Consider the following 72,089-nt stretch of genomic DNA (forward strand, 5'->3'; position numbering starts at 1 on the left):
AACATTGTGGACTGGAGATTTCATTTGCTGCCCATTGCAGAGGAAACAGAATTTGAGTCCAGTCAAGTAGTTTCCTTGTTAGAACAAAAATCTACATTCTTTAAATGATGCAAAAAAATCCAGAGCCTCAACTATGCATCATTCTATTGTGTATTTTTGTTTTTGGAGGGGGAAGGTAATTAAGTTTATTTGTTTATTTGTTTTAGAGGAGGTACTGGGGATTGAACCTAAGACCTCATGCATGCTAAGCATGCACTCTATCACTGAGCTATGCCTTCCCCCCTCACAATGCATCATTCTAAATATACAACATACAATCAAAATTGCTCCATATGTGAGGAAAGAGAAAAATAACACATACTCAGTAGACAAAGGATTCAGTATAATGATAAAGAAGTTGAAATAGTGATCTGAGGAAGCTGATTCCAAAACCTGACAAACACGTTACAAGAAAATTAACTTGCAGACCAGTATCTATCTCAAGGTCATACATACATTCAACCAATGTAATTAATTCACCATATTAACAGGATAATGGAAAAGAGACATGTGATCTTCTCATAGATGCAGACGAAAAGAAAAACACCCACATTTGATAGCATTAAACATCCTCTGAGGAGATAAGCTCTTAGCAAATTAAGAATAGATGAAAACTTCATCAAGCTGATAATGCCTTAGCTCCAACTGAAAATCTACAGCTAGCATCATGCTGCTGCTTAATGGTGAAATAGGGAACACTCTCCCTAAAATGAAGAACAAGACAAGGTCATATATGCTCACCACATTGCTTCAACATTATACTAGAGGCCCTGGCCACTGCAATAAGGCAAGAAAGACAAAAAAGTCATGGATTGGACTGCTTCCTGGCCATGGCTGGAGAAGCCGGATCCAAGTCGAGAGCCCTTTCTGAATCTTGTGATGGGCAGAAGTGAGTGTCTCCTGCTAAGTGTCTGTACCAGTAGGACTGAGGCTGTAGTGGTTGGCACATCAGAGTAGATGGCTCTTTCAGGATCTCTGAGCATGCAGATTGAAGTGTCTCTCACTGAGTTCCTGGGCCAGCGCTACTTTTTATGGACTGTGGCTGAGAAGGGCTGGAGCTGAGTAGAGCCCTTTCAGGATTTCAGAGGACACAGATGAGAGTGTTTCTTACTGAGATTTCCAGCCCTCAGGACTCCTGAGAGACTGTGGCTATGAGAGTCTCAAATAGAGCATAAGATCCCTTTTAGGTTCTCTGCAGATGCAGAAAAGAGTGTCTCTACCTGGTCCCTGAGCCAGCAGGACTGTTTGTGGACTGTGGCTGCAACAGGAGCTCAGTTACAGAGCCCTGTAAGGATCCATAATCTGATCAAATTTGATGGACTAGAGAAAGAACACAAATAAACAAAACAAGAAATGAAAATGGAGAAATGACAACCAACACCACAGAAATATAAAAAAAAAAATCATAAGAGAATACTATGAGCAACTATATGGCAGTAAATTGGACAACTTAGAAGAAATGGACAAGCTTCTAGAAACATACAGTCCACCAAAACTGAATCAAGAAGAAATAGATCAATTGAACAGACCAATCACTAGAATGAAATAGAATCAGCAATAAAAAACCTTCCTGCAAATTTTATTTGTTTGAATTTTTTTTATTGAGTTATAGTCAGTTTACAATGTTGTGTCAGTTTCCAGTGTAGAACACAATTTTTCAGTTATACATGAACATACATATATTCATTGTCACATACTTTTTCACTGTGAGCTACCACAAGATCTTGTATATATTTCCCTGTGCTATACAGTATAATCTTGTTTATCTATTCTATATATACCTGTCATTATCTATAAACTTTGAACTCCCAGTCTGTCCCTTCCCACCCCCCTCCCCCCTGGCAACCACAAGTTTGTATTCTATGTCTATGAGTCTACTTCTGTTTTCTATTTATGCTTTGTTTGTTTGTTTGTTTGTTTTAGATTCTACATATAAGCGATCTCATACTGGTATTTTTCTTTCTCTTTCTGGCTTACTTCATTTAGAATGACATTCTCCAGGAGAATCCATGTTGCTGCAAATGGCATTATGTTGTCATTTTTTATGGCTGAAAAGTATTCCATTGTATAAATATACCACATCTTCTTTATCCAGTCATCTGTTGATGGACATTTAGGCTGTTTCCATGTTTTTGCTATTGTAAATAGTGCTGCTATGAACATTGGGATGCAGGTGTCTTTTTGAAGTAGGGTTCGTTCTGGGGATATATGCTGGTCATACTCCCTAAGGCAATCTACAGATTTAATGCACTCCCTATCAAATTACCCAGAAAATATTTCACAGAACTAGAACAAATCACAGTAAAATTTATATGGAATTACAAAAGACCTAGAATTGCCAAAGCATTACTGAAGAAAAAGAAAAAGGCTGGAGGAATAATCCTCCCAGACTTCAGTTAATACTACAGAGCTGCAGTAATCAAAACAGCATGGTATTGGTACAACAACAGACATATGGACTAATGGAACAGAATAGAGAGCCCAGAAGTGAACCCACAAACTTTTGGTCAACTAATCTTCAACAGAGGCAAGAATATACAATGGAATAAAGACAGTCTCTTCAGCAAATGGTGTTGGGAAAACCGGACGGTAAATCAATGAAGCTAGAACACTCCCTTACACCATACACAAAAATCAACTCAAAATGGATCAAAGACTTAAACATAAGACAAGATACAATAAACCTCTTAGAAGAAAACATAGGCAAAACATCTCACATACATCTCAAAAATGTTCTCTTAGGGCAGTCTACCCAAGCAATAGAAAGAAAAGCAAGAATAAACAATGGGACCTAATTAAACTTACAAGCTTCTGCACAGCAAAGGAAACCAGTAAGTAAAACAAAACAACAACCTATGGAATGGGAGAAAATTTTTGTCAAAGATGAATCTGACAAGGCTTGATCTCCAGAATATATAAGCAGCTCATATGACTTAATAAGAAAAATACAAACAACCCAATCCAAAGATGGGGAGAAGACCTAAACAAGCAATTCTCCATTGAAGATATACAAATGATCAATAGGCACATGAAAAAATGTTCAATATCACCTTCCTGCAAATTTGATGGACTTACCTCCAGGGGTTCCCAAACTATGGCCAAGAGGGGCTAGAATCATTTTGGGGGCTACTTCAGAGCCCACATCCAGGGCTAAGTTCTGTATGCCTAGTATCCAATGCACAGAGGGGAGTGACTCCTCCTGCATCCCTTGGCATATGATGCTGATGACAGAATCAAACCAAATGAGGGCTATAGCCAAGTCCTCTGGGGTATGGAGCTATTTCTGAGTCTTTGCTAAGAACTTAGTCAGTGAGTCAGCTTCCTGGATATAGATCTGTATTGTCAAAATGGTTCTCTTCATTCTTGGACTGCACCAGGGTTTCACAATCTCCTACCTGGATCCCAAAGGCATCTTTGTATGTGGATAGATGCCAAACTGTTTTTGAGAAGGGGTATGAGAGGAGAGACATTGTATTTTGCCAGCTTGCTGATGTCACTAAAAAGACTCACTTTAGATTTAAGACACACACACAGGCTGAAAGTGAAAGGGTGGAGAAAGATATCCCATTCAAATTGTTACCAAAAGTGAACAAGAGTGGCTATACCTATTTTGGTGAATTGGTATAGTCACTATAGAAAATAATTACCATTGAATAAAGTAAAAACCCATGAGATCACTTAGATGCATGAATAAATGAATAAATAAACAGGAGAAAATATGGTTCTTCCTTGTGGTAAAATGGTAAATAATAAACATAAAGGTTTGAAGGTGTTTTTAAAAATCAATGGATGGTATGATATTAGGTTGAAATACAGGTTTTTTTAGATTCTCAAAGTACCGTCCTCCCAAATATTTATTAATATGGGAGGTAGTGGTGGTAATGGGGACAAAAGTAACTGTACAGGCAGAGACTCTGGTAGGTACAACCTTAAACAAACATTGAAATGTAACACTGGAAAAAACTACTGCTGTATGCCTCTTGACATGAGAGGGATACAACACCCCTTTTGTGATATTTCTAACAAATGCACTACATTACCTAAATCTAATCAAGAGGAAACTTAACTTGAGAGACATTCTACAAAGCAACTGGCTTTTACTCAAAAAACAAAACAAAACAAAACAAAGCAAAAAAACCAAAAACAAACCACAATGCAATTTTAGGGAACTAGATTAAAGCAGAATAGACAACAAAATATAAAAAGTGATCCTGGATTCAATCCACGATTAAAGGGGAAAAAAAAATCACCATAAAGGACCTTGTTGGGAAACTTGACATTTGGTGTGTAAGAGAATATCCCTGTTCTTAAGAAAGACACACTGAGCATTTAGAGTTAAGGCCATACATGATGTCTTTAACTTACTCTCAAATGGTTTATTTAGAATAATATGCACACATATACATGGATAGATCAACAAAGTGAAAAGGAGAAAATGCAAGTAATGAACAAATCTTGTTATAGAATCTACACAAATTCTTCGTGAGCCTCTGTGAAATTTTCTGTAAGTTTGAAATTAGATCAAACTGAAATTTTCAAAATATAAGTAAGGAAATGGTAAAGAAAAAAATTATGAGAGAAGCAGAATGATAAGATCAGAGAGAAACACAGGCAGTTTCAAGGTCACAGAGATACTTGGTTCTTAAATGTGAGGGTTCACAAGGGCTCATTTTACTATTTCACAACTTTCATATGTGTTTCTTACTTTTTTTAATGTATCACATCATATACTACACAATGAAAAAATAGAGTGTGAGAAAATATTCAGAAGAGACAATAGCTAGATCCATCATTTGAAGCTTCTTGTTAACGACCTTTCACTGTTTACCACAGCAAAGAGCCACTCTTAATACCAGAGAAGTAGAAAATAAACATGGAGAGAATGTAATTAATTTCAAGTTAATTTCAAATTATGCGGAAAGTGACATCTCTGCCCAGATACCTGACCCTCTGAGGCCTGAAAAATCCCTTGCCAACGCTGCAGATACAATGTATCTTTTCAGGGATAACACTTAAGCTTCTCAATAACATGGTTTTACATATCCAAATTTATAACATTTTCATATTAGCTTGCATTTTGTTTCCAGCTGCCTCAGTTTCATTTTTAATCAGTGCAAATCATTTGTGTTTGTTTTATCATTCCTAGCTCATTACTTTTCAGCCTCACTGAGCAGTGTACAACAGGAGTGAAGGAAGGAGACTTTCACTCTGTAACTCACCTTAATAGAAAGATAAAGAACCATGAAGTCACTGTCTGTTTTATGTTATTGGAAATGCCAGAGCACTGTCAAATTGTTATGGACTGGAAACAAACCTGAAATTAATCTACTGATATCAAGATTTGAAACTGATCAGTTTTTAAATGTTGTGTGGAGCTATTTTTAAAATTTGCTCCATTGGGGAAAAGGTTTTCCGCAGTCACTGCTTGACAAAACTTCCTGGGTGTAGCCTGCCTTCTTTGTGGCTTATTAAGAGGTATTCCTTTTCCCAAAGTTTTGTACTACAGGATTAATGGTAAACTTTTTGGCAGAATCTTGACTTTGTTGATTGATATAATCAAAATAAGACAAGTTTTTTGTTTTTGGTTTTTTGTTTTTTGGTTTTTTTTGGCTTGCTGCTGAAGTAGTCATTTGAATGTAAGAAATGTGATACATATGTTGATGACTACTTTTCTAAAAATTATATTAAATGGTAGTGAATAATGACCTTAAAACTAATTTGATTTTACTGAAGAATAAAGACACATTTTCCTTATGATGCTTAACCCTTTTTAAATGGAGAGCTTTTTTTTTTTTTTTGAAGGCAGTGATGAAGAGGAAAGCAGACCTTTCAAATTCTGTTTATAAATATACACAAAGCAATTGAAAGCATTTTTCTCTCATTCTGAATCCTATCATAATCAGGTTATTGCACCTGAATTAACATACATCTTCATTTTGGGCCCCATATAACTAAAAAGCAAGTTGTAAACTCACTATTACCAGTTAAGTGGCAATTTCCATCAAATTAGCCTTAAGCAACATGCCATAATGATGACCAAAAGTAAAATGTATGGTGTTAAAATTTATTTCATATATCCCATAAAATATTACAATGTTAAAAAGGTAAGCAGCTATTTTAAATAATATGTTCAGATGATCATTGCAAATTACCTTGTGTTTTCTTACAAATTGATACCTCTATACAAGGTAATGCAACTAACTTAAATGATCAAGCCAAGATTGTTCATTATTTTAACTCTAAGCCTATGGTTTGTTTGCTTTTTCCTATTTTTTAAATGTGTGAACCATGATAAAATGCAACATACACCAAAACACTTCTTACTTACACTTAAGAAAAATTAACTGTTATAATTAGCCTCTGAATAACCTCTATTTCTATGAGCCATCCAGTTCAACTCTGTGTTGAACTGAAAGAATACTAGAACTTTTCTCTTTAGTAATAAAACTTTCAGAGGTTTGATTTTTAGCATTAATGAATAGAATCAATAGATACCTTTTCTTCATGATCATTTCAATAATGACAGGTTAAAAATTGTGCCCTATTTGCAAATTATCTTGTTTCTTTTTCATGTCATTACAACTAAGCATCCCATGATGTTGCGAGTACACGTATCTCAAGTGTTAGTTAATATAATGACAGTGTAATCAGATCACTGGTTGTGCTCTAAGAGTTAATATCTGTGCTGAGATGGCAATTAGGTTCCAACAGATATATGATGCTTAGTAGTTATCTATGGACTGAATCCTCCCTTCTTTCCTCCTATGTCCACTCCTTCCTCCCCCTCTTCCTTCCTTTCCTTCCTTCCTTTTCCCTTATATATGCATGTGATGCCCAATATGTATGTGGAATTTGCTATAAGTGCTTCTCAAACTGGTCTTAGTTACATGAATGAGTAAATTAAACATCTTATTCAATTAAGGATGATGTCAAGATTTGGGGGGAAAATATTGGTCAAAACCTTATTTTCAATTAACTCTGGAATTATTTTTAAGAATTATTCTTAGGGAAAAAATCATTTTATTTTGCACAAAATTTTATCTTAAAGGAAAAGTATGATATCACTATATTAACATTTAAAAACTAGACAAAAGTGAATAAGAAACAATGGGATTTGGGTAAATATATTATGATAAATTTACCTGTATATGTTACTAAAATATAGAATAATGTATAATTATATGGGAAATGTTAACATTTATTGGTAAGTAAAAAATAAAGAAAAATATAAGTCCAGATGTGTGTGTGTGTGTGTGTGTGTGTACATTATGTATTCAACCAAACTTCAGTGGTATGTTAAATATATTACATTTTTAATATAGTATAGTATATTGTATAGAATTTAAGTGTATAGGTTAGATTTCAATATCCCAGGTTTCCATCAATGTGCGTAGTAGAAGTCTAGAATTTGTCCAGTAGCCTCCTCACTAGTTACACTTTGTAAGAGGACGTGAAAAGCCAAGGGAGGATTCTTGGATTCTCACTTGTTACCAGAACTGCTTTTACAATAGTGTAACTTCCACATTCTCTGCTCTTACTGCCCTCTTCTTTGCTGATGCTCGTCCTGATGCAGCGGGTTTTGACCTTTGCAGGCACCAATCACATTTTTTATCCCTATACACTTTACAGTGAACCACAGTCACTGCCAGTGTCGCTACCATTTACCTCTCAATACTTAAAATTAATTACTCTCCTTTTTTCTTAATGTCTTATTTCCAAGACAGTTTCTCATATCTTAGCCTCCAATACAAAACATAAGTTTGCCTAGAATATCACTGTACAATTCATGGGTTATGAGACATTAATAGGTGTAAACTTTGTGGATCAATCATTATTAGAAAAATTTAATTAAAATGAAAGGTATCAAATAGAAAATAGTATGGAGCATCAAAAGTGGCCAAGAGTAGGATTACTTTGTGCAGCTTTTGCGTGTTGGATTTTTTTTCCCCTCCAGAAAGATTCTATGACCTATGCAAATCATGGAATAATAATAATAATAGTAACTTATATTTTAGACCACTTTAGTAATGGCAAATGTATGTGTTAGAACTTTATTAAGCCTATTTGCCCTCTGAGGAAATAGAAACTAAGACATTTAAATAAATTACCCCAGGTCACAGTTGTAGCTGGTGACAGATCTGGGACTCAAATCTGTCCCAAACCAAACAATGTTCCTAGGCGATACCAGCAGCCTCATTGCCCCAGAAGTCTATGTGATGGTGAAGGATTCTGACAAGTGATCAGCAACAGAAAACTGGTGTGCCCTGAGTATCTGGAAGGCTGTTGCCTCTTGCCCCAAGTCAGCCTAACCAAGTCTCATTTCTGATCTACCTAAGTTCTATTATGCAAATACACACAGATAAGGAGTTGACTGCATACCAAAATCTGTAACACGTTAGCAGTGTCTCTAAATTGGGGACTTTCCTTTCTTTTTAAAAGTTTTTCATAATTTTTAACTTTCCTAAAATTAATATTGGTAAATAAATATAAGATAAATGAAGGAATGACAGTCTTCAGAGATCTAGTGTCTTTTTCCTAGTGAGAATATGATCACATTTTGACAAAGGGAACTGATATTTAACTGTGGCAAGGGGGAAACTGGCCAAGATCTGCAAACATAATGGCAATCATTTTGCTTGGCAAAGATCCCTTCCAGTCATCCTAGGCCAGTTTCCAATATGCTATGAAGAAAAAAAAAAACAAAAAACAAACTTGAAGTGGCGCTGTTTAACTTTCAGATCCAGACAGATCCCATAACGATGCTGATTGACATCAGAAAATCAGACTGCTTTGTCAGTTCAAGTCATTGTCATGTCAGAAACCATCTACCACTGGAATGACTCCAACACTGATGAATGACAAAACCTCCTTCTTAGGTTGTGACATGGATAATATGTAGTTAATAACTTGAGAAATATTTATCAGGACCTCCTGTGTGTCAGGTACTGTTTTAAGCGCAATAGAGTTTGCTTAATTTGCTGCTCTAAATGGTCCATAGACATGTTTATTGTTGCTTGGATTAAACTATAACTTGAAAATTGGGAACATCTATAAAAAATAACTGAGTAAGATTTTGCCAATAAGTGTAATACTAAAACGTTTAAATTACTCCAAATATAAACAACAGGAAGAAAAGAAAGAAAATAGAAACATCAACATGGTAAGAATAGCCAATAAAACTGGGAAAATATCAGTGGTATCAGTGACTGGAAAGTGAAAAAAAAAATTGAATAAAGTACTGAAAGTAGGGACAGTATGTAAGTTGAATTCTATTCCTGTCTGTTCATTCACTATTCCCTATTTCACACAGCTGTATGATAACTGCTATTACTTCTTTGAGGCAAATACTATTAATGCATAATCACATTTTAAAATATAGGAGCTTAAACACTTCTGCTGGTAATAACAATAGCATTCATTTAGCTACTCCTTATTAGATACTATTACAGCCACCACATAAGTATTAGTATTTTTCTACTTAATAATAGTCTTGAGATTATTATTTTAAATTTCAGGGTAAACATGCACTGATGTGTGAATGTGTGTGTTATAAATATGTATTATACCCAAAGCCAAAAAATATTATCGTATATAATCAATAAATTATATCATATGCAGAATTTATTATGTATAATCTATATTATCTGAAATAGATTAAAAGCGTATTTAAGTGTGAAAACTTAAAAATATTTTTGTAAAATAGAGGCAATATCAGAGTTTTTTTGCACTTCCAAACTTTGCAACATTAGATACTTAACAAAGTCTATCTTTTAAAATACAATTAAAAAAGCATTACTAGAAACACTATTTTTACAAATCTTTATTTTGGGCAAAACATACAGTTGTATGGTAGTAATCTAATTATAACCTTTATGTAACGCTAATTATAGGAGGTGAAATAGTTCAACTCAAACAGATAAGCAGACATTAAGGGACGCTCTCATAATCCTTTCAAATATCATCATGGCAAAATAAGAGCTTTCTACCATTTTCCCATCAAAGAGCACCGATTTTGACCATCACCATAGATGAGAGAAGCCTTTGGGGGAGTCCAGGAGGCCAGTGGAGGAGTTCCAGCACACACAGGAACAAGAAGTCTAAGACTGGACACATGTTAGAGGGTGAGAGAATCAGTTTCATTTTACCCACGTCTCCCTTCCCGTAAGGCAGCACAGATCAGTTCCCAGAGGGACCTTCTTGGCCAATGATTTCGCCTACAGAGGAAAATGAGAGTGTGCCCAGCTTCCCCAGCTGTGAAAGATGCTGCCAAAGAGACGATTTTCTTTGTCATCCCATTCTGAATACTGAAGGGTGTTGCACAACTGGGGCGGAAAGGGCTGGATGAACTGTGGGCATTGAAGGGACGCAGATCCTACTAACCATTTTGCAGATTCCATCAGTGAATCTGCCCAAGAGCCACTGGGCAGTCCTTGCCTTGGATCCCACCAACTGGTTAACATGCACCCACATTCCTCCTTCCCCCCTCCCCACTCCCTGCACCACCCCAATTCCATGGCTGGCTCCCAGAGGGCACTCACCATGTCAGCAAGAGCCAGGCTTTGCAGACAGCTAGGGAGCATGTGCAGAAAGCTGGTCCAACCCTGTGGAGCTGGGAGAAACCACACAGACTTGAGCATCCAGAGCCTCCCTAGGGAAAGCAGAAGATAAACTGTCAGCATTCTGCCTAGTAGGAAGAGAAGAAGGCATAGAAACTTAAGAACACCCCAAACAGTGGAACAAGACGTGTGAAGCATTGTATCCATAGAAAAGGTCTGAGAAAGCATCAGAATCCTGAATAGGACTGATAAGTATATTTCTTACAGAAAGCCAGTCAGTAAAGACTGTAAGAGGTAACTGCTTCTTCAAGTAAGACATGGATACAGAAAAAGCATCTGACAAACTTAGCATTCATTCAGGGTGTATCTGTGTATTTGATAGACATTCAATAAATCCATGTTGGTTGAGTAAATTAAAACGCTCATTAAAACCATAATAGGAGGCAAAGCAAACAAGCAACTTTTGCATAAGATAGCTATAAAAAAAAGACAAAAAAGTAAAACCATACTATTGATTGCAAGGGTTTTGCAAAGTATAAAACAAAGACACAGAAGCCAAAAGAGAGATCTTTCTTGAAGAAAGGTGACCAAGAGCAGTGAGTTACTGATGTTCTTAATCATGGGAACTGAGGAAAACATACTTGAAAATTAGGACATCCATGGTCATCCTCATAATATAATTTAAACAGAACCTAAAACAGAGAAGACTGAATTGATACTGAGGCAAGTCACAGAATACCAATGAAAGAAGTTTGGTATAAAAAAATGAAAACAAAATAATATGTTAAGAAACCATTGGGTTGATTATCTTATTTTTTTATTTGATTCATTCCAAAATAAAGGTTTCTATACATATTTCAAGGTAAGTATAACAGCTAGTTTAAAGATTGGCAGCAAGCTGAAGAAAATTGAGACTATCAGAGTGACAGTAAAGGAAGAATACATCGTTTGGATAAGGAAGGGTGTTACTTTGTCTTTTGAGAGAGGACAGAAAAACATATATACATATATGTATTCTCCGAGTGAGAGGGGAAAATAAGGAATACCTGATAGCTTTATTCAATGACAGGCAATAAGAATATCAACGATGAAATCATTTAAAATATATTAAATACTTCAGAATGTCCATGTATGTTAGGAAAAAAAAAATCTTATGATGATTCTATAGGCCAACTCAGGAAGTTCTATAAAATTTTACCACAATGGCCCATAACTCAAAAAATCTCTAATGTGTTTATTTTAGTGAAGAAAGACTTACAAAATAGATACTTGTATAGCACCTTGATTTATATGGAAAGCAATTTAGAAAAAGTATTTTTAAAGCAAGTCCTTCAGAAAGGAAAGATGATTAATTACAGAAGCATTAGTTTTAAGAATGAAGCAAAGCAGGGTACGTTTTGAGTAATATATTTTGGGGGAGAGAGAAATTTCACTAGCTAATCCATTGTCTTTCATGTCTGAATGGCCATTCATTGTTGAATTAAATAAAGTTGATGACATAGCAAATTAATTTTTGCAGCCTAGGTCTCTGTAGTGAAATTGATGTCAATAGCAAACTGGATGGAACCAATGCTCTATTTTATAAAACAACAGTGTATGTAGTAATCTTTAAGTAAACTGAGTTATTTTGGAATAAAATTACACAAGAAAAAACTTAGCATATAAACTACACCTCTGCCTCAATACTCAGAAAACTAAATTCATAATTAAAAAGAATGAATGAATAAAATCACTGTTCCTGTGTGTTACATACTCTCAGCAAGAATTTTGTTTTTATTCAATGTGTAATAAAAAAAAGAAAGTTCTTGTCTTAGCTACTTGAAACTTACCCTTTGCCTGATTATAACAGTGATAGATTATTTAACACCATCCTCATGACTCTGGTACAGTCTGGCTTTAGCTTAGCAACATTCATAATGAGGGATAATTAAGATAATATTGGACTGTGCCACAACAGAACAATCCACAGCTTTGTTATCTTACTTAATCAATGCATCAGCAAGGGAACAGAGGCCGTATAATGTCACCAAACTGATTGAGGAATTTTTCATGCAGTTGTGATAAATCATCCTCTTTCCAAAACATTACCTTGTTAGCTAGCAGCTAAAATGGTCCCTATGTTAATATCTCACACTCAATTCTGTAGTCTTTCCTGGGGAATTCATTTCATTGACTTCAGCTATGATTGAGCAAAGGACTATTGATTCAGACCCCAAAGGCTTAAGGTAATAACTTTTCACAGACCTTATAACTAATTGCATTGTCCCAATTCATTACAATACACCTCTCAACCCTTGTAATAAAGATTAATTCATTGAATCCAATGAACGTGGTTTTCATGCTGGCCAGTATTCAAAGCTACAGATTTAGATCAATGCGGTTTTACATATCTCTTTGAGGTGCCTATAATAGTGTAAATTCTTTATCAAATCAGTATCACACACTTTTGGAGACACTTGGCAATCTATCTCAGCTATTGACAGTTCATATTCTAGATCAACAAAACACAATTTTAGTCTGTTTTTACTTGGAACATCTATATATTGATGAGATAAAACAACCCCGACCAGAAACATTCAGAGATAAGCTTAGAGATGATGCAAAACTCTTAATTAAACAAATCTGAAGATATTTATTCCTCAAGACATTTTAGATGAAACAAAACAAAACAAAAACAAAAAAATATTACTTCATCCCAAATCTTACCTCATTCTGGTTTAACCTCAGTTGTACGGACTAACAATGTTTGGAGTTACCCCAATGTTCAGCAATAGGAGAGCTGTTGGGAAAAGAAAGTCCAAATTGCTACTAATATCAGGGCCAAATAACTTTTCTTAAAACCCCTTATACTGAAGTAATAAACTCCCGACCTCAGTGACTTAAAACAATACAGGCATATTTCTTGCTAATGCTATCTGCCCACAGGGCTTGCCTAGGATCCTACCCCCTAGTTTTGCTTCTCTAAGTGAACAATAAAATTAGATTACTCATAATAATTTTGACCAATTGTACATGAGATTTTTCCCTCTAATCTTCCCAATAGAGTTTCCAATATCTTACAGACTTTCTCCTGTTCTCTTCTTCCAGGCTATAACTGCTTCCCTTAGAATACATGCAGGTTGTGAATAAAATGAAATGGACCTGTTTACCACTCATCTGCCATTAATTTCCTACCACTGGAGAGTGGTCATTTATAAAGTTACAGTTTTCTAAATAATCAGCAATATTCTTCCTGGAGTTGCCAAAAGCAGCCTTTGAATTCAAAGACCATCTAGCAAAATCTTGCTTAGCTGTGAAAATAAGCCTGAGGATGATCTACCAAGCATACAACCCACGAGCGAAATCATTTACTATAATCCACAACAAAGACGCTTTTAAATAGAAAAGCAACTGAGTTGGAAACTTTTCCTTCTGAGCCACAGCAGCAGCAAGGCAAGGGCAAATAAATGAAAAAAAAAAGGCAGGCACACCAGCCCACAGAACCAAAGCAGTGAGGACACTGGGATGTGTTACAATGCACCACTAGTGCTCAATTTCAAAGGATGTATATTGGAATATTGCCTGAAAATACTATTATTATCCTAAAAATGACTTATGTGCTACTTCACTAGCAATAAGAATTATTGATATTATAAAATGACAGCACAAATAGTGACTTATACACCGCAATACTGAAGCATGAAACTTTCTCACTATGCTGCTTGGCCGTAAAATTGATACAAAACTGATTTTCATAGTTGACAGGTTATTTTAAAGAAAGAAAGATACATTTCCATTTTCAGCAAATGTAGCATATAAAAATCAGGATACACCCAGGGGGTGAAAATGAAGCCTATCATGTGGTTGGTAAAATAAACCCTACAGTAAAAAGATAAATAAGCAAATGTTTTTAGTTACCTTTTCTACCCTGACTGTGCTGTTATTTGTAAGGAGGGGGAAAAGTGAAAGTCTGACAAGACTTGTTATGGAAAATCACACAAAAGATCATTAAAAGAGATACATTCACTTTCGGAGAGGCAACATAAAACAGTGACTAAGAGACAGATTTGGAATCAGAAAGCCTTATGTTCTAAAGTCACAGGTTTTCTGCTAACTAGGGAATGATTTCATGTAAGTTGCCTCTCCAAGCCTCAGGGTCTTCATCTGATAAATGGGGTGCTACTATCTTATTCATCATGTGTAAATATTTAGTAAAATATATTTAGTAAAATAAAGCCAACACATTGCTTGATGAAAAGTCAGTGATATTTGTAATAGAAGAGTATGACTAGATGGTCACTCAAGTAGGAATCAATGAACCTAGGTGTATCCCAATCAGAACACTAACTCAGTGTCTCGACTTTTATGCTTACCTCCAAATCTTTCATGTTCCTATCTATAAAACTATGAGAAAAGAGAGGAGGTGGGCAAGAACATTCATTCATTCATCCTTTCATTCATTCCCGTCTCTTTTACTGAGCACTTCTATGGGCTAAGCACAGGGCACAGTGGATACAATGATGAATGGGTCAGTCTCTCTGTTTCAGGCATTGACCATCTAGTGGGGGCATCAGAGAAGCAAAGAGAATAAGGACCACATAGCAGGGTCACCATTTTAACAGTGTGCTGTGGAACACAGAGAAGAGATTAATTAAAACTGCCAGGAAAAGTCAGAGCTTGCTTAATCTGTGAATACTATGTGTACTGAATCTTGAGAAATAATTTTTCAATGTCGTTTGAGAAGAGGAAGTTGAATTACTTTCCAGAAGGAAGAACAGATGTGAAATCAGAGATGAGTAAATGACACTGTTGAATTAGAAGGGCAATTGATAGTGAGTTCAGTGCCACAACTGGGGACACAAGCAAATTCAATCTAGCCTGGAGTCTTTTCTGAGGAGGCAATATAGGAAGCTTCATCACAATTTCTGGACAAGAGCTTCAAGTTGAGGTCTGAGCATTTGTGAAGAACTGTGTCAAATGGTTGGATATATAATAAGTCACAGTTCTGTGGAGTGGGCAGCAAAAAGGGATTTCAGTAGGTGACAGTGTTCTTCAATTTGTCAATCTTTTGGAAGAACTCCAAGGTTTTGATCAAATATTGAGTCAAAAAGGCAAAATGGACATTTGTAAAATGTTTGGAAGAGAAACTGTAGTAAGAAAGACAAGCACAATCAAAGAGGCTAAATTTATCTCCAAATCCAATGGGCAAGTAAGTATCATTAGACTTCCAGGTCACGCTGCAGACCTGGAAGACGAAAGGTAAGAAAGAAATTCACCCTGTAAGTGCTGACAGGGTTACAGGTACCTGCAGCTACCCAGTGAACGTCAAGGAAAATCATAAATGCACAGATCTGCTTTTCAAAATGATTAACCCTAGAATTTCTTTTAGACCACTGACTTTTTATCTTTTTTCCCAGAACAGATGATCCATAGCTAAAATAATTTACTTTATCTCAAGAGGTAGGTAGGTAAAATACTTGTATTTTTAAGCTCCCCATTCTATTAGAAGTGCATAAGTTTCGACCTTGTAAACCTTTTCTGAATAAGCTCTTGTTTAACATCCCGCTTGTCACTTTTTCTTTATTCACTTCATCAGCTACAAATCAAAATCAAGACATAGATTCTGCCCATCGTCTGAGATCCCAATTACCATTCATTCTCTCATTCGAAGGGAACATGATTGTGATGGTTAGCAATCTTGGTAATTATCATGCAGGAGGGAAGGTGAATTATTCTGAGATGATCCTTAGAAAAGATGAAAATGTGTAATACATGTCTCTTATAACATTCTGAGAATGCTAAAACATTAGAACTATTTTTTTGAACCTTACAAAAAGGAAGGTTATGCTTTTGAAATGCAAAGAAAAAAAATAGTCTGTTCTTTGAAGCATGTGGTGGTTAGTATAGCATCATGCATACTAAACAACTCATTGGAAAACCAGAATATTCCACATTTTAAATGCCACATATCATTGACAGCAATCACACATTAGATTTCTGGCAAGTGAAGGTTATCATTCAACATAACAACACAATTTCTTACCTTCTCACTTCCCTAATACTGTACTAACAATACCATAATACTTCCCAAAACAATCATCAGTGTATACTTACTTGGTCCCCATCATTAAATAAATTAAATTTTTATCTACCATTTCTTTTTTTACATGACTTTTCTTTTTTAAAAACCCTAAGTAATAAATTTTATTTATTAAAAAAAAGCCTCATCTATTTGGGAATATCACATGTTTACCAAAATCCTAGGTAAGATATTTGTATCACAGAATGCTGTATTTGCTTACTGCCAAGTAATATTTTAAGCATGTGACCAAATATGACTCCAACAATATTTAGAGGAAGTTTGGGGCCAGGGGAGGAGCAAAACTAATCAAAAATCTCCACACACACATATGTGTACATACATACACTCACATATATTTCTAAAAACATGGAACATTTTCTTGTAGCATTTTATATATTAGCCTAATCTCTAATTCAGTTTGGGGTTATATTATAGTTTTATTTAAAATTTTTAAAATTATTAAACTTGAATCAAAGTACATGCCCATCCTCACTCATCATAGCATCACTGCATCACTTCTTAATGTCATTTGCCTTCTCTTCAATTACCATGCCTGGTCCCCTTGGTGCTGGAAGTCCAACCCTCTACATGTGCTCTAGATCCCATATCTTGTCACCTATCAAGGACATGAAGACATCACATGAGCAATTTTTTGATCTCTCTTTTTTCACTATCAATTTTTACCTTTCCTATTCATCAGCATGAAAACACAGCATTATGTCTGTGATTTTAAAGAACCAAGAGATAAACAGCAAGCCAGAAACTTCTCCTGACACCTCTACCCTTTTCAACTTCTGCCCCATTTCCCTTTTTCAACCACAGCAATAATCCTCTGAAGTATTTTTTTCTACTCACTTTCTTCAATCTTTCTTTTCACCTTCTCTTGACCTCTTGCAGTGGTCTTCACAAAACGAAACCCGATGGTCAAGTGTCAGTACTCTTAGTGAACTATCTGCAGCGTTATTCTCTTTCTCAGAAATCTTTTTTGGTTCCCAGCAACAGCACATACACTTGGTTTTCCTCCTAAATTTCAGGCTGCTCCATTTTATTCTCTTTTGTCAATTGTTATCACCTGGGGTCCTTAAATTTGGAGTTCCTCAGTCTCCAGCACTCAAAGATTTTCTGTTTTCTACATAGTCATTGATTTGGTTGTCTCTTCTTAGGTCATGGCTTAAACCAGTAATTGGACAATGAACATCTGTACATTTTTTATCCCCAGCGTAGATTTCTCTGAGGTCTTGATTTCACAACCCAGTACAGAGTGGAAAATATTGATCATGGGTTAAGTAAGAAGAGGACTAAAACTTGACTACTGGACATAATAAGAAGCCTTGATGTGTTACTTTAGTGTGCAGATGGGGTTGAAATCCTGTTAAGAATAGTTTCAACAGAAAAAAGGAGGAAAAAATTGGAGACAGTAAGCACTGAGAAGTATCTCAAGGAGCTTTTCTATAAAAGGGAGAAGAGAAATGGGGCAATACCCACAAGAGAGGATTTTATGTTGAGAAATATTATAAGACAGTGTTCCTGGTACATATGTAAAATTGGCAAGATATTTTGACATACTCAGTTTGGGAGGTTTGTCAAATTTGAAGAACACCTGAAATTCAAATGTGGAATATATATATATATTTGAAGTATACTAATTATAGTTAAATTCCTCACAACTGTTAATAAGGAATGATGAAATGATTTCCAGAAAGAATAATTTGATGTCATAGGGTATATCTTTGCTCAACAGGTCTAAGTTTGATTCAATAAATGAGAATGACTAGACAAAAATATCACACATCTACCACTTTTCATAAAACAATTCAAATCTGTTAAAAAGTAATATAAAAATATTCATCAAAAATTGTCTAAATTATATTTTAAAAACAATACCTATTCATTTTTACTTTTCTTTTATGAGTGCTATTTTATATCTATTTTTACTTTTTTTTTAAATTCAATTAATTTTCCATGTTTTTCTTCTGTTACCAAGATTTTGATTAATTCCATATTTTCTTCAGTTTTTCCCCAAATGTTGTTTTTTTTTTTAACATCTTTGTTAAAAAAGTTGTGTTTATTATAAAATAGACATTTCTGGGTTTTTAAAAACAGAATGCAATGTGGAAAATGATGATGAACATGACATTAAAAGTCTATAGGAATAACAAGAAAAGAGTTTATATGAAATATTCTAGTTAGCACTTGTAACTGCCCTTTTAGTCACAATGGCCAATTGTATAATTTATCACATTTGAGAAATGACTTTCACATGTATAATCTTAATTGATCTTCCAAATAATTCAATGAACTAGATTTTAATCTCTATTTTGCAAATAACAATTTCAGTCCTCCTTTTAATCACAAAGTTAGTATATTCAGTATCAAATTGAAGTCTTTTAACCTTAGAACTCTTTTTGCTAATATTACCAATGATTAGACTTGGTCTTTGTCTGGATCAGAAAGTTTCAAAGTCCTACGAGTAAGAATCTGTCGTGGTTTTCCTTTCTATTTTTCTTCCTTGTATCTTTAGCTGCTATATCTGATTCTGTACTCCTAAAAATCCCAAATAGCTCATGAGTGATTACAGAAAATGCAGATTCTACATAGGACAATACATATTCAAGGGCAAAACAGACATAAAGAGATCTTCTGCTATAAATTAATCCAAAATCTTGTAATTAGATAATAACAAATAATAACAAAGATAATAATAATAACAGATAATAATAACAAATAATAATAATAGCAAAGATAATTTATACAAATTTTCCTGGTCCCTAGTTTTAATTTACTTTAAATTTATTTCAACATAGATGTCACTTTTAGGTGATAAAAACATATTTTTTTATTTTGAATTTATCATTATAAATAACAATATTTCAGGATTAAAATGGATAAGGAAGGATTTTTGAATAAAAACATGTTTAAATGCTGATTACAAACAACTGCAGAGTTTTCCTATTTTTTTGTTAACAAAGAAGTTTCTAAGATCTTCTATAAGCTTATTCTAAGTGGCATGCATCTTATACATGCCATAGTTTGTGTAAAATCCAGTGTGTGTAGGATCAATAGAATCAATGCAGTTTGGAAGCTTTTTAGTTTCAAGATGTTATCAACACACAGATAAGATAGTAAACATTTTAGACATGTTAAATTGGGACATTAAGAATAACTTTATTAACTTAATAATGAGTAATCATTTCCTTATATTTCTAAACCTTGATGTCCATTATACAAAGCCCTCCAACACTTTACCAAAAACAGTATTAATGGATTTTCACAGTTGACTAATCTTTTCTTGCAAATCATCATGGTAATATTTATTAATATTTTTGAATGATCAGAATTTTAGCTACTTTAAAACTTTAAAAATGATTCTATATTTATACAAATTTTCCTGGGCCCTATTCAAGAAAGACAAAAAATCCAAAAGTGTATGATTTCAAAGCTCACTCAGAAGATTAAATTTTGTATAAAATTGATTAAAATTAATTGTTCATAATAGAACTAGAAAATGAAATATAGCAAAATTAATTTTTACTAAATCAGGTCAAGTCATATTTTTTCTCATTAAAATTATTGTTTAAAATTCTATGCACACAATACTTTCTTCTAAAAATTATTCAAGAATTATGAAAATATAGAATTCTTCCATTTTCATTATTGAATTAATTCTGACCATTTGAGGAAAACAATCTTGGTCATAATCCCATTTCTGAAGGCTATTTTCTTATTGTTAACTATGGAGGCATGGGGTAATCTGAACTTTTAAAAGATGAAAAGTGTGTTGAATCGTGTACTAATAATAGTCTTAGTTTATTTAAAGAATAAATAAACCGATGAAATGTATACTTGAATAGCTCCTTCTGCTGCCTGCCATTTGCCTACTGCTAATTTTATAACACAGGGAAGGGATATTCAAATACTTCATATTGTACTTTTATATATAATATTCAATTTTCCTCTTCTCTAATCTCTGTTCACAGAATATGTATGTCCCATGCAAGGAAGATTAAACTGACCCAGATAGAAGAACACTGAGTGTGGTATAATATACCACCTATATTGCATGCTTTTTCTACTTTAATTTCTAGTTTAGTTTTCCATTGTGTGTATTTTGCTGTGATTTTCCCAAGGAAGGCAATTGTCTGTCTTTGCCTTCATTGTATTTTCAATGCTCAGCACAGGGTCTGGTTCAGAGAAGATGCTCACATAGAATTTATTATTAATGAATTAATGCAATAAATATTTTTAAAAGCCTAGTCCTATTTAAGCAGGCATTGATCAACCTCATTGGGAAAGAGCTTGTAATGAGATCTTATTTTCCAAATATTTTGCAAATAAAATTGTTCGGGGATTTGTATTTATGTAAAAATGGATAATTTAACTTCAAAAGTATTTTCATCTTTAACAGAGTGTATGATGGTGTATCTCAAAATGTATGCTTTCTTTTCCTCTCCAAGTAAAAATAATTTTAGAGATTTCTGAAACTGCATGTGTAGGTGACTTTTGCAAAAACTGCTTCTTGGAATCTAGTAAGTCAGTCAAAGAAAAATATTTAAAGGAATAAACAGGCTTTTTAAAAACAGCTTTAAAAACGTATCTCAAATCCTCTCTCGTGGAGTCAACAGAAACAGGTGGAAACTGTGCTTTTCTGAGGGAAGAATTGTTATTTTTAGGGCAAAGGAGTATTAATTCAGATTAACGACATTTTTACTTAGTAAATCTCCAGATGCTAACAGACACTTTTCCTGGATGAAAAGGATATAAGAACAAAAGGATGAAAAATAAAAGGATGAAAGATTATAAAAATTAAAATTAAAAAAGGACACTACAAAAATGTATTAACATAGTCCAGTGTATATATTTGTATAACTTACAGATGGAGACAATGAATAAATTATGTATTCCTAGTTTTTTCAATTAAGTAATGAGGATTTAGGGAGTTTTTGTTTGAATGTGGGTAGATGTGTGTGTGTGTGTGATGACAGACTCTGTATTGGAGAGTTGAAGCCTTAGCTTTTTAACCACAGTTCTGTGTTACTCAGAGATCATTATCAAACATTTTATTCCATCTCACTCAACAATTTGGTGACATTAAAAGATCTTGTCTTTAAACATATACAAATAAATATCGAAAGTAAATCATTTTTCTACAAAAATATTATTTTAGAGTCCTATTTAAAAAAGGTAGTATTAGAGAATACATAAACTTGGTTTCCCAGTGATATAAAAGAAATTTTAGGAGCTGACTGTAAGTCTACATTAAAATCAGAAGTAGACAGCCCAGGATGATCTCAGCCATTTCATGCGTTTGGACTGAGTAACAAGAAGGGACTCAAGTCCTCTGAAACAATGACGTATTTCTTCAGTTCCCTATATTTCTATACATCATAAATGACTTTCACAAAGAAAGATTTCTTTTCCTTTTCTGTATCTAACCAGGGTTGTGACTTTTTATTTTCCACTTTTAGGACTTTATTAACGAATTCCAGATGCCCATATTGGCATAAGTAACTTTCCAAGGGAGAGTCACAGCAACCGGAAAGAGGATCAAGTCTCACCTCGAATTTCCTTGAGCAAACCTTTCGGTGTCTGCACACAACAAGTATAAAGCAAATGAGTAAATATATACAGAAACGAAACAGCCATACCAAGCAAAGCATAGCCTCTTGCCCCCAATTTCATGGGGACCAGCTCCCTGATTTCATTCGGGAACTCGGTTGCATTGCTACAGAGATGCTTCCTGCAAATTGCTCTCGCGTCTTCACTGCGGATGCCACAGAAAGTCAGCGCACGCTAGCTGATACTCGTTGTTTTCGACTTTTGCTCAGCTGTGTATTCCTATAACAGAGCACTTCTGCTATGGGGAAAAATATATTTACAATATATCCTTTTTGCTTTTTAAATGAATTCCCAGTACATGGTAAAATATGTTATAGACCTAGATAGCATGTATTTTAAAAGAAACACGTTGACACTCTATTATCCAGAATAATTTTTTTTTGTACTGAACATTCAATATTATATCTCAGTTGAAATCACTTGGAAACATTAATCAATCTGGTTTACTGGTCAGGGGAGGTGGCAAGTTGTCAGGGTGAATTAGTGATGAAGTCTGAGGAACTTTAAAGACATATTTGTAAAATGGTATTGAAAGGATCTGACACTGATTTTTCCCCAATTCCCCACCACACTGCTGTTGAAATTACCAATAATTTGTAAAATGAAGAATGATCATTTCAATGTAGGCAAGAATGATGTTCAAAAGTCAGAAACAGATTATGTATTTTCTTATTTTAAAAAGTGTGTGTAAGCCAATGTCAAAGTAAGAGCTAGTTGACAACCTCTGTGTTTCAAAAACAGCAACAAGTCCAGGAGAGGGCAGCACCTTTGAATAGACTCACCAAGACCTGCTACCTTAGCACAAGCTAGAATAGTGAATGTGAGGTGTGAAACGGGTTAGCTAACATGCAATTAAATGCTATCAACCCTTCATATCACAGTATTTAGGGTTGCTACATTTAGCAAACAAAAATACAGCATGTCCAATTAATTTGAAATTCAGAGAAGCAACAATGAATGGTTTTAGTACATGTATGTCCCGTGCAATATGTGGGACATACTTATACTGCAATGTTTGCTATTATCTGAATATCTTAATATTATTATATTAATTTCTTAATATCAATTATCCTAATATCATTATCTACTTTTAACAGTTGCAGAATCTAAGGTATAGAGAGGTTAAGTAGCTTGACAAAATCACAGAGCTAATTTGCAGAGGAACTGGGATTCAATCCCTGTCAGTTGGGCTCCAGAGTGTGTACTATTTCCTATACATTTGCTTTCACTATTAAAATGGACAGTGTTTTTCTATTTTTTAACATAGATAAATGGTACATATTGTTTGTAATTGGTGAAACCTACAGCTGACCAAGAAACAATTTTTTGAAAGTGTGTTTTTTTCACTGTAGTATACAGGGAGTGATTTAGTAACATGTAGCATGACACTAATGCTTTTTTTAAAAATTAAAGTGTAGTCGATTTACAATGTTGTGTTTATTTCTGGTGTACAGCATAGTGATTCATTTAAACATGTGTGTGTATATATATATATTCCTGTTCATATTCCTTTTCATTATAGGCTATTATAAGATATTGGATATATTGTCTGTTCCATATAGTAGGACTTTGTTGTGTATCTATTTTCTATATAGTAGTGAGTATCTAGGAATCTGAGCTCCCATTTTATACTTCCCCACCTCCTTTACCGCTGGTAACCATAAGTTTTTTTCTATGTCTGTGAATCTCTCTGTTTTGTAAATAAGTTCATTTGTGTCCTTTTAAAAAAAAATTCCACATACAAGTCATAGCATATGGTATTTTTCTCTTTCTGGCTTACTTCACTTATTATGACAATCTCCAACTCCAACCATGTTGCTGCAAATGGTATTATTTTATTCTTTTTAAGGCTGAGTAGTATTCTTTGGTACGAAATATATATATTTTGTATATATATATACGAAATCTTTTTTATTCACTCAGCTGTCAAACATTTATGTTGCTTTTTTATTCACTCAGCTGTCAAACATTTATGTTGCTTCTATGTCTTGGCTATTGTAAATAGTGCTATGAACATTGGGGTGCCGCTGTCTTTTCAAATTAGAATTTCCTCTGGATATATGCCCAGGAGTGAGATTGCTGGATCATAGGGTAAGACTATTTTCAGTTTTTAAAGGACTCTCCATACTGTATTCCACAATGGCTGCACCAAATTGCATTCCTACCAATAGTGTAGGAGGGTTCCTTTTCTCCACACCCTCTCCTAATGCTTGTATTTTTTTTTTGATCAAGTAAGTTCCTTTCTACAATTTATACTAATGTTATAATAATCATAGACTTCTAAAATATTTACACAGTTTTTAATCACACTTATTAATGACATTGTAATTTGGGACAGTGAATAAATGTTCAATATTAAGAAAATACTTAAATGATAATGTATTAAGAGAGTGGACAAATACAGAGAGAGTAGTGTGGTAGGTAGAATTCCAAAATAGACTCTTCCCCAAGATTTCCTGCCCCAATCCCTAGGACTGAGTAAGATGAGATATCATGTCCATGATTATGTTAGGTTATATGGCAAAATAAATGCTGCACCTATCTTTAAGGCTACAAATCAGTTGACCTTGAATTAATTAAACGGGAGATTATGTAGATGGGCCTAATCTAATCACACGAATACTTTAAAGCAGAGAGTTTTCTCAGCTGATCACCGAGGAGAAAGTAGAGAGCTGCAAAACAGGAGAAAGGTCTTTTGTGCCTTGCTGGCTTAGTGAATTCTCCACAAAGGCCCGAGTGATCCTGTAGGTGGATTCTTCACTGACACCCAGGTCAGAGCTCAGCCTCACAAGCACTTGGGTTTGTCTTGTGCAAACCTCAACAGACAACTCAATTGAATCTGCCTGGAGTCCTGATCTTTAACACTGTGAGCTAATAAAAGGGTATTGTTTTAAGCTGCTAAATTTGTGGTAATTGTCTATGCAGTGATAGAAAACTAGCACAATCAATAATCGTGATTTCCATGAAACAATAGAACATAATGGTTTACTATGTCATATATCATGAAATAATAAGAATATAAAAACAAATATATGACTCAAACTAACCCAGACATTGATAGGAAACATTAATGTTGCTTAACTATGAGAAATAGAATTGCAGTTAATTTATTTCAAAATGACTTTGGGCAAGTCAACTACACCCTTTCTCAGTCTCTTCATCTTGAAAATGAAGCTAATAGTTTTGTCTAACTTGTAGGGTTGGTTTCAGGTTTATGAAATAATTCATGTATAGCACTAAAGAGAGGGTCTGCCACATAGCACGTGTTCAGTAACATTAGCTAATATAATAAGTGCCTGGTAATACTGGTCAAAGTATATTAACTCCATCAGTTACCATGAGAGAAAAAAATGTTGCATTGGGATTCTCATCTTCAGGTATAAATTATTCAGTTATGAAATTATTATTATACTCTTGTTAAGTACTTTATTATATTACATTTTAAAAGTAAAAATAAAAAGATAAAACCCTTCATTCTGTAATTTATCCTGAAGTTACTATATTTGGTAAAATTACTTTATTTGGACAAAGGCAAATTAAATGTTAATTTAAGTAACTCCATACTCTCTGTGTGGTGCAGTGTTTCCAATTTCCCATTCATTCTTTTCCACTGAGGTATCAAATAAGTAGAATTGTTTTCCATTGTGTAGGAAATACCCTGGCAAAAACAATTATGGTTAGGACTTGTTTTAAATCAGGGCATCTGGGAAGTTCTCTCTGAGAAAGTGATATCTGAAGTAAAGGATAAATGAATATTATTGATAAAAAGAATGAGAAGGTGGAAATGGGTAAAGGAAGGGATTTTTCACTTCATCTATTTTTATCATTTGTTTAAAAATTTTGGTAGGTGAATATTTCAAAGATATTTTATTTCCTGTTAAAGTCCTTTAGGGACTGTAAAATCTTTCTGTCATCTAATGAAGAATGCCATCTAAATCTGATTATAAAAGGTGCTGTCATATCCAACTTTCCTTGTAATAACGTGTTATCTGTATTTCCTGTCACGCTACTGCTGATTTTCAGTAATTATTTCAGCCCTTGATCTCTTGCACATCATTGGTTGCTATCATCTAGGCAGGGTTGTCATTTATTTGCCCAATTAATGGTGCAGAAGACAGTTCCTCAACACTTTGTCTATTTCAGGAGACATATTAACTATTTACACTTTGCTCTATGCTATGTGTTATTTTGAGGGAGAATTATTACTTATTTAATTAGTAGATTAGATGAAACCAATTGTAAAGTCAATTGCTATCATTTCTGGTCAATTTTTAAAGGTTTTTCTTATGTTTGTAACTATTATTAATATATTAAGTACATGTTTGTTGAATGTTGCCTTTATTCATGATTTATGGAATTGTATATGTCTGAAGTACACAAGAATATACCACACAAAAACTTTAAATGTGTCCCTTTATCTGTTTACTTTATACCACATTCATGTTAATAACGTTGCCAGAATATTTTGATGTATATTATACATTTTATAAGATATTGCTATGTATTTGTCTGAAATAAATTTACCAACATTTGAAATAATGTTTAAATATTTGGAATATTTTTATTGATCATGTGCAATTATACATGAAAAAGACTATCAGTAGTACAGACTTCAGTCCTAAATTCCAGAAGTTTAAATCCAACTCTCCACCTGACATGTTTATCTAGATATCCCACAATTCAAACTCTACACACCCAAAAGTAAGCTCTTATTTCCCTACCCCTCATCTGTTTCTCCTTTAGTATCAATGTTATGATGAAGTACATAAACTACTTCATGTCACCCAACTAGAAAACCCCTCACACCTTATGTCACTGTTAAATATGACGTAAGGTGTGAGTTAACAGTGTCCTGGTTCCATTAGTATCACCACTGAAACGTATCTCATATCCAGTCTCACTGTCTTACTTCCAGCCTCCTCTGCCTTTTGAAGGAATATTACAATAGGTTTTAACTTATTCCTAAAGACTTCTGTCTAATTTTATTGTTATCCATGGAATTGTGAGTAGTCTTGCTGCAATACATCTTATCAGGTTAATTTCTCTGTAAAATATATCAATATCCTCCCACCACTTAAACTATAGGCTATAAAAGTATCCTTCTTAAACATTTGTTCTAAGTTTTCCAAGGTCTACCTCTCAAGTTTCCTCTTTTGCTTCACCCCTATTCTGACACCATGAAGCAGCCATACTTAACACTCAAATTTCTCTGAAAACATCTCAGATCCTTGCCCTCTGCTTGAATATTTACCTAAACCTCCTTCACCTGTCCTTTTATCATCCTAAAAACATTCTTTTGTCTCTAGTATTCTGCTTTAAACAGATTTTCTTTCCCCTCTCTAATTCCCTATCAGCTGGCAGACAGAATTGACACCCCCTGTTTTATACTCAAAGGCGCCCTGGGCATTGTGGAAATTTAAGTCAGCTGTTCATTAATAAACCCACTCTGGGTGGTGAAGAATCAAACCATTCAGCTCTGTAAAGATCATCCCCTCTGCCCCTTTCATGGATGTTTTTCATGAAAGTTCCCCATCTTGTGCTGGCCTCAATAGTTTCATTACCCTTATGGGCTAGTCAGTACTCAGTTGAAGATGTCAGATGAACTCTCTGCAGACATCTGTAACTTTGTTCCTGTTTCTCTTTCTCCTTCTGGTATTCTGCCTTGAGAATTCTAGCAACTTTAGATTCCCCCAAGTAATAAACTCTCTCAACTCCAGTAGCGCACCAGTATTTCTCTAGTTCCCCCCAAACTCCCACCTGCTCTCCACTGCCATTTTGCAACTTGATAAATAGGCAAGTAGGAAGCTGGGACAGCTGTGGGGTTCACTCTCTTTATTGCCTCTCTTTCGGGGATCACGGGACACAATGCTTGTTGTTCCATGTCTGAAAATCATTTTCTCCATTGTCTCCTTTATACGTCTACTTTGTATTTTGTTTAGGTGGGAAGTGTCTGGTCTCTGTTACTAAAATATCCTCCTAGAAACAGATGTCTACTCAGTGCATGTTCACTTGAAGCATTTTCTGAATTCTTAAACTGCCCAGGGAAAGAGTTTTAGTTAAATGTAACTTCTTGTAAAGCAAAACAATTTTCAGCTGTCTTGTAGTTCTGAGAAGGCAAAAAACAAAAACAGAAAACAAAAAACCTGAAGTTCAGTACTCACCAATGAAAAAGGGTCCTGGTGAGTGATTCTTGCTGCAAGTTGAGATCCCCTAGAGGGCTATACCCCAGAAGTGGAATCAAATCAGAGGTAGACAAGGTCTTGCTAAAAATGTAGCCCAGGAGTGGGTCAGCTCATCTATTCCGTTATTTTAATTTGTTCCATTCTATCTACTTTCCAGAGCAAAGAGGGAATCCTCTCTGGAAGAAGATAGCATTGCCCAGAAGCTCTGTGATATTTCTTACATAATGTACAGAGTCCAATAAAATACTACCAAGTACACCAAGAAAGAGGAGAAAGAGAATTTTATAAAAAGAGATACACATACAGACCAGTACAGAGAAATGATCGTGTTATTTGCATTTTCAGACATAGGTTTTAAAATAACCTGTGATTGTGAAGCCTAACTTGTGATTGATACATTCATGAAAATAAATGAGAAGGTGGAGGATTTAACTAGATAACTGGAATAGAGATCGAGTGGAAATTATAGAAATACCAATCCAAAAATTAAAATTAAGGACTCAATAAATTAATCCAACCATGTTTTGAATAGAGTAGAAACAGCATTAGTGAGCTGGAAAATATTCACACTGGAACACTGAGAGCTGTAAAAATAAAAAGTATAAAATAGAGCATAAGAGAAGGTGGGGTAATTAAAAGGGTCTAACAAACAAGTAACTGAAGTCTTAGAGATGAAGAGCATATATGGGACAAAAGCAACCAAAAGGGATGTTATATCTTCCCACTTAATCTGTTAAGTTTTTATTTACCTGAGTATGTATACTACATGCATTTATTTTTGGTTGTATGTTCATTCGCTGACTATTAAAATTAATTAGATAAAGCCCAAAGTTCAAGAAGAATAAAACATGTGAGTCCTCAGATAAGAAGTATATTCTGAGAACTGAACTGGATAAAGTAAAATATATTCATATCCAGAATGTGAGAGTTATACAGGATGGAGTTATTTCACAGCTGGACAGGGAATGCTCAATCCTTGTCTCTGGGGACCTCAGGATTTCTGACTTGGACTCTTGGCTAAGACAAGACCAGTGGGGTCTATGACATGCTGTTTGAGGCTGAAACTCCCCTGGCAGCTCCCAACGCCAGTATGTTTACTGATTATTTGCACCACTCATGACATAATTGGTCAGATGGCCTGGCTTGAGCAAAGGGGCATAAAGAACTTCACTGGGAACTTCTGCCTGAGCTTTCCTGAAGCCAAGATTCATTGCACAGATTTTGGTGATTCAAACTAGAGAAGTGTGTCCTTGGTAAGCTCTCATCTGGATGTTTCTAAGAGTTCTGATGATTGCCTGCACACTTTCTCTTGTCCTACCTTACCCTTTGCAATTAAATAAAAACCTTAGGTTTTTGTGCTCTATTGATTCCTGTGAGACCTTTCAAATATCTGAACTTGTGAAATTTTTGTAATAGTTAAAATATAAAACATTAAAAATAAAGGAAGTTCATCAAAAAATATCAGGGAATTATATTCAATATCTTGTAATAAACTTTCATGAAAAAGAATATGAAAATGAATATATGTATGTATACGCATGACTGGGACATTATGCTGTAAACCAGAAATTGACACATTGTAACTGGCTATATTTCAATAAAAAAGAATTATAACTACTTTTTAAAATACTAATAAAACTGGAAGATATGAACCATATTTGACTGATGGTCAATCTCTTGTCAGAAACAGTAAACACTGGAGGTAAGTTGAATATTGCTAATATGTAGGAAAAAATTGCTTTTTAAAATTTTGTAGAACCAAATTCTATTTAAGGTATACGATAAGATGAAGACATTTTCAAATGCTAAAACACAAATTTATTTTCTCCAGGTTTACTCTAATAAATATTAGAAAATTTTCAGGAAAAAAATGAACCCAGGAAAATGGAATCAGTTAGAAAAGAAAAAAATGGTGAACACACAACTATATTACATAAATCAAAAAACCCAATTATCAACTCTAAAAATGAATATTTTTACTTTGGAATATAAAACAATATCATGATGAAGGTTAAGTAAACAATGCTAAAGTCATTAACTATTAGAAAGCAGTTAGAAATAATTATTCTTCTATAAAATATATCATATGTCAATATATCTGTTAAAATGCAATATAATTATTAATATATGTACTGTTTATTTTGATTGTGAAATAGTTTCTGTTTTTTTAATAAAACTTACAAAATAGGCAAATCTCTAGGTGAACTGATCAAGTAAAAGTAAAAATTTCTAAGTAAAGCCAAAGGGAAATAAAGATAAATTTTTTGAAATAATAAAATGATACTGTGAAATATTATTACATTTGTATATTTAGTTAAAATATTTTTCTAGAAAGAAATCATTGCTATTGACTTAAGAAGTAATAGAAATCCTAAATAAATGAATAGTTGTTAAAGAAATTTCAAGGATAAATCAAATCTCCTGTTTTAAAATCTGTCATTAAAATAGATTTTTATACATTAATCTTTTATATAAAAGACTAAAAAACTAAAAATTTTGTATATTAATCTTACATCCAGAAGCAGCTATTTATAATCTTGTCATCTTTTCAGTTTTTTCTTATTGATTTCTAAGAGTTCTTTTTTTATTGTTTTGCACATACATTTTATTTTTAAAAATTCCTAATATTTTAAAGAAATGAAATAACACATGCAAAAAAAAAAAAAATGAACCCAATACAGAAGTTTCTTTCTCCACCCTCAAACCGACCCTAGTCTATCTAGTTCTGGATCAAAGTCCTTTTTGCATTTTTGCACATTTAAAAATAATTCTTGACAGTCCTAATTCTTCATTTTATCATCTGATTTATCATTACTTTCCAATCTGGCTAACATTTTTATTGTGTTTAGGTTAAAAAAATTTTTCATCTTAAAGTCGTAATGATATTCACACAGTTCACCTTCTAAAAGCTTTATAAATTAGGAATGTTAAATATCCTTTATAATTCAGACATATAATTTACCTGGAATCGTTGTTAATCTCTGTTGAGAATTAATGGTCAACTTTTTTTTCTATATGGGTATTCACTGGCTCTAGCACCAATCCTTGAAAAGATCATCTGTTTCCTTCTGTATAGTGTACCTGATTGGTCACAAATCCAGTAACTGTCACATGTGGAAGAATTTCTCTACTGTATTATGAACCATTGGATTGTCTGTCCATTTGCCAATACTTAACTTCTGAAGCATGATAATTATTCTTGTTATCTGGTTGAGTAAATCCTCCCAACTCTTTTTTTTCCATATAAATTTAGAATCAGCTTGTCATTATGCAGTAAATAGTAGAGTTTGTACCATGACTGCATTGAATTTGTAGATAAATTTGGGGATGATTGACATCTACATAATATCAAGTATTTTATTTTATAAACATGCTATATCCCGTTATTAATTTAGTGATACATAACTAATTCTCAATAATATTTTACAGTTTTCTGTGTTGCACATGATGACAGGCTTGACTTTCATTGCTTTCCTTCCTTCTAGGATCTTGGGCCAACAAAACTTCTGTCCTGAAGGCTCCCCAATATTTTAAATCAAATTGTACTCATATTTTTTATATTCCAGTAATTAGCTCAAAACCCCTTGGTCCACCATTTCCAGCCAAAGAGCATCTCTATAAAGTGGCATGAACAAATATGATGTGATACTTGTGCAAAGTTAGAGCAAAGGGATCAGCCAGAGGCAACTCAGAAAATACTTGATTTATTGTGAAGTCCGAAGTCAAGAAACAGGGGATCATTCAAAAATGTTGCTGAGATTGTTGGTTACACAGCAAAATGTTAAGTTGGATGACTAAATTTTACCATGCACAATATAAATTTCAGACTTATTATAAACAATGAAAAGGGTATCCTAGAGGATGTAGAATAAAATAAATGATAATATTTCTATAATTTTCAGGAAGAGAAGAGATTCTAAAATAAACATTCATACACACAGAAATGAAACTTGAAGAAAACATTGACATATTTAATGGCATCTAATGCCACACATTAAATTTAAGAATATTACCTATGTCAAAAGCCACTAATGACAAGATAAAAAGGCAAGGCAGAAGCAGGAAAATGATCTTTTTTTCATGCAATTAGCACCAAAATAGGCATCCAAAATTAAAAAAAAAAAAGTAAATTGTAGAAAAATGTTCAAAGAAAATAGATACGTAAGCCATAGTAGAAAAACATGTAAGAGATGATGAATCATTAGTATTTACAGAAATTTAAATTAAAACTACAGGACACTACTCCCTATCCTACAGAACGGCAAAAATTAGACATTATAAGTACTGGTAAATTTTGGAAAAAGAATTCTCTTCCACTGGCTGTAGGTATATAAACTGATCCATCAGTTTTAGAGACAATTCAACATTTTATAGAAAACTCATAGGTTCTCGGAACCAAAAATTTAGAAATTTCTCTTTAATTATTCATCTTAGAAAATTTTTACCATACATGCATATGAAAAAATATGGAATATATTAATTTTAGCATCACTTCTTAACAATAAAAAGTAGGAATGATGTAAATGACTATCAAATCTGAATGAGTAAATAGATTATGATATATTCTGGAGTACCTCAGTTTTCCTGGTATCAACTACCATTGCCACACTTCAAGAATTTTGTGAGAGACCAGTCCAAATCAAGAGGCTATAATTAGACATGGTTCTTCCTCTTTGCCTGTGTGCCCTCACACCTTTTGAAGCAGGAAAAAGCAGGATATACTGGTCATGCTTTTCAGTCAACTCTGGACATCATGACCCCCTCCCTAAGCATTGTCACTCACCAATCAGTTCCCATTAGTAAGGATGAGTTTTAATATTATGTCAATTCCTCCACTAGCTTATTTTATTTTTTTAAAAATCAACTAGACAAGACATATGAGCATCATGAAGTCTGAAAGCAGTGACAGGTCCTGGTCCCATTTAAGTCAGTAGTGTGTAGAGGGAGGGGGTTAGAGAAATACAGAATGCAGTGGAGTTTACTTTCTTCCTTTCCTCATAAATTCCATGGATGGTGGTATGTCCCTTCCCCTTTTTTTTTTTAATGTTTTGGCTCCTTTTGTTGGCATCTAGGGTGTGAAGACAAATGAACTAAAGATTAATGATGAAGAAAAACAGCAGGACGCTTAATCTTTTCTTCCTTCTTTCTTTTCTTTTTCCCTTGTAAATCTTTTGACAACACAGAAGCAGACGAGATAAAAATTGAAAAAAAAAAATAAGGAGAGGAATGGAGGTTTAGTGTTCACAGTAAACAGTTGTATTTTGTTATTGAGAAGGAACACGACATGGATGAAACGTGGGAATTGACAAGTGAAGCAAAAGATATATATTCTGATTGACTCTGCTGCTTCTGACCCTAGTTTTACGGTGCGTTTCTCTTCAGAGTCTGTACTCACCACTTGCTAATTTTTGATGAATTTGTGCTACCCTTAATCTTTTCTGGATCACCTTTTGGTAATAGAAGTCCTTTCTACTAATGTGCATTATGAAATATCTTTCTAGAAATATTTCCCAAAAGAGAAAAAAAAAAGGTATCTGAAATGATTCACTGTGGAAGGATTATGATGAAAATGGGGAGATTTGACTTCTGGCCCTATTTTATTTCATGAATTAAGCACTCCAGCAATGATGTGCTTGTAAGATGTAGTCTGCTGAACAGTGCTTTCTTCATCTGGGTCACTTTCTGATGCTGAATGTTGTCTGAAAACTCTAAAATAATAAAAAAAATAATGCAAAGATATGTCTGACTACAAATTACGTTATATTGGTTTGACTACATTGTTGTTTTTAGAGACAATTCTACATTTTTATATTTTCTGGGGTTTTACAGTGTAGGGTATACTTGGAATTAAAAATCATGCTGGAAATACTTCAGAATACTAGGTCTAGTTTTGGTGATTCAGATCATCAGCTTTGTTATTATGGCAAGTTATTTAACCTTTTTGCTCTCCAGTATCAGGAATTTTAAAATGAAAAGTTTGGACTTAACCATTATAAAGTTACTTCAAAATTACCCTGTGCCTTTTCTTGTTTCATCTAGCATGATTTCAAACTTGCACCTACCTTCAATTTGTATATTTGACATTATATAAAATATAGTAATTCTCTATATTTCAATTTAGTGTTAAAGTTAAATTTAGTAAATTTCATGCACACATTATTAATTTTACACTGCAAAACACTTTTCGATTCATAAAATTTTGATCTTTATAGAAGTATAGGTCTGAAAATCATTCCTTTTTTTTTCATTGTATTCTATAAGCCGCAAGCCTTGAAGGAGTGAAAATACTAATTTATTTCAACAAATCAGAATGTAGCCAAAGAAGCATCCTGGAAACAAGACTCTGTGATCTTAATGTGCTGTGCTTCCAATTAGATCATCTACTAAGCAATTTACTTGAAGGTAAACATAGGGAATTGTAGTAAGATGATTAAAAGTGATATTCTAGGAACAGAATAGAAGTTTTCATTGTCTAAATGATTTGGACACAGACCTCTAGTTTCATAGCTTTGGATTTCTTTCATTGCAAAATTATGTTGCATCTCTGTAATTTTCCTTTTTGGCACAGAGGACAGGTGTTCTACAGATGGAGAGACAGTTGTGGTTTTATGGGACTTCCTCTCCCAAGCACATTAGGATTTGTCACTCACAGGGGTCCTCTTTCTAGGAATGACAAATATCCTCATGCACACTTACTGTCAAAAAAGACTTTAGCATCTGGGGGAAAAAAAGACACATTTTACCTTTACTGAGTGTGGAACAAGGGATGAAGGAAGGTTCCTAGTGCAGTCTAGATACTGGATGTATAAGAAGATTATATAAGAGAATTTTATATGTGGTGTCTCATGGAAAAGAGGCTATATTGCAACACATACTAGTTTTAATCCAGGAAAAAGCTACCCCTACTCCAACATACACACAAACAAATTGCAAAAGACATGCCATGTAAACAGATGACAGGTCTCTGGTGACAGTGACAGAAGTTACAAGATACTTGTGGAAATGATAAGAGATATTGAAATGAAATCTACGGTTCCATTTATCTGCCCACAAGACAGTTTGCAGACCAGGCTTGGCCATCTTTCAGTGAACTAGGTCTATAGAATGGTTCATAAAAGCCCTGTGGGGAGCAGTAAGTGTGGAATAATTAGCAAAAAGCCCTCATCAGTGGCAGCGTTGGTTGGGTAGGATAGATGAAACGGGGGGTTTGATTAGTTCCTTTTGTGTCCATAACCCCTGACCCTCTCTAGTTAATTGAAACTTTCAGTAAACCCACTTGATATTGTCTGGGTTCCCAGTGGTAAGAGTATCTGAACCAGAGTGTCTTGCTAACACAGCTTTAATTTGGATTTCATGTTTTGCATCATATTCTGGATATAATAATTTTATTTTCAAGTGGGAGATTTGAAGTATTAGCTACTAATGCAGTTTTAAAAAATATGATGTGGTTATTCCACAGAAAAAATCACGCTGGGGGAAAAAAAAAACAAACCTGACTGTAAGAAAATGTGTTTCTTCACCAGGGCAAAACTATTGAGTTTGACTGAACATTTTAAAATGCAGCTTTGTTTTTTTGGTGATAGATTTCATCTTAAAAACTTGGAAAAAAAATTAGTACATTTGCCTTTTTGCATAAATTTAGGAAAAGAGAGATCATATTAGTGGTGAAAATCAAGAATCTAGAGAGTTAGTACCAGATCTAAATATCCACTAGAAAAAGCAAACAGATGAATGAAAAACACAAAAAGAAAAATCCTAGTTTTGTTCCTCCACAAAACACTCAGTCTTTTATTCTTGAATTGTAAATAGACATTAGGTATTGTTTCTGGTCACTGGAGAGGGATCTGGAAACAAGAGCATAATTGTAATCTAATTAAAATAGGAAAATGAACCTCATTACTAAGAACAACAGTAGTTTTTTAGCATTCTCAGAAATATGACTAGTATAAAATGTTGGTATCATGAGATTACTAAAGAAAAACAACAGTGAAAGAAACAATCACCTTCAAATTCAATTCATTTTTTTCTTACAGTTTTTAATTCATAGAAGATACATATGTTTGCAGATTGCATTTTGAGAATTTTAAGTTAAGAATGCAAAAATAAATGCTTATAAGTAAGGAATAAAGTAATATTTAGGTTGATGGTCTAAGTCAAGCAATAAGTCACATTTTGCTACAGGTGTGTTTTACGTGATGGGGGGATACGTATAAAAGCTGCAGTTTGTAATGTACGCTAAGCATCCTTACAAGATTAAATAAAAACGCAACTTTCAAAATATGCTAGGTTTAAATGATTAGCTTTATATCATATTAATAACCAAATATAGTACAATTAATTTCCATTTTAATGAACTTTTCCATTTTTCTGTTCTGAGACTCTCTTCGGTTGTTCAGTATCTAATATTAAGAAGTAATCACTGACTTCAATCTCCCGTGTCTGGCCCTCTATTCAGTTGTTCAGTATCTAATATTAAGAAATTATCTCCGACTCCAATCACCAGTTTCCCTTGCAGTTTCAGTGATAGGGAGCAACTTGTTAGTGTGATACTGTTTTCCTAATTAAAGACAGTGCACTTAATCAGAGTCAGAATGGCAAAGGCATGGTTTTATGAATCTGCAGGTTAACCTCTCTGAATACTAATTAGCCTATGAAAGCATCAAGCAACAGTCTTAATTCAGAGTAGATAATCCATAAGCATTATGCTATTGAAAAGTCTGTTTGATCTGAAATTTTATTTATAAGGAATGATATCAAAGGTCACACAATGTTGAAAACCAGTCTGTATACACTTAATTAAACATCTCAAGTTTAATTACTAATCCTTCAGACATTAAAAAAAAATACTGTTAGTATATGACAGCCATGATTGATGATTAAATAATAGCAATTATTTATTATTGAGTAATATACTAGGTAGCCAGTATAATCTTAAAAGGCTAAAGTTACATATTAAAAATAGTGTTAAAATAGAAGTAAATTAATTTAAAAGCCTGGATTTGATACAAATATTAGATTGCCAATCAAAAAATATCTTATTTCTCTGAAACTTAATTTTAGTGAAATGCACAAAATAATCTAAAGCATAGTATAATACTTTGAAGTTTCAAAAGTAGTTGAAATTATTCTTTATTAAGTAAAAGGTCTTTTAGAAATGGAAACCAAACAATCAAAATCACAGGTGTTGAGAAACTTGACAATCAGTTTACAAAAACATACAAACACAAATTAGTATTTTTTTTAACTCTTCCAAAGTATCTTAGGAAACTTTCCCTTGGACAGCCATTTTCAACATTAGCAATATGGGTGTTCTTTATTTTTCTGAATTAAATAAACAGTAGCAGTTTTGTTTTTTTTTTAATTTCTAAAATGTGTTACAACAAGCATCCAATAAGAGAAGAATGCATGTAATGAGCTGCAACATTTCTATGGAAATCCTCTCAATGCAGGAATTATCCTTCTTTATATTTCATTCTTTGATTACAGAATGAAATTGTCTGTCATTAATGCCTGCTAAAGTGTAATTGGATGTGTTATCATCGTGGCCCACTATTTCTGCTCCTGAGTACAGCATGGAAGAGGCAGAAAAAAATCATCCTTTGAACCACAGAGCTTGGCTAGTGTTATAAGAAAGTGAAGTTTCAGAGGTATTCACACTCGAATGGAAATTTACCTCATTCGGCACAGAAGTGGATAAGAACTGAATGTTGTCATGCAGAGAGAAAAATGTGAAGGCTAGGACATTCTTTGACTGGTTTCTGTGACTTGGTGTCCTCAGACTTTCAGAAGAGAAGTCCCATACATACAAGCTAGAGAGGAAAACCACCTCTTTTAGACACCATTCTGAAATTGCCACAGTGAGACTGCTTTTTCCTCCAAACACATTTTTGAGAAATATTCTGGAGAGAAACTTGCAAAAAAATTATCCAAAGCTCATAACTTTGTAGAGCAGGATCTTAGGCTCTAGTAAAATGAGCTGCTTATGTCAAGTGAGCTGATATTCATTGTCAAGACTAAAATCCAAATCCTTTGTTTCTTATTTTTTATTTTTTATATTTTTTTCTTATTTTTAAAATTAGATCATTTTGCATTTATATCAAACTCTTTGCCAGTTAAATATTTTCGTACTTAGCACTGCATCAAATATGATCTTCACAACAACCTGATGCACAAGGAAAACATGATTTGGTACCATAGCAGATAATAAATCTCAGAAAGGTACAGTCTATTTGTCGCTCTAAAGAAATTCAGGGTTTATTTTCAGATATCTCCAAATGTAGTTAACACTTCATAAAGTTTCCCCCAATGTCCAATAGCCTAGACAATATGACTCAGAAACTAAACTGAATTCCGAGAAAAACAAGGTTTTTATTTGTGAAAAGCTTTAACCTCGCCAATAACAGTACAGGAAATGCCATTTTTCATCTGGCTTCAGCCAGCTTCTCATGATCTCCACAGAATGGCCCCAATTCTCTTTGTCATGGAACTGAGAAAATTGAAGCTATTCATCAGTCCCAAAGAGTAGCATGCTAGGGTGTGAGACTTTCAGTGACTTTGTTTTGACCTTGTCTGCATTGGTGATCTAACATGGGAGAAATAAACCTAGCTGGTAAAGACTTAAAAGGTCATTATTGTCAGGAAAAAAAAAAGGTGTGAACTAATATTGATTGATCATCCCTATTCAAATTTGAGAAATTATATATCTAATGACAAATTCACGTTCTTTTGTGGCATGAGCCACTCTGAGAAACAGTGTTTGTGAGGAAATGATGTTTATTCATTCAGCTATTTCCAATTACCGATCGTTTTTTCATCTGTTATTTAGTCAGTTGTTATGTTGCATTCTGCCAAGTGAATTTGAGTATGAATGTTTGACTGACTCCATTAATACTACTGGAAACTAATCCAAAACAGGTGAATAAAGTCACCTCTATTTATGGAATTAATATGCATCTCAGAATTCACCCAAAATCACCTTTTGTCAAGGTGATCTATCTGAAATTCTGAGACCGCATCTTAAATTTTGAGACCTTAGAACCAATCCTTCTATGAGCTAATTGAGTGTTTGTAGACAAAAAATAAAATAACACCTGATTATTATCAACCAGTATTGAGGCAATAAAATTGTTGAATATAATAGGCATACCAAATCAGTGATTTAAAAAATTTTATTTGTTATATTGAAATGTTGACCTGGCAAGGAGATATTATTTTCTTCTGATGAGAGAATACTGACCAAACATTTGCATGAATTTGCAGAAAAATTGCCTAACAGTCTCTCACCTCCCATAAATATGTTTTAACCTTGGAATAACTTTCTTTGTACAAAATGATGAAAGTGTTTTAATAGCTGACTAATGATATTTTCCCCACTTACCTTTAAAGGTTTTTTTTCCCTGTTGTTTCTTTTTGTTTGTACTTTACCAAAAACTTCATTGTACATGATACAAAAAGCACTTCGCATTTTAAAGTTATGATTATATACTGCTGAATGTTCAGGGTCATATTTCTATTTTACATAAAATTTAACCTGCAGAAAATGACCCTTAGATACTACAGAACTAAGAGAATACAAAAGAAGTACATCCTTTCCAGGGTGGAAGTTGTAAGTTACTTTTCATGAAATATAACCACTTATGATGCGTTTTGAAAGTCTGACTTTGAGTTTCATATTTCTGAATAAGACTTTATACTCCGTGGTAAGATGGATGCATTAAACAAATGCTTGCTGGATAGATGAGTGGATTATGGAAGGAGATAAGTAGGTAGGTAGGTAGCCGATAGGATTTTTCATACTCTTATCCTAATTTGAGTAGCTCGTTACTATCTTTTTTAATCTATATAAGACTCCAAGGGAAAGCAATAACCATTACATCAATTAGGTATTTGAATTAGTGAGGTACTTCATTTTTTAAATTTACTTATTTGTAGATATGCAAAATAATTAGTATTAAAATAAATCATTTTCAGGGGGGAGGTTATAGCCAAGTGGTAGAGCACATGATTAGCATGCACGAAGTCCTGGGTTCAATCCCCAGTACCTCCATTAAAAAACAAACTAATAATAAAGTAATAAATAGACTTAATAACCTCCCCCCAAAAAATAAATAATAAAATAAAAATAATAAATAAATAAATAAAATAAATCATTTACAAATGTAGCATGTCGATTTTTTCCCAAATGTTTTTGATGAAAATGAATTACTTTAATACAAGTCAAAATCTCCAAATTAATACAGTTAACACGTAACAGATTTGAACATGTTTTCACTTCCTCTTAAGTGAAATGTGTTAAATGTATAAATACAAAGAGATATTACTGAGGGAAGGTGTTCAGTAAGATATAACAAACTATTCCCTGTAGAATGTTACCAAAACTGTATTCAAGGGATCTCTCTGAAACCTTTGCTTTGAGTTCAATGACACAAATTGATGAACTTTATGAATTTGTCAGAATATATTTTGCATTTTTACCTTTAAACTAGCAGGTTCCAAGTATTTAAAGATTGTATTTGTAAACTCTGACTATGAACTAAAAATTATAATTTTTCAGGCTTACAATAAAAACTTCAGTTCACTCTCAGTGACCACAGTATGTATTTTGTTTGTTTGTTTGGCATAAGAATATGATATAAAAACAACTTACATTTTAAATATGCCCAAATAGAAATGTTATCTTTACTTCAATGTAACATCACTTCAACATATTATTCGTAAATCATCAAGTTTTATTTATTTAACATATACCATTTGCCCTGTATGAAAAAAAGTAATCTTTGTAAGCATTTACAAAGTATGTCTACATAGACTCAAGATCAAGTCATTGAATCTACAAACTATCATAGTTGCTAAAATAGTGAAGAAAACATCCAGGTGACAGAAAGGGGATTTTTTAAGGTTAAAATTATCAATCACACAGAAGACAATTTGAACCATTTAAATCAAGTCTACAGATCACTTATCATGGATAAGGTGTGTGTTCAAGTTGTTAAGGACTCTAATACAGTCTTACAAAGTGACAAAATACAAAATGTATAGGTCCATGAAATACAGTATCTTACCATCTAGAACAGGTACCATATTTTCTTTCAGGAAAGTCTTAATGTTATTATTCTACTTCTGCTGCCCCTTCACATCGTCTTAATTACTATCCCTTGAAGAAAACAAAACCTCAAATTCAGTTAACAACTGCATGAAAATACAAAATATGAATAAGAAAATGTAGAAATTGGCAAGTTAAAACAAATTTAGTTTGAGAAAGACAATATTTTGTGTGCCTCCCTTTGCCAACATTCTACAATATATTTGCTGTAACAAATATAGTCTGTTTAAAGTAAATTGGCTACTGAGTGGGAGTGCTAGTCCTCAGCACTTTTTAAAGTGAGGAAAAGAGTCTAAGGGAGGCAATGGAATAGCAACAAGAGCTGGAATGGGGTCTGGATGCAGGAAAGTGCCTGGCTTGTTTTGGGGAGCAGTGTCTGATACTAGCGCCTTTAAACCACATGGTGTATCATATAGGTAGTGGGCCAGGCTGTGAAAGGAATCAAACAGCAAGCTGAGGAGTTGGATGTTTATTTTATTGGCAATGGAAAGAGATAATGGAGGTTTTGAAGCAGAGGGGTGAATCGCAAGAACCAATCTGAATTGTAAAAGAACACTATGACAGGAAGGTGGCTTAAGGGAGGGAGGTTACTGAAGACAATCCTGCACTAACCTTACTAATTAAAAGATGAGATAAGCAGAGGAGGGTATAACTTAGAAGTAGAGAGCATGCATAGCATGCATCAGGTCCTGGGTTCAATCCTCAGTACCGCCATTAAAATAATATATAAATAAATAAATAAAAACCTAATTATCCCTCGGCCCAAAATAAATAAATAAATAAGTGATCATGCTATCATGGCACAAACAAACAAACAAAACAAAGCTAGGATAAAAGTATCTGTTGTTTGGAATAATGTTACAGAGGTTTGAGAGAAATGGGTGGATGTCATACAGTGAGATATCAAGAGCTGAGTTAAGTACTGTGTGGAAAATTCAAATCACCAAAACTAATTAATTATAATATCCAATCAAAAAGATAAGTGTTTATTTATTTAAAAATTTTCATTGCATTTTTTGTAGTTGATTAAATGTTTACTTCTCATAAAATAAGGGTAGATAAAGAAGATATCAAGAATTTCCTAAAATTATAACTTTTTTTTAGGAGGTATTTTGTTTTTGTTTTTGTTTTGAGGGGGGAGAGGTAATTAGATATTTTATGTATTTTTAAATAAATTTTTTATTTTGCTTTATTTTTTTAGTGGTGGTACTGGGAATTTGCCTGCTAAACACTCACTCTACCACTGAGCTATACCCTCCCCCCTTATAACTTTTGTTTAAATGCTGTGCAATGTATATGCTATATATGTATAAAGCAAATGTACATGTCTAACATCTGTTTATGTATATTTATATACGTTTATATGTACTACACACAGGCACACAAAACTGCAGAATTTTAAGAGAACAGTCACCTTCTAGTTTTAAAACATTTTTATTTTTGTTTAACTGATTTGATTTTCTTAATTAGGGATAAAATATGAAACTTTTCCACGTGGACTTTCATTATATATGATATTATGTAATTTTTTTTTCTTTTTTAGTAGATGCTATCAGGCTTACTTGGAGCTACTGAAAAGAGAATGAAAAAAATGAATATATATTTGAAATAGGGTTGTTTGTAAAATGAGGTAAAATGGCAAGTAGCAAAGAGATAACTGAATAAATACAATTATATGTGTAAACTATGTACAGAATCTCTAAAGCTGTATCTTTTTACGTAAAAATTAATGTTAAGGGAAACTGCACCACGTACCTACAAACATCAAAGTAGATACTATTAAGGGATTACATTGGTTTAATTTTATCTCACTATATTAAGCTATATTGATTGACAGTAACGGAAGTAGATAATGGCAAAGAATTGGATGATTAATTGAGTGAATCGTGATTGTATTTCCTTATATTTCCTCTGAAGCATTAAATGCTAACAATGTTTGATGAAGGTTTACTCTCAGTTTGCTGAAGAGGTAATAAGCAAGGATAATTTAAACATTAAATATGTGTATATATATTTTACATTAAATGATAAATATTACACTGGTACAGAGTATAAAGCAAGTGGTAAAATTCAGTTCATCCTTTCAATAATATTTTATTCTAATCATTGAGACCTTTGTATTCAAGTGACTACATATAATTTCCAGTACTATGGCCAGCTGGTAAAATTTTGAAATATTTCCTCCGCAATTTTGGTAAAGAGCCACTTCCTCAAGTCCCCTGAGTGACCATTGTCACTTTCCCCACACCATCTATTAGGTACATAAGTGGGAGCACTGGGCAGATAGGTGGAGGAGGGAGGATGGTCTGGAAGATGGCGGTATGCTCGCCTCCAACATAAAGGGACTTTACTTCTTCTAAATGAGCACTAGCAAGAAACCTTTTGGAACCTGACAGCTGCAACCATACAATAGCAACAAGGACCTAACTAGACATGACTCAATGCTCATTGTGATATAATTAGCATTGCAGTTTAGGCACCTCCTCCATGGATTTTTCTGTGTGCATCATGGGCAAGACCATGCACAAAAGTAGATGAGCATGACTAAGCACTCCAGGGCAAGAGCCGTCAATCAATCAAAGATTAGAGACACTGCTGATTTGCAGGTGTAGTTTGGACTGCAAATATTATTACACTAGATTGAAACTTTAGACTTAGAAAAGGGATTAAGAATGTTAATCATAATGAACAATAATAGTTCTGTCCCTCACTAGAATCCTGTCTACTGGTTATACCCGGTGATTTCTCATGGTAGAAAAGCTTTCTTTCACTTTGTATTTCCTTCATTGTGCAAATGGGTTTGAAACCCAATGGCTACACAGATGAAGCAAGTTGTAGCAAAGAGTGAAGTGTGTTCCACATAATACAATGAACAGGTAGTGGGGCAAATTGCCTGTTTATGCCCATGAAAAAAAATCCAAGTATAATTTTAACACATAACAGGGGACAAAGAAAATAAATGTGTGTGCATTTTCACAAATTTATAATAGTCTATTCACAATGATGCTTGAAATATCTTCCCCCACCCCTAGTTTAAATGGAACTGGACAATGCCTTAGGAAAGCTCTTCAAAGGAAGGTTTCAGCTTCTGAGTATAAGAAGGTGATGACTCCCATGAAATTCTTCTTGTACCAGGAAAGAAACCATACACACACAACCTTATAGAATTTTATGGCAGGATGGAACTGTTAAGATGATTGAGTTCAAACTTTTTAGTTTTCAGGCAGAGACTGAAGATTTATGTCTCAGTATTCTTTATAATACACAATGTTCATTCTGTTTTTATAGGAATTAAAACATCTCAAAAAGCAGAGAATACTTGCATTAACTTCTCCTAGTAAATATAAATGGAAGCAAGGGGTTTTCAAATAAAATATGAAATGTTATTTAGAAAGTAAATTCAGGGAAGAATTCTATTTGGTAGTGGGGGTAAAATTCACAAGACCTAATGCATGTGCAAATAAGTATATAACCTAGAAAATGTCAATAACCTTAAATTTTATCCACTGAATAATATAAAAGTTCTTTATTATTTATTGACTGTGACAATCTATATTTTTGTATTCAAGTATATTGTGCATTTGCAGCATGTAGTAAGAAGAAACATTCAAGAAAGCAAGGTCAAGAGTCCTTTACCAGTAACAATGCCATTAAAATATTATCTCACATTTTATTTTATTCAGAAGTCATCTCACATTCATTCCAGAAAACCTACTTCATAGGATTGTTATGAGGATTCAGTAAGTAAAGATGCGTTTGGAATTTAAAATATTTCCAGTCTTATAATAACATTTGAGAATATTTTTTAAATTCCAATAATATCAGCACACAACATATGTAATTTTGTATTATGATTTTATGTTTATATTTTAAAGTAATTTGAGCATAAAAGCCAATTTTCATCTTAGATTATCCAACTCACATATAAATAGAATCTAGTCACTTTCTACTCATCAATCAATATTTGCATTAACAAAATCCTTTAACTTATTCAGAAGTCATTTCACTACTATATCTCATTTAACAGTTGTTAAGAACCTTTCTAGATACCTAGAAAATCTATTATAATTTTCATTTTCTAGGTGAGGAAACTAAAGTTCAAGTAACTCGAGTAGAGGAAGTCTGTAACGACCCTGGACTCAGAACTCCACTTCTGCCTTCACTATCCTGCGTCACAGCTCAAGGTTAACATATTCATATTACTTCTTGTGAAACACCAGGTATATTGTCTGATTTTCATATCTATCAAGACTTGTATGCTTTCTGGTTAACTTAACCAAAATTCATATTATGCTAATTTGCTAGGAATAAAGATGTTAGGAGAATGATTTCCTTAGGCTTTTTTCAGCATTGGGCAGGTCACTTAAGAGGTCTTATACTAAATAGGTCCAGTAATTGAACTGATTCACTACTATGTAAATAGCATATCTTCAGCGAATGTCTAGGAATGATTTTGCTCACCTACAAATGGTATAACCTCCTGCCAATTCTTTAACTGACTTAAAACACATTATGCAGCCTTTGGTCATAATGTTCTCATCCTAAAACAGATATGTTCTAAAAAGAAAAAAAAAAACAAATAATATCAGCAGGTGGCATAAAAATGTGGTAACTTTTGAAAAAGGAGAGGTCTTTTGTTTTCTATTATTTCTGTCATTTATTATTCTGCTCAGAACAAACAAGAGAATATTCATATTTTTATTTTAGAATTTTACGTTAGGATGGCAAGAAGATCTAAATCTATAAACAGTGAAATTCCTGTAAGTTAATTTCCAATTTGATCTCCTTTCTTCCAAGGGGTGGGTCTATTTGTTACGTGTATCAGAGGTTACAAGTGAAGGCAAACAGCAAGTTCTAGTTACTTCTATTCATACGCAGTACAAAGCTCAATACACATCAGAATGCTACTTTAGAGGCTTGCAGTAGTGACTCAGGTTTTTACCACAGTGAACTTGCATAGACTTTGAAATATGTGACACTGTTCCCTTCTTAAACACCTATGGTAAAGAAATTTCAGAAAAGAAACACCAAAGAAAGCCAAACTCTGGGACAATTTGATATATCAATGAACAATGAACAAGGCACAATGGCAAGTCACTCATAATTCTGCGTGCCTGTCAAGAGGTCAAGTTCACTTAGGTAGCTTCGGGGTGTTCCATCAAAGCTGAATGTTTTTTTCCGAGATGTTAGACAGGGTGTGTTGTCTAAGTTATTGAATCTACAGTAGAGTTTGATAGAGCAGGAAAAAAAATTTCTAGTTAGAAACATAAAGAATAATATAAGAGCTAAAGTGTTGAATTTGTCTTTTTCTTAATAGAAATAGAAGGGAATATAATAAAATAAAAATCCCTATGTATTCAATTGTAAAAAACATACATTGTGTATATTATACTTTTTTAAAATGCTGTCTTGACCCAGTTTTGGAGCCCTGGCTAGTGGCTGGTCAGTTCCTCTCTTTGAGCAGCGAAGTCCACACCCCAACCTCTTCTCTGATCAGCATCTCACTCTCCAGGGCCTTATTAGCACTGGGGCCAGGTGCCAGAGACAGGGATATCCCCTGTGTTGTAGATCCCAGGAAATTATTCAAAATAGCCAACTCACGCCCTGTTTGTGATACATAAGCTTCTCCCAACAGCTCCAGCTTGCTGTTGCCCCATCCTCTGGTTCAATCCCCTATGTGACCTTGTCTGGCAACCTTACCTCTTTTGGATTAATAAGTAACAAAAAATTCAGCCTTTCAGCTATCTGAGTGTCACTGTGTTACATCCCACCATCAAACAAATCTTTAAATGTTATAAAACACTGTGATATAGTAGAATAAATACTGAACCAGGCCACAGAACACATAAATCCTAACGAAGCCTCCATCATTTGTTAGCTAGATGATAACACTGCAGATATGTCACCCAGATTGAAATTATCCTCATTGACAACACTTTCTATGAGGGTGACGTAGTGCCTTGACTACCACTGTCAGGTGAAGTCATCATGCCCTAATACACAGAGTGGGGGTTCTTAAATTAGTGTATATAAATATACCTGCACAATACATTCATCTAGTGGAAATAACATACACACTTTAATAGATGATCAAATAAGTTCATGACTTCCCCAAATTTAAGCATCACTGAAATAGAAGAATCTCTAACTTAAAATTTTATAAAGTCAAGAACATAAGAATAATTGAATCAAAAACACTGAAAACAACCTAAATATGCTTTAGCATTAATTTATATATAACATTAAATACAAAATATTATTAATCTTTTACATCTTTCCTACAAACCTCTAGTTAAGGTGACAACCTCTAGTTAAGTTTGGCTCTGAGATTATATTGATCCTGATTCCATCAGCCTTGCACTTTTCTAGGTGCTTCCCAGGTTCTGAAGATGCTCTTCTAAGTTTTTCATATTATTCATGACCCATTTGGAGATGTCTTCTGATTTTCAGGTATGAATATTCTTTTAAAAATGTCTAGTTGCTACAATATAATTTATTTTAACAACAACAATAACAATGCCCCATCAAGTGTTTAGTTTTTCTTCCCTGTAATATAATCAGAAAATGGCTTCCAGTACTCCATTACTCTGAAGAAATTACTTCTTTTATCCTTCATAGAGATAGATGCCATTGTTTCCTAGTTTCTAGTAATTTAAGTATTCTATGCTCAAGTGTGCTGCCTTCTTATTTTGCCTATGGAAGGGCTGCTTTATTATTCTGCACTTGCCATAAAAAATAATAATTTGCACATTTAATGTAAACCAAGAAAATATCAATTGTTAATACATTAAGACAATGCTATTCTCTTCATAAACATGGATTGTAATGGCTTTATAAATAAGTGCTAGTGTCTTCAGTTCTCATAGTTTTCCATTTGGCTTTTCAATCAAACAACACACTGTTTATTTTGTTCAAACTCCAAATGATCTCAACTCTAAGAATCTGACTTTATTCATTTATAAGTCCGCTTTTGCCTTGAGGATGTTTCCCAGGCCGGGTGAATGGTAACCTCTGATTTTTGCGATCTCACAGAGCCCAAAGCCTACCAAAGTAATTTAATTTAATAAGAAAACAACTATATTAAGCCAGTTTCTTCAGATAAAAATATCATCAGTGCAGTAGGAACTAGAAGTAAGCACCACACAATGTGTCTCAAGAAACATCGAGCTGATAATTTTGTTAAAAATGGTCCCAGAACTTTAGTGTCTTGATAAATCTCACAGAAGCAAGTACAGATTTTCTCAGGGGTCTTATGAATTTTAGACCCTAAAAATTATCTCTAGATAAAGCAATAGGGAAAATGAATACCTTTCTCTCCCTCTTTTTCTCACACACACACACAAACACACTTAAATTTCAAACTACACATAAAAAAAAGAATAAGACCTGAAAAAGACGTCAGATAAAGGAATCGTTAGGTATATAATTAAAATATTTCAGAAATAATAAGGCCTCTAACATATAAAATTTTTTAAAGAACCAAAATCAAGTTCCATAAATAAAATAAAACAAAATAAAATAACTTAAATGTAAAAATCCAGTGTATGAGTGTTATGTTACCACAAATTGACATTATAGGAGAAATAAATCTATACAATTTATCCAGAATGTATTAGAGAGATTAAAAAGAAAAAAAGTGAAAACTATGAAGACTCTTAAGAGGCATGGAGGATAACATGATAAACAAGACTTGTAGAAAAACAAAAAGAGTTATTAGGTCACAGATACCACTAGAAGATACACAAGCCAGAAGTTTTCCAGAAGTGATGAAATAAAATAATTTGTATATTCACAGAGCCCAGTGAATCCAACTAATATTAATTAAAAAAAAATCTAGACCTAGACACATCAAGGCAATGACCCAAAACACTAAAGACAAATAGATGAGCTTTAAAAAAACAGAAAATAAAAAGCAAGCTAACTTCAAATGATCAAAAATGAAATTAATATCTAATTTTAGGAGCAACTTGGGAAACCAGTGAAGTAATTTAATCAACATACAGGAAACTGAAAATGTACTGTTTATATGAATTCTATACCTAAAGATAGCCTTTAAGAATTACATGTAATCCAAATATAGTTTCAAAATCAAAGCAGAGTTAACCCTCAAGAAACATGCACTAATGGAAATTCAAAATGCTGTACCATAAGAGGAAGGAGGAAATGGTACCAAATGGAATTTCTGTGATTGAAAATATAGGGGAAGATAAAAAATTAATAAAAATATATCTAAATGTACAGTAACACTAATTTTATTTTTAAAAAGCATGATTCTGTTAACAACGTAAAATAGATCTAAAATATATGAACACAATCGTATTTAATTGGAACGGATAATAGACTTTAAAATGTTTAAGACATTTTTAGAGTTTAGGTGGGCAATAAAAATATTAAATAGTATTAAAGTCGGTTCAGAATGAGTATTAACATTGATGACATATATAACAATTATAATGAGTGTATAAATTTCCAAATAATAGTTTGTAGAATAAGAAAAATGTCCACACACACACACACACACAAAAAAAAAAAAAACAAGAAAAAAGTACACATAAAAAAAAAATGAAAGAAAATAACACAAAATAAGATGGGAGAAATAAATGCCTGTGGTTACAATAAATCTGAATGGAGTAAATTGTCTCATGAAGATAAATATTTTCACATTGGTCAAAAAGAGATATTGTCTACACACAGTTTAAAGTAGAGAGAGCAAAATACTAAGAACTCAAAGCTTGAAAGCCAATGGCATCGAAAAACATAACAGACCATTACTAATTATAGTTTCAGTTAATTTTACTTATTTAAAACTATAAAAGGTGCTTTTTTTCATAATAAGTATGTGGTGGTTATTGCTTCTTTTGTTCACAGAAGTCCAGTGTAGATGGAAGATTCGGGACAATTGCCTAATTTTCTTGAAGCAGAGTTGTCCATGGTTTCACTCTTAGAGTCAGTCCCTTTACACTCTGCATATACATCTCTCTCTATATTTAAAACTGGCACTAGCTTTTAACTTACAATTTTACCTTTATCCTTTGCTAATTATTAGAGTAATGTAATTCACATCCACCTATTTTTAATATTAGTCTGGAGAAATGTTCTTAATATGATTTTTTTAAAATCAACTTTTATCATAATGTATCCTTTAAAACTGGACTCAAAATGCAACTCCACCTGTAGTCATGAAGCCAGTAGGCTCTTAACTCCAATAAAGTTTGCTAAAATTCTATAACCTAAAATATCCTCTTCTTTCTCTGTCTGTAATACTGAAAACTTTAAGACAGCCAAACCCACCATTGGTAGATTGAGGGAAAAATGCACGACTTAACACTAATATTATCTTGGTAGTGAGGTTGGGATAGTTTTTTTTCAGTTTGTGTTTCTAAATTTTTAAATAATTGTCAAGGGTTATTTTTTCCAGAAGAAAAGCTAGCTTAATTTTTGAAAAAATCATAAAGAAGAAACCAAATCTACAACTTCAGAAATTTTTAAGAGGATTAAATGGAGATTAAAACTTTTATTTTTCTTAATTTATCTAATAATTATTCACTTTAGCAGTAATAATATATTGAGTAATTACAACTTATAAATCAGTGAAATTAATGAAAGCAATTGTAAGAGATGAGAGAGAGGAGTTGAGATTACTCTGAGGGTCTGTGAAGCAGTGCAGTGTTATTAGAAACTGAATGTAGTTGTATATGTATCCTCTGAAATCTAGGACAATCACTAAAATTTTTTTAAAGTATAATTAACATGCTAAAAGAGAGAAAACAGGATCATATAAAGTGCTCAGTTAAAATCAGAGAAGTTTAAAAAAGAGGGGAAGATAAAGAAGCAATGAACAATAGGGGGAGGGTACGGCTCAGTGGTGAGAGTGCATGCCTAGCATGCACAAGGTCCTGGGTTCAATTCCCAGTCCGTCTGTTAAATAACTAAGTAAATAAACCTAATTACCTCCCCCCATTAAAAAAAAAAGACATTAAAAAAAGAAGCAATGAACAAGTACAATAACTAGAAAAGCGGCTACAGATAGATAAAGGTAGATATAAGTCAAACTATCAATTGTAACTTTCAGTGCAAATGGCCACAATTTAATTGTTAGAAGACAGAGACTGAGAGAGTAGGTAAAAAAAAAAATAAATAAACAATTCAACACTTTGTCTAAGAGAAACCAATTTTAAATATAAAGACATAGATGGATTAAAAAATAGGGGGTGAGAAGGGATAAATTATCAGAGTTTGAATTTGCAAATGCTAGCTACTATATATAAATAGATAAACAACAGGTTTATACTGTACAGCACAGGGAACTATACTATACTATACACTATAGTAGTAGCCTGTAGTGAAAGCGAATATGGAAAGGAGAGTCACTGAACAATGAAAAAGGTAAACCTAGAGAGGCAGAGAGAAGGGATGAAGAGCTTCTGACTTTTTGATTCTAGTTTTTGCTGAGGTCAATTTGCGTTCCCCGCGTTTTTATTAGATTTCTCTATATTCTCATAATAAATCATCCCTTTCTCCTTAGGCTAAAGTTGGTTTTATTTATTTGAAATCAAAACAGTTCTAAGTTTTTGTCATATCGAATAAGAAATCCTGATAAAGCACAATAGAGCCCAGAGGATATTAATTAATTGTACTCCCTTGTATCTACCTTCTGTTCTGTAGCTGACAGCTATCTAAAATAGTATTTTAATTATTCATTGATTAGCTTTTTGTCGTGAGATACACCGCCAAGGAAAACAACCCATAAAACAGTGCTGAAGCCTTAAATAAATCACTACGACTAGTATTTTAAAAAGTACAAATATTTATCTCAGTTCATATTAAAATTCAGTATTAAAATATTTTTCCCATGGAACCAGAATGACACACATGTATTGTGCATGTAAATATCACTGTGCAGATACATCATTAAAGTGGTAGCAATAGTAGTTGACAACATAATTACAATGTAGAAATTAGAATAAAAACAGAAATTCAAGGTCAGATTTGCAAATCATAGATTGTAACTTCAGCATCCTAAAGTGCAGCCAGACAATGTTCAAAGAATAAAAGTCACAAGTAAAGGAAAAGAGTTTCAGCTTATCATTTCTGAATGATTAATAAAGGACGAAAACCTGAGGAAAATCATTTCTATACCTGAGTAGATATGATACATGACCAGTGATTAAATCATACAATTAATGTTAATTGCACAGAAAAGTGTATAAGGTGAACCTATTTTTTTTAAAGCTATACAAGAACAAACAACACAACAACCACCACAAAACAAACCAAGTGTATGAGAGTAGGGTGAGGTTTGGAATTATACTCACCCAGCTTCTTAAGAAGCAAAACCTAGGATTTGTTATTTTTTTCCCCTAATGGATTATCCCCAAATACAGAATTATGCAACCTCTAATGCTAAGTAAAGATATGATATATATATATATGAAATACAAAAATTATCCATATCACTGCAAATACATAAAAACTAAATATAAGTGAAAAGTTAACATTTATTTGATTATCAAGTGGAACTGTAGACAATTTAGTTTCTGCATACCTCTTGTTATTTTAATTTTGCTTTGCAATGAAGTATTTTTTTAATCAAAAATAGAACAAGAAGAAGGAAACTGACATCTATTGAACATCAGGTTTGTGTTGGCTTTTAAAAAAAAAAACCCATCTATCAGTTTTTACTGTACACTTTCTTAGAAGTATAAAAACTGTACTAAGAAGTATAGAAACTCAGAGAAGATAATTTTTTCTCCTAGAGTTCAAGCTAATAATAAAGACCAAAACTACGTGGCAACTCACATTTCCTAATTTCAAATTCTATGATGTTTAAACTGCAAATATTGATCATTTGGAAAGTGTGCTTATACAAATTTGGACATTTTAATGTGAATTTATGATAAGATCAGAATAGAAGTAGAAAAATCTAAAAAATAGAAAAGGGACTGAACCCTTTCACTGCATTTCTAATTGAGAACAGGGAAAAGACCATTTAAGTATGTTGTAGTTTTATGTTATTTCATTAGCATTATTTTATAAATTGGTAGGGTTTTAATTGTTCTGCCTGAGGTTTTGTTTTCTTCAAATTCTTTTCTCTTAAGAAGTCCATGGGATTCCTATATTATTTATTAAAATTCCATCTGCACTGCATTTAAAATCTCTACATCACTGGAAACATCATAGCAAAAAAACAAAACAAAACAAAACACAGAGGAACTGCTTTCAATTTTGGCTAAGTAAAGCTCACTTACAAAATGGAGTCTGCAAATTACTTCAGAATATTTGAATATAATTGTATTTAATATAAGGACAGATATTAGCTTTAGCTGCCGTATTTATGGTAAAAAAAATTACTGACCAATATTGGTTACTTGGTAATGGTAAAAGGCAAAAGCATCTTTAAATAAAAAAACACTTTTTTTTTTTTAGTTTTGAATAAAACTAGGCCTTTTTATCAGTTTTATTATGTAATTACAAATTTATATGCATCTTCTAATTTTACATTAGTATTGAAACATGCTATTTCTATCAACCTAGTTTTTCTCTTAATTTAATTGCACAGAAGTTACTTAATGTGTGATTGAAAGCTCTACCTTGTTCAATGACAGACACCACTCATTGATTGCATTTTGGCGTGTAGCTGTGCTTATAAACATTTTCAGTTTGGTTTAGTTTAGTTTTGCTGGTTTGGTTTGGTTTATCTTTTGTCGTTTGCCTCTTTACTGAATGAGAACCACCCCATTTCCAGTAACAGCTTCTGTCCAAGTTTTCAGCCATCAACAAACATGCATAACTTCACAAAGCATTTCAGCGTGTCTGGACCCCCACCCCTTTGGTTTTGCTTTTCTGAGTTTACCACAGCATGCATCTTGTCTTCCATTTTCTTTCCTTCTTTTTTTATTTTTATAGCCCAGTAAATTCAGGAACTCTAATGCTGAGCTACAACTTGTGATGTCTTTACAGCCGATACTGCCTTACCACTTAATATTATCTCTAGCACACTGAGAAAATTCTTAGAGGAAAAGGCTGGTATGACAAATCTGAGTTTCATGCATATAGGAGCCAGTGGTACCATCCTTCTGTAAATCTTTAGCTTCGCCTGGAGTTTAATATAACATGGATGTCAGAATGTTGGCCTTCCAAAGGACATGCTGAGATTTTTGATTCACTTCTCTGATTCTTGTCTATTAATAAGTTCTTTGACAGCATCCTGCTGAGTAACAAAATTCAGTGACAACTTTCAGATGGGTGTTGCCAAGGAAGAGTTTTGAGTGCATGTAGTTTTCATCTGGTGCAATTTAGTACATGACCTTTGTCTTCTTTAGGCTGTCTATTAATCCACAGCACTAAGCTGACTGTAAAAAAAGACTCCTAATATTAGGTATACCTTCTTGGATGTGATTCGTGGGAAAGGAAAAAAAAAAAACAACCCTGTAGCTTTTTAGAAATATTGTGCTAACGTCTTACATTGGAGCTTTTGAGGAGGCAGTATTTCCTGGAGATAAGAAACACATCAAATGCCAATATTGAACCTTTGCTTATTTTTGTTTTATGCTACAGCATAGGAAAAAAACACAGGCAAAATTTTTTCCTTTCCTATTCATTTGCCAGTGGGTTAGGAAGAGCATTGTTATTATTTCAACCCTTACCGAAAACAATATGCTTTCACTGATTCAGAATTGATTGGAGTATTTTGGTGTTATTTTTTTTTCCTCCAGTTTATTGAGATATAATTGAGATATAACATTATGTAGATTTAAGGTGCACAATGTTAGGGAGAATTAATATTTTTCATTTCCCTACCCACTTTTATTTTTATGAAAGCAACTTACTGGAAATGTGTGTGGAAAGAAAAATGGAGAGACTGTACTTTCCATTTCAAAGAATAATGACCATCTGCTTAATCTGAGGAATTAATAATGAAAAGCTGGGGGGAGGGGGTGCCAGGAAATAGAAACAAAAACTAAGAAAAGTGGGGAGGGTAGCTCAGTGGTAGAATGTGTGCTTAGCACGTACGAAGTCCTGGGTTCAACCCCAGTGCCTCCGTTAAGTAAAAAAATTGAAATAAATAAATAAATAAATAAACAAACAAACAAACAAACAAGCAAGCAAACAACAAACAAACCAACAAACCTAGTTATATGCTTCTCCTTCCAGAAAATTAAAAAAAAAAAGACTGAATGAGGAATGTTTAAGTGATGGGAACATTGTGTTTTAAGCTCTTTATAGGAATCATCTTATAAATGTTCATAATAACCTTATGAATTAGGTAGTACTATTATCGCCATTTTCCATATGGAGAACTGGGGCACAGTGGGATTACGTGACTTGTGGAAGTCACACAGTCACTGCTATTTGAATGTTCACAATGTGCTCCTGACTATAAACACGGTGTGGTCAAATGATGCTGCTTCTCCCACTCATATCAGGACAAAAGTTATAACTCTGGATAGAGCCTCTTGTAAAAAGAAATAAATTCTTTCACTGATGATGTTGAATGATGGTTTACATCAAAGTCACACTCAGGAGAGGTACTGTATCACTATATAATGAAATACTACATGCTAGGCGGCTTAAACAACAGGAATTTATTTTTTACAGGTCTGAAAGTTGGAAGTTCAAGACCAAAGTATTGGCAGATTTGATTTCTCTTGAGGCCTCTCTCCTTGGCTTGCAGGTGGCTGCCTTCTGACCATGTCCTCATGTGGCCTCTTCTCTGTGTACACACATTCCTGCCACCACTTCCTCTTCTTATAAGGACAGTGGTCATACTGGATTAGGGCCTCCTTATATGACCTGAGTTAGCCTTAATTACCTCTATAAGGTCCCTATCTCAAAATACAGTCATGTTGGAGCTTAGGGTTTCAACATATGAATGGTATATAAGTATTATTTATACTTACATAAACATAGAGATTATGTATATATTATATACATGTATGATATATGTTATGTGCACATATATATGGTATATTATCTATCTACCTATATATCTGTCTTTATCAAGGGAGATTATAAATACATATTCTTCATTTATTTTGCTTTCATTTGACTTTCGCTTTTCCATTGAGTAGATATTCTCATTCGTGCAGATTTAGTGGCTTTTCTGACTAGATAACCTCAAGAGTTTTATAGATTTATCAAATTAAAAAACTGCCTTTTTTCTGTCTCACCAATGTCAAATTTACTGCATAACCACCAGTATCCAAGTAACTTGATATCTATCTTTCAATAAAGACAGCAAAAACATGTTTCTTGTTAATTGTTGGCATGAAATTAGATTGACAGACTTGATGTGATTCTTAGAATTTCACCTTGACAATATGTGCAAGTCTGGATTCAAAATAATTACAATAAAGATATTCTGAGAGAAAGAGATTGTCAAAAAAAAAAAAAAAAGCAACAACCAAATCTGGACTTAGGTAAAGTTAAACTTCATTTAAAATATTATCACAGTAAGGGAGGGAAGCTTGTAATAAAGGGAGTGCTCTGAGCATAAGATCTGCAAGGGGCTCAAAGGTCAGGCAGAAAGGATTTTTCTTTTATAGGGAGGTTTAAATGAGGCTAAAATGGGCCAGGCTAAATGGAGTTGTGGGATGGGTCAGTTGAGTAGGAAACTTCTTTTCCTGAGGTCTGTCTATTTTCTTTATTTTTTTTTCCAAGCACATTTTGTATTTTATTATATGTATCGGTACTTTTTAATTTTTTTTTTAATTGAAGTATGGTCAGTTACAATGTATCAATTTCTGGTGTATAGCATAATGTCCCAGGCATGTATATACATACATATATTTATTTTCATATTCTTTTTCATTAAAGGTTATTACAAGATATTGAATATAGTTCCCTGTGCCATACAGAAAAAAACTTTTTTTTTTAAATCTATTTCTATATAGAGCAGCTAACATTTGCAAATCTCAAACAGTCTTGTTGCTGGGGAAAGGGGGTGGGAAGGGACAAATTTGGCAGTCTATTTTCAAGAGTGCCCTTAAGGAGGGGTTGTTTCAAACTCCACTGCTGACCCTGACTGAGGGTTGGTCAATGTTGAGGAGCCAGAGGGGAAGGAAAGAAGCTCAAGTAAACTTTGGTCAAGTCAATTCCACTTGCAGGTGTTCTGTCGAGGTTGGTCAGTGAGTACAATCAGTTCTGTTAATCACTTATGAAGCAAAGAATTTGGGTGGTCTACATCTTATCTCATCATAGGTAAACATGAAATTTATCTCTGTTCTGTAAGAAGACATTTCTTTGAAGTAAAAGTTTTCTTAGAATACAAAAGGGTAGGAAGATTTCCAAACTTTCACTTTTTTTCAGGAGCACATACTTCAAGTAACTGAGTGATAATCATCATACGTTGACGACTTTTGTTTTTCTTTTAACATTCAGGCATATGGCACATGCAACCTTTGTTCCGATGACAGAGCACTTCAGAAATATTACTGATAATGGCATGTTTATCATCACACTTAGCTAAAAAGTACTTTGAAAGCAGACAAAAGTCAATTCTTACCGCCATTTATAAATGACACCACGTGACAAATTTACAACTATAGCAAAATCAGAGGTGATGGAACACTTTGTGGATTCATCTCACTTTTGCCATGGGATTGAAAGATACTGGGTTGCTGTTCCTTCAAAGAAGATACAGGCTGAAAAGATTAGGAGGAGTGGTGAACATCTGTGTCTGTCACTTATTTTGGATACAGGCTTCCAGTCATAGAGAGTAAGTAACACTTCAACTTCTGGAGTAAGTTCATAGCAGATTTGGTGTCCCATCTCCGATGCCAAATCTCTTTCAACAGATGACGCTGTCTTTTTTTAAATTTTCTTATACTTCTAAGAGAATTCAAGTCTTGATACTGTCACAGTCTTTTAAAACCAGTATGGACAAGGGATTGCGCTGACATTTCCTTATGAAAATTGCTTACCTCTACTCCCTGTGTGAACATCCATGCAAGAGTATAAACATTAATACAGTTGGTGCCAAACCTCCTTCTGCTATTGTGCAAGTATCTGGAATATTAAGTTATACGTTTTCTAAGGAATGTAGGTTTTGTATTTTTATACAACTAATTAAAATATACCTATCAGTTTGGGAAGTATCTACTACACAAGTAACACTGCAAGAAGTATATCCACTATCAAAGCACCTGAAGTTGTTTCATCTGCAGGTCTTTAATTTCCCTACATTGGAATAACATTTATTAATGTTTTAACTTATAAGAAGGGAAATTATAGCCTGAAATGATGTACATTTTTACTGTTTCACATTAGAATCTTGTTTTTCTTGGTCAAAGTCTATACTCTCAAAAGTAAATAGTAACCGACTATGTAACTGAGCAAAAACTTTTTTTAACCAAACACTTGGAAAAATCACTAAATTCCCCAAATTAAGCCTTGAGTAAATTATTCTAGGTTGCACAAAATAGCAATGTATTATTTGATTCAGTATGTTTACTTAACAGGTAGATTAAATTTATATTTTCTTATGGAGAAAGTATATGATGAATATATACTTAAATTTCATAAATATATGTATGTTTTATGATGCATATACATATAAATTTTATAAAATTTCATATCATAAAATTTCTCCATAGGGAAATATAAATTTACTAAAGTCTTTATATTCTATAAACCCAATAATGCCTAAGGTGAATTCCTGACCATCTGACTTTATCTAATACCTACTCTTGCCCTCCCCCACAACACCTCCAAAACTAGAAACAAATGAAGCCATAAGGCCCAGAATCAATCATTTAAGTCTCCATTATTAAATTATTAGCAAATAAATACAAAGTTAAGTAAATCTACTCACTAACAGGTAGTACCATAATGGTAAATATCTTAATCCCTTTATTTCATTAAAACCATAAAGCTTTGCAATGAACATAGGAATGCAAATATCTCTTTAGGATACAGGTTTCAATTCTTTCGAATATATACCCAGAAGTAAGATTACAGTGTTATAAAGTAGCTTCTATTTGTAATTTGTTGAGATACCTCCCTACTGTTCCCCATAGAGGCTACACCATTTGATATTCCCACCAACAATGTACTAGGGTTCCAATTTCTCAACATCCTCACCACCATTTATCTTTTGTTTTTTGATGACAGCAACATTAGCAAGTATGAGGTGATCTCTCATTTTGATTTTGACTTGCGTTACCCTGATAATTCCTGATGTTGAGCACTTTTTTATATCCTTGTTAGGCATAGTCAAATTATGGAAACAATCTAAATGTCTCCTGATAGATAAATGGATAAAGAAAATGTGGTTTAGATATACAATGGAATATTATTCAGCTTTAAGAAAGAAGGAAATCCTGCCACGTGAAACAACATGAATGTACCTGGAGGATATTACGCTACGTTGGAGCAGGCAACATCTGTTTGGAAAAGGCTGATCCTTAATATCTTTTTACTTTTTTAAGGAGAAATTATCAAGTACCCCTTCTTTATCACTGAGCATTTTCTGAACAAAATACATACTTGAAATTAGTGTGTCATAAACGAGCAGAATCAAAATTAAAATATTAATATAATTGAGTTAATGAACAATTAAGCACTCAAATTTTAAAAAATTCATTGCACAGTTTCACAGTTTAACACAATGATAGTAATCCAGGTGACAGAACTCTGTTGGAAATATTCTAAGCACTCCCTTAGCAAAGCCATTACAGACTGACCAGCTGCTTCATATAATTTCTGTGATAAGCTACTGAAAATTTAATTGGTTTTAGCTCTAAAATATTTCTTCATAAAGTAAATACAACAGATAAATAAACCTCTTTGATTCATTTATTTATAGCAACTTAAGGAAGCTCATTAACATACTTCCTTTTCACATATTTGTATTAAATAGGAACGCCCAATGAAATATTGCAAGAATCTTTAAGAACTCATATTCCCTACCATAAAATCCTGTTTGTGGATGAAAAATCTGATTGAGTGAATTAAGTATTCACTTAATTTGCTGCCAGAAATAGCAAATCCTATTTTTGTCTCTTATTGAGATATAGTGAGAGTTGTTACAGAAATTTATATTTGTCTTGAATAATACTTTTCTTTAAATCTTAGAAATGCTACTTCTTCATAATAATTTAATTTGAGAATTAGCTACATGACCATATTTCAAGTGTTTTAACATCATTTACCATTTCTGTTTACTGTGAGTTTCCTTGCTCATGTTAAGTGGTTCTTTTGCATGAATCATGATTTGTAAGCAAGAGAAACAAAGTTCTAGTAAGAGATAAACCCAAATTTTGCTCATAATTCAAACACAGATCTCATTTGATCAATAGGTTACAGTAGATAGAATTTTCACTTCTACTTTAAGTATATAAAATATCCTATGTTAGTATACCCAGAAGTCACCTTGACTTCTTTTCTCTTGAATCCGTTCCTTAACCTAGATCTCACATTAGCTCATGTTCTTATTCTCTGTGATGTTTTCTCTCTTGATTTTCCTTCCAATTAGATGTGAAGTCAAGTATCTGTTTCCTCAGTGATGACTCTTGTTTTGAACCAAATTTCTGTCACATTTTCCCACAGCTTTTTCACTATCCCAAACATTTGGTGGGATAAAACAATATTTACACATATAGCAAACTTACACATTGAGAATAAATACTAGGAGGGGGCAATTTCTTGAAAATATGATTTGCCCGTGTGTGTGTGTGTGTGTGTGTGTGTGTGTGTGTGTGTCTTCCAGGACCACTGATGGACAGTTCTCGTTCTTCGTTATATACAGTCCAATCCTCTTAGCTGAGATCACAGCATCCCTCAGGAGGTCCTTTAAATCTACCTTCCCCACCTCTTCTCTGAATATTAGCACTTCTCATTTACCCTTCAAGCCTCCTTCAGTCTATCTGCCATGCCTTAACATTCTAGCTCTGAATCCACTTTCCAATTTTGTATATAATTCACAAAACTGTTAAAAAATTACTTACCAGTCAAGCCAAGGGAGATAGTAAAGTGTCTAAAAAGGGTTATACAATAAATTTCTGATTATCGAGTGTGCACATGTGTGTGCACTTGTACTCATTTAAGCTTTTTTCTTATAGACATCCAAGGAGGGTATTGTTAAATATATTTTCTAAATTCTGGAATCTCAGAATGACTTTGTTATTGCTTGCATAGATGAGCTGGAATGCAGAATTTCAAATTTTGGGCCAAAACCAAACTCCCTAAAAAAAATCTATTGATACCATTGGTAACACTATATACGTTTTAGTTTTTACACCTCTGGAATTGTTTTTTAAAGTCTTTTTTTTCTGTTTAAATTCATTCAGAGCAATAATATTTATTATGACTATATATATATATACATACACACATACATATATATGTATATATATTATCCTCATTTTTGCTTTTCACTATTGTATTCTTTTGCTATTTTCTTCATTTTTTTCTGTAAAAAAATGTATTGTGAAACCCATCAAATTCATTCTCCACAATATTTTTATATTTTATTCATCATTAGATTGGCTATTTGGTACTTCTAAGTTTCCCCCTTTTTCTGCTTTTTTCCTAAAATGACCTATTTTTGATGGACCAGAATATAAAGGAAATAATATAAGTGTTTCCAGAACCAAAATGCATCTTAAGAAACTAAATATTACACAGGCAGTTTTATTTCCTTGTGTATCATTCCCTAACCCCAATCACAGTCCCTTCTTCCCTCCCAGAAGAAAGTGTCACCCTGAAATCAGAGCACATAGAACCTGTAATTTACAGTTTTATTATGCATGTTCATGTTGCAAATTATACATTTTATTAATTGCAAAAATTGTAAATGTCATCTCCATGGTATCCTATTGTACAACCCATCTTCACAATGCATCATTTCCTAATAATTATCTTTATAATATTTATCCAGGTATATAAATAGCTTCTGTTAATTTTCACTTCGGTATAGCATTATTTTATTCAAATATATATATATTTATAAATCCATTCTCCAGATGGTAAATATTGGGGTGATTCACAGCATTTGCAAGTGCAAAAATTTATTTCGGTACGTGTTGCTTGTGCATATATATGAGTAACTCTTAAGTATATAAATAAGAGCCAAATTACTGTGTCAAATGATATGAACCTCTTCATTTTACTGGGCATTTCGAACTTTGTCTTAAGTGGGTTGTAGAAATGGATGCACTGGCAGTGTATAAAATTTTAGTGGTCCTACGTACTCATCAATTATTACTCTTTTTTGACAAATTTTTAAATCTGGGAAGTAATGAATAGTTTTGCTCAATTGAAGTTTGAAAATGTGTTTGATTATTAGCAATTTGGAACATCTTTGCACATGCTCACTTGAGTTTTCCTCTAAATGATTTATATGTCCTCTGTATTCTACAGGGAATTTTTTTTTAGGTTTTCAGTTTTCCATATATTTTCTCCAAATCTATCACTTGTGGAACATGACAAATCTGCATGTTATGTTCTGAACTAAATAAATAAGCATTCATATAAAAATATATGCATTTACTTTTACCCACACATATATATGCCACATCGATGTATATAAATGTACAATTTTATATATACACATACTACACATTATACACATTTTTATACCCACTTACATATATGTAAATAGTATTTTCCCACTTTAACACACAGACACCCATACACACTTGCACACATACACGAGAGAGAAGTATCTGAAAAGACGCTGAAAAGATGCTGATGGAAAAGGTGATTATGATACTGATGAGATATAATTACAGGTGAGGTGATTATAAGCATATTTCATATGTAATTAATGTTTTCACTTCTTGAATAATCAATTTAGTTGTTATGTAAAAGTATAGTGTACACTAAGAAAAATTAATAGGTTATGTATTGTCACATAATTAAAAAATATTCATGGCTAAAACTCAAATCTTCCTTTCTAATAATCAACAGGATATATTTGGTATTCTTGTGTTTACTTCTGGAAACCACAGACCTGATTACCCTCTTGTAGTCAATTTTTTTGGAATAAGACAACCTTAAAATGACCTCTTCACATCTCTGAGGTTAAGGTATATTTTAGTTTCAAAATCTCCATTTCTCAAATAATTTAAAAGACTTATACATAGTTTCACAGATCAATCCTACACTAAATATAAAATCAAAATCATAGCATCATATATTTGATAAAATATAGACAACATCTCAAACTTTACTAGCATTATTATAAAGTATAAGATGCCAAGATCTGAAGGCCTGAAAAACTAATTTGAAATTTAAATTAAGAAATAAAAGCATGGTTGTATAAACTTTTTTTTCTAATGGAAAACATAGCAAAGAATTAATATGGAAGTTTTTTTTTTTTTTCACAGTAACAATTCTGGAGTTAGTGTGTAATTTTTTTCCAAATCTTTCTATTAATATTTAAAAAAATGCTAGAATGGCATATTACTAATACTAAAACCTTGTTCTCAGAGATCTATATTAATGCAGTATGAAATTTCCTTCCTAGGGGAAAGGGCAACATTTACATTACAGAAACTTTTTTAAAATGTCATTTTACCATATTAGAAATTCTAGGCACTATTGTGTAATTGTACATATATTTTACTTTATTTGTTCAGGGATTTTTTTTTCAGTGAAATTAATGAAGCAAAACTTTTATTACATGCTTTAATAAATAAAAGTCATGCATAGCTTTCCATTGCTCATAAGACAGAACATTTCTTCTCATTAAACACAGTTTTTTCCCATTGTTTCCCAATTCCCAATTTTATACCCCTAGACACACTATTCTATTTATTGTTGGTATGGAAATCCACCTTCATTATTATTATATTATAATATTTATTTATTGTATTTAAATAAATGTACTTAATTTATTATTTATCATATTATAATAAATATGAAGACGATGAGGTTTGTTAGCTAGTCTTGCATACTCCAGTGACAAGAGGGTGAGTACATTTCTCCCGTAGTCTTTATCACACCTGTGCCAAACCTGATTCTTTTTGTACAGCAAAACAATATTCATTTACTTTTATTCAGGCAAATGAATATAATATGGTAACATCAAAAACTGCTGATGTTTTTGGGCAATATCTTAAATAGTTATATCTAAGCTTCTTTGATACTTACTGTCATTGCTTCAAGATCACACACACACACACACACACACACACACACAAAGTAGGTTCAGGAGCCATATATAATCAAGGAACATGACTGTCACAAGGCCTGGCGCCTTTCACTTCTGAGTGAACTGCATAGAAATCAGCATCTGCACAATGGGCTATTCACCTCTACTGTATATCCTTTGGAGATCTGGTTATATATTCATATATAAATATAGTCTAATACTGCCTTTATTTAATTATTCAGTCTGAGATTTATCTTTGCTTATTATTTTGGGTAAGATGTTGCTAAGATAAGATTGAATTCACTGTGAAACACAATAATGAATGAAGTTTGAGTAGCAGATAGATTTTTTCACAATGCTTACGTTAGCATTCTTTTTCAGCTTTGTATCTTAAGTGACCTAAACATTTATATTAACCTTAAGCATTAAGAGTTTTTAAATGCCTTATACGCTTAAAAAAAAAGTGCACTGATGCTAAATCATTAACCTAATCAGCGACAAGAGATCTGCTTGAAGTATAGAATTTACCCAGGAAAAGGATGTCAGTAAGCCGTGTTGAGTTCCACAAAGCAGGTGCAAAACAGCAAACAGAACCATCACTCAAAATGACACATTTCAAACCCAAAGAAATGAGAGATCTATGTCAATTGAATTCAGCTAACATTCTGTATAAAATGGACTTGAAAACTCCGTAAGGTAACTTTGTCTCCAGGCATGGCATTTTAATACATTATTAGAACTTTATAGGTAATGCAAAATTTGAGCTGTACCTAGGGTAGCCAAGTCAAAGATGTTATGGTAAGTAGTAATCAACCTGTAGTATTGATTATGCTAGAATAATGTTATAATGCAAAGAAGCCCTTAATTGATGACATGTAAAAAAAGTTACCTGGAAAATAAAATTTGTTAATTCCAACAGAAAAAGAGTCCTAAAAGAAGATGCCATCATACTTTAAATGAATACACAATGTCAATCAAAGTGTCCCACATTTTAATAATAGCTAGATTTGAAATATTTATTAAACAAAATCTGGATACTATAAATTATACAATAGATTATCTAAGACCACAAACACCAAATGTCAGGTAATGTCTAAGGGACTGGGACTGAGAAAAACATAAAAGGATGCAAGGTGTCAGTTCTGGAAAGATTTTAAGTTGGTAGTGGGGTATTGAAGAGAATTCCAGTGAGAGTGCAGGCAGTAATAATGGGCACAATATGCATTTTTATTTAGAGGTCATTACAAGTAGCTGGGTAATTTAGAGGTTTATGTTTTTATTATAAAATTATGATAAATAATTGTGAGAATCGGCTGAATATTGGAGAGTAGTTCTCTCTATTTATGCTTCTAGGAAAGGACATGAATATTTAATAAGTGCAAAACTGTGTCTGGTTCCTGGCTTTGGAAAATAAAATCTCTTTTACTCCTCCATAGGCTCCCCCATTTTCTATAATATGTCTACTTAACTACTAGGTGAGGAGTAACTGACAACTTAAATATGATTCTTCTGAGGACTAAAAACAAGAAAACACAAAATGCTGTCTCCACCTTTTTTTCTTTTACCTTATTTACTTTTCCAGAATGCTGTGAATGCTAGCAGAGCCACTTCAGAGCACATCTTAAATGAAGTGAATGGTAATTCTATGCTCAATGATAGTGTTTTATGTATAAAATTAGCAGTTAGATCTTCCAGAGAAGGCGGCCATCTAACTGGTTAATTTAATTAGCTGGTAAAGTCAGGAGGAAATTTTTGTATATTGAAAGATAAAAAGAGGTTATTCCTTCTTTTTTTAAAATTTCAAGATGATTTTAAAAAGCAGTTTTAGGTTTATAATAAAATTGAAAGGTAAGAGATTTCCTACATGTCCACTTCCCCTACACCTGTATAGCTTCCCCCATTATCAATATCCCTCATCATAATGGTACATTTTTCACCAAGGATGAACCAACATTGTTAACACATCATAAGCACCCCAACTCTGTACTTTACATTAGAGTTTCCTGTTGGTGTTGTACGTTTTATAGGTTTGGACAAATCGTTATTAAAATATCATGCAAAATATTTTCATTGCACTAAAAATATCCCTGTGCTCTGTCTATTTTTCTCCCCCAATTTCCTCACAAACACTAATTAAAAGAAAAAAAATTTCTCCATAGTTCTGCTTTTTCCAGAATGGCATATGGTTGGAATCATATAATATTTATGTTTCTCAGACTGGCTTCTTTTCACTTAGAAATAAGCATTTAATTTTCCTCTATGTCTTTTCCTGGCTTTATAGCTCATTTCTTTTGAGGGCCGAATAATGTTCCATTGTCTGGATGTACCATTTTATTCCTCCATTACTGAAGGACATCTTGGTTTCATCCAGGTTTCGGCAATCATGAATAAACTGTTATGAATGTCCAAGTGCAGATTTTTGTGTGAACATAAGTTTACAACTCCTTTAGGTAAATACCAAAGAATGTGATTGCTGAGTTTGTTAAGTATGTAAGAAACCACCAAATTGTCTTCCACAGTGGCTGTACCATTTAGCATTCCCATCAGCAATAAATGCAACTTCCTGATGCTCCATGTCTTTGCTAGCCTTTGGGGTTGTCCGTGTTCTGGATTTTGGCCATTCTAATATTTGCATAATAGAATCTTGTTCTAATTTGCATTTCCCTAATGGCATGTGATGTGGAGCATCTTTTCATATGCTTATTTGCCATCTCTGTATTTTCTATTTCTTCTTTAAATAATTACTTAATATCATTATTAGGGTGCTTATATTTGCATATAAATTAGTATTTCAAATAGTTACTCATTAAGGCTGAAATTTTATTTTACCTCTGAAGCTGGGAAAAACACATGAACTTAGTCTTCAATACAGATGACACATTTTTCTGCTAATTTCAGAAATGATAAAACTGAGTCAAGTAGTTTACAGAAAATATGAAACAATCTGCAGATTCATCAATTACAAAATAGCAAATATAAAGCAACATTCATAATTTCTACAAAATTGAAACTATCTGACATAAAACGTTTGCCTTAAGGAATAGAATTCTGTCCTGATTTAAATTACATTTTCTTGCATTTTTTTCCAAAGAGTAAATTTGTTTAGATCTCTTCTGAGTAATAAAATAATTTAAAATTTAATTGTGGTAGAAAGTAAAAGGCAAAGAGACTTAAAATGGCAAAAAAAAAAAAAATCTAACTTAGGAGATACAAGGACTAGTTTGTTTGGCTTTCTTCTGAGTCCAATGGTTGAACCATCATTGTGATTTTGTGGGATTGTTATGAGTGTTAGTGAGCTATCACGTTAAAATACCTACCCCAGGACAGTGCTGGTACTCAATCAGTATTAACTGTATTTGAATTCTAGCTTGTCTTTACAGAGACTTTCATGGAGGTGACTGATCCACACACATTGAATGATCAATAATTTTGAAAAATAAAATCAAAGTGAGTCTGAACTTTGAAGACCTCTAGCGACATAGTTTTTCCTTTTTTTAACCTAATAGATAAAAGAGATCCTCAAAAGAGTATGACCAGGGAAATTAAAATATGCCAATTAAATTGCTTTAACATTTAATCTGATTTGATTGGCAAGTGAATGTGTGTATATGTGTGGCATTCATATGATTGTAGGAACAAAGAACGATTAATAAAGGGTCCCTGAAAACTCTACTGGTCGGGATGGAAAGCAAACATCTTGATTCCTTCCAGATTTTTTTTTCTTTTTTGGTAGATGATCATGACCACTTTTCCGTATTGAATTTTATGATCTGTATGTGATAATAAGTTTCTCAGTATGCTCAGCTGGATGATTCTCTTCTTTTCCTGACAGTTCACACAAATAGCAATAAACTTATCTGATGCCTGCTGCTTTCTTTATGTCATTTGGAAATGAGTTACTGTTACACTTGCAGCATAAATTGAATTCTCTCCTTTTCACCATGGATTTGAGTGGTCTGGTACTTTAGCATTTTTTCTTTTATGTTACAGAATATTATTTAGTCCAAAGTGATGCACTGTAGGAAGAGTGCCATATAAATCCTGTTGCTATTGTGGAATCTGGGATTTATCTCCATGGACACTGAGCCAAGCTAACAGTCAGGGTTTCATAGCCCAACATTGGCTGAGGATCGAGAACCTAAGTGGTCTTTATTTAAAATTAAGTGACTATAAATTAAGCAAACATGGCGTGTATTACATAAAGAACTAACTATCAAATTTTCTCTACAGTAACATGTTAAAGAGATTATTAGAATTTTCAGAATTTGCTTAAAACAGGAAAGATGATTACTTTCTCCAATCTTAGTATCTATAGATTAATAATTTTGATGCTTATACTAACATACACATATGATAATGAATTAGATATAATGAATAATGGCATATTTATTAATCTAGAGTAAAAAGCTAATATAACAAGCCTCTCTATTGACTTTAAAGCAGTAAAAATTCTCCAACTGTATTTATATCTATATTTAAAAATAAAAGAAAAAAATACTGGTATAAAGTGAAAATGTTTAATCAACCAATTAAATTATATAAAAGTACTACATTAAGAAGACTACTTTTTTCTGTATTCCGTTTTACTAGAAATATAGCTTTTCAATGTGGGTTGCTGTGAGGGTCCTAGGTTCAGATTCTCATGTTCCAGGAAGAAAGGCATCTTTACTAAATTGTGAATCTGCCTTGCTTACTGTTTCACTCACCTGTCAACCTATACACTCATTCTAGAGGGCTGTGGGTAGGCTGGGTTTTAAATGGCATAGATAAAATTTTATTTCATCAATGGTAGATTGACCTTTACTTATTATTTTCCTCAGCATTGCAGTAAAGTAAATCTTAATTTACTAATGATATGATATAATCATTACCCAGATGCTAATTAAATGCATGTATGTTACTATTGCAAGCATGCTTAACTTCAAATAAATTAGGATAACAATGTCTATAAAGAGCCTCATGTGATATTCAGTATATAATACATTTTCAACAATTTAAAATTATGTGAAATGTGACAATAATAAGTAATTCTTTAAAAATGATTTTAATTAAGGCTTATAAGGGCTTATAATGCCAAAGATTGTATTTTACACACACCTGAGGTTGTAGCAACTATCCCTATGCTTCTCCAGTATACCAATTTGATTGTTTCTGATTTGGACTTGGTCTGTCTAAACTACTAATGCAAGGCAGGGATTCTAAATCATTTTGGATGTCTCTGAAAATATTGGCCAAACTTTTTCTTTAGGCTTTTTGACCAAGCCCTTATTCTGCTTGGCCCAGGTAATGTTTTCTGTTTCTTGCCAATAAAACAATGTGCTGCATTGGTGGAACCCAAACACTGCCTGAGAAAGCACTGAAACCCTTTAATCAAAAAACAAAACAAAACAAAAGACAGAAAAAAAAAAGTCTTTTGAAGCCTGCTTACTTTTAAATAGGAACAGCAATAATTATCGATGTGTATGTCAGAGTTTCAGTCAAGACTTGAATCAAATGTGACAATATAAAATGAAAATCTGTTGTCTTTCTATATTCAGCTTTAGTAGCTGAAGAACATATTGGAAAGTTGAGTGTTGTAGAAGTGGAGGACATATTTAGAGACAAATTTCCTGCTAAAGCACCAGAAATCATCTGTTGCTTTGTTTAAAGTTATGTTGCAAAGTCCAACAGCCTTGAGAGTGAGCTCATTTTTCAAATGGAGTAAAAATAATTGTCAATATTTAGCAAAAAATAAGTATGTTAGATTAGCCTATGGACTAATGTTGGCATTAATAACATTAGTAAAAACTCTAAAGATATAAACAATAAATATTTGTTACCAGATTTCCTGTTCAGTTTCTCATATTGATCATATAAAATTTCTTGTGGTCATCTTGTAATGAAGCTGCTTGACTTCCTCCCAAAATATAAACCCACTAAATTATTTTCTGTGTTCGCCTTCTCTTCTGACAATTATAGCAAAATGGCACATAAAGTTACTCTAATTTTTGTGACAAATCCTTCAATTATTGTACGTGTGATTTTATTTTCTTTCTTGAATAATTTCAAGAATTATGACATTAGCACCAAAAATAATTGCTGGCTGTTCTTTACCTTTCTAAAAACCAGATGTAAGAAAATGTCAAACATGTGGGGTCACAAATGTCAGTAATTATCTATCCCATGGGTTCTTTTAGTCCACAGGGATTGGACATCTTCCATTCACACTCTCCTTGATCTAGTTGGTTATTAACACTGTTATTCCCTTTATTCACAAACTTTTGAGGGAAAAACAATGCAAGAGAAAGAGATGATCATTTTGACATTGGTCCCTTGTAAGCAAAAAGAAAAAAATACTCAGTTTAATGAGATAGTCATAAAATGGGAGATTTCTTCTCTTTTTCTGAGATAGTAATGAAGGACATACATATGGCTTAATATATAGATATACCTGGTGTGTAGAGCCCAAATTAGTATTTCCACCTTGCTGGCTCTCTTTTCAAAATACAAAAACATACAATCAAATGCTTTCTGCAATAATGAAAATAAATATACTATAGTCAAATGTATATTTAAAAATATATTTGAAAAAAGAAAAACCTCTGTAGGATAAGTAGCATTTTTTTCATTTTAAATAAAGAAAAAAACGAGTCTCAGGCTTTAAATATTATTTAAAAACTCACACAGTAAAACTCATATTTAAACTTCAAAGCCCACTCAATTTCTAGTATATCATGGAATAGGATGATTGCCCTGATATGAAGGTTTAGTCAGAAAGTATAGTTCCATATCTCAAATTTCAAAATGGAGCGGGTTAAAATCCTAGCAAGTGTCTTGGTGACAATATTGCTAAAATGGAGTGGAGAGAACCATAGATTATTGGAATGAAAATTATTTTCAAACATAGGACAAATGAAAATAAAAATGTATTTAATTAAAAATGAGTTTAATGTTGCCCAGGATGCTAGAGAGACAATCTGAACTATGTAAGAAAGTCCCCAAGCTGGGGATTAGGGGTGTTACAGCTGGTCACTTGATAGTAGCTTGGTAGATATAAGATTGGTTTTAAGGAAAAGCGTTTTTCTGGGGGATGAGTATGGGAGAGGATAGACTGAGAAACAGTGGCTCCGATAAGAAACAAAAGAATGTATACACATGATCATGAGGCAGGTGACTGTGGAGCATTGAGAAGCATCAATGCTAAGGTAAGTTATATAGAAAACAGAACAAAAAGACAAAGTAATAAAGAAATAGAAAGCATTTGAGAATGTTACGATTCAAGATTTAATTGTTTGGACATGTTTATCAAAGAAGAAGCTGAATATTCACTTGTTTTAGTGTTATACCACACATATATATATATATATATATATATATATATATATATATATATATATATATATATATCCCTCTTCTTGTCATAAATCTCCTCCAGGCGACATATTATGTACATGTGAAA

At 33.1% G+C, this 72,089-nt stretch overlaps 1 long non-coding RNA gene across 1 annotated transcript; it reads left to right on the forward strand.

The window, feature by feature from the left end:
• The first annotated feature begins 9,494 nt into the window (after positions 1 to 9,494).
• LOC116668515 lies at positions 9,495 to 23,092 on the forward strand. Its single transcript, XR_004325618.1, has 3 exons — positions 9,495 to 9,579; positions 11,553 to 11,557; positions 23,083 to 23,092. It is a non-coding gene; the product is annotated as an uncharacterized LOC116668515 (long non-coding RNA).
• The last annotated feature ends 48,997 nt before the right edge of the window (positions 23,093 to 72,089 follow it).

The sequence above is a fragment of the Camelus ferus genome, chromosome 14 (genome assembly GCF_009834535.1).
Source record: "Camelus ferus isolate YT-003-E chromosome 14, BCGSAC_Cfer_1.0, whole genome shotgun sequence".
Lineage (NCBI taxonomy): Eukaryota > Metazoa > Chordata > Mammalia > Artiodactyla > Camelidae > Camelus > Camelus ferus.